Source organism: Lissotriton vulgaris, chromosome 12 (assembly GCF_964263255.1).
Source record: "Lissotriton vulgaris chromosome 12, aLisVul1.2, whole genome shotgun sequence".
Classification (NCBI taxonomy): domain Eukaryota; kingdom Metazoa; phylum Chordata; class Amphibia; order Caudata; family Salamandridae; genus Lissotriton; species Lissotriton vulgaris.
The window spans coordinates 12,330,562-12,402,036 of NC_141700.1; the positions used below are offsets into that span (position 1 = coordinate 12,330,562).

Below are 71,475 nucleotides of genomic sequence, written 5' to 3' on the forward strand. Positions count from 1 at the left end.
GAAGTCCATTCCCTGGTGGGAGGTGGCCACCTCAGCAGTTTGGGGGTTCCGCCTTTCATGCGCTTGTGGTCGGTTTGAACAAGGACTACAGTATTTAAGCCGTAATGCTTGCAGGGGCAAGTTATTCTGTTTCATGCAGCGACGCCTGCAGGCGCTACAGCCTTTAGTTATTCAATATTGCCTGCAGGCGCTACAGTCTGCAGTTATGCAGGTAATGCATGCAGGCGCTATAGATGCATGATGTATGGATGACACTGCATGCATACTCCTAGCTCGGCAGGTCTGTATGACATCGCATGTGCATACCCATGTCTGCATGTTTGCATGACATAATATTCCAATGCTCAGCCTTCAATCAATTCCGAGGCAGAAATGTCTACCGTGGGGGCCCGGGGGCAGAGGGAGGGGGGAGAGGGGGGGGGGGGGCTCCCGGGCTCCCGCCCCTCCCCCACTCCTGTGCATATTGGTACCGGCTGTTGCGTTATGTCGGGAGGGGCGACGGGACTGCAGGAAAGAGAACAATAGGGGGGCTCGCTCTACACATTGAGCCCTCCCCCACCCGCTCCCATACCGTACACCCCCTCCTCACTGCCCCCCCCCCCCCCCCAGCTCCTGCACTCCCCCCTCCCGCACATCCTTTGTCTGGTGTTTGCCTGCCCTGGGATTTCTCTATGGAAACAGGCGCAGGCAGGCGCGCACAGACAGGCGCACACACACAGGCGGGCACACATAGACGGCACACACAGGCAGGGGCGTCGGTGTGTACCCTGCGCCGCACCCCCTCCCCCTAGCTGCACAGACCCCTGCTTCGTGCGGGACTGCGGCGGTGCCAGCCTGTGCCCTGCACAGACCCGGCTGCGAGCGGAGGGGACCCGGGGGCGTCCGCAGACAGAGGCATCCGAGGACAGGGACGCACGGAGACCGCGGGTCCCTGTGCCAGGGGCGCCCGGAGCCGGCGCCGGAGCAGGGATGCTGCTGGCGCGCAGGTGTGACCCGGGCATCCTCGCGTGGTGCTGATGCTGCGCCCGCACCCGCGGCGCTGGAGGTGAGTGTCTGCTCCTGGGGTTCAGGGGGGAGGTTTGGGGGGGCCTCCCTGAGCATCCCCGCGTGGTGCTGATGCTGCGCCCGCGGCGCTGGAGGTGAGTGCCTGCTCCTGGGGTTCAGGGGGGTCCTCCTTGTACAACAGGGTACAGTGTGGAGCATGAGGAGACGGGGTCTTCCATGGACTCGGGTTCAGTGTAGGGGCGCAGATTTGAGGTGTCGCTGTGTGGCAGCACTGAGATGGTGTTATCGGGGTTCAGGGTGCGCAAAGGTATAACGCAGGCGTCGATGGGCCGCCTCTTCTGATGGGTGTCTCAGTTTCTTCTCGGGGTACCCCTAATGGATGGAAGGGGGTGTGCTGGACAGCCTCTTTTGACGTGTTTCTCAGTGTTTTATCGGGGTACCTCTCTCGGGTAGGTATGGGGGTGTGGCTAGACAGCATCTTCTGAGGGGTGTCTCACTCTATTCTCGGGGTACCTCTCTTGGGTAGGTATGGGGGTGTGGCTAGACAGCATCTTCTGAGGGGTGTCTCACTCTATTCTCGGGGTACCTCTCTTGGGTAGGTATGGGGGTGTCACTAGACAGCATCTTCTGAGGGGTGTCTCACTCTATTCTCGGGGTACCTCTCTTGGGTAGGTATGGGGGTGTGGCTAGACAGCATCTTCTGAGGGGTGGCTCACTCTATTCTCGGGGTACCTCTCTTGGCTAGGTATGGGGGTGTCACTAGACAGCATCTTTTGAGGGGTGTCTCAGTCTATTCTCGGGATCCTTCTCTCGGGTAGGTATGGGGTGTCACTAGACAGCATCTTCTGAGGGGTGTCTCACTCTATTCTCGGGGTACCTCTCTTGGGTAGGTATGGGGGTGTGGCTAGACAGCATCTTCTGAGGGGTGTCTCACTCTATTCTCGGGGTACCTCTCTTGGGTAGGTATGGGGGTGTCAATAGACAGCATCTTCTGAGGGGTGTCTCACTCTATTTTCGGGGTACCTCTCTTGGGTAGGTATGGGGGTGTGGCTAGACAGCATCTTCTGAGGGGTGGCTCACTCTATTCTCGGGGTACCTCTTTTGGGTAGGTATGGGGGTGTGGCTAGACAGCATCTTCTGAGGGGTGTCTCACTCTATTCTCGGGGTACCTCTCTTGGGTAGGTATGGGGGTGTCACTAGACAGCATCTTCTGAGGGGTGTCTCACTCTATTCTCGGGGTACCTCTCTTGGGTAGGTATGGGGGTGTGGCTAGACAGCACCTTCTGAGGGGTGTCTCACTCTATTCTCGGGGTACCTCTCTTGGGTAGGTATGGGGGTGTCACTAGACAGCATCTTCTGAGGGGTGTCTCACTCTATTTTCGGGGTACCTCTCTTGGGTAGGTATGGGGGTGTGGCTAGGCAGCATCTTCTGAGGGGTGGCTCACTCTATTCTCGGGGTACCTCTCTTGGGTAGGTATGGGGGTGTCACTAGACAGCATCTTTTGAGGGGTGTCTCAGTCTATTCTCGGGATCCTTCTCTCGGGTAGGTATGGGGTGTCACTAGACAGCATCTTCTGAGGGGTGTCTCACTCTTTTCTCGGGGTACCTCTCTTGTGTAGGTATGGGGGTGTGGCTAGACAGCATCTTCTGAGGGGTGGCTCACTCTATTCTCGGGGTACCTCTCTTGGGTAGGTATGGGGGTGTCACTAGACAGCATCTTCTGAGGGGTGTCTCACTCTATTCTCGGGGTACCTCTCTTGGGTGGGTATGGGGGTGTCACTAGACAGCATCTTCTGAGGGGTGGCTCACTCTATTCTCGGGGTACCTCTCTTGGGTAGGTATGGGGGTGTCACTAGACAGCATCTTCTGGGGGTGTCTCACTCTATTCTCGGGGTACCTCTCTTGGGTGGGTATGGGGGTGTCACTAGACAGCATCTTCTGAGGGGTGGCTCACTCTATTCTCGGGGTACCTCTCTTGGGTAGGTATGGGGGTGTCACTAGACAGCATCTTCTGGGGGTGTCTCACTCTATTCTCGGGGTACCTCTCTTGGGTAGGTATGGAGGTGTCACTAGACAGCATCTTCAGAGGGGTGTGCCTGTCTCTATATGTGGATGGGTGTTTTTTTCTTCTGAGGGGTGTCTCGTTCTCTCCTCGGGCTGTCTCTCACGAAGGTGGTGTTGGGAAGGGGGCGTGTTTGTCTTCTGAGGGTTTCCGCAGTTTGAGCTCAATTGTGCTTGCGCTGCCCCCCCCCCCCTTCCCAGGGGCCTTTAAGCGCTCTTTCTCTCGTGTCGCGAGGGCGGGACTGCTCCACGGAGAGGTAAAGGGCCCCTTCTTGGCGCAGTGGTACCCCGGGTGGACACGTGTCTTCCCCCTCAGATGTGGCGTGGGTACGATGCCGGCAACGGATACGCTGAGAGAATTGGCGCATTAAGAGGATTGTGGATTCTAACACCGACCCCCCTCGCCCCCCCCCCCAGCCCCCCCCCCAAAAAAAATTTGAGGGTGTGGCGCAAAGCGAGGGATATGAGAGTGTTGCGTAAAGACCCCTTGCGCCAAGGCTCAGCCCCTCGCCTCTGGTGCGTAAAGGTACCTTGTGCCAGGGCGCAGCCCCTCTCCCCCGGAGCGCAGAGACCCCTTGCGCCTCCCTCGTCGCCCCCCTCCCTCCTCTCACTGAAACTGCATTTCCGCGCTTGCCCTGAAATATACCTGGTTACCAGCCTCAGAAATGAGGTGTCGAGTGTATAATGAAATCAACACATCTTCGTGTCGGACAGGAGCTTATTTTATCGACGTTGACAGGATAAGCAGCAGAATTGGCCCTGCCGGAGCTCACAGCTGTGACCCGCACGGTACACAGGGACCGCTGCAGCACGTGCATTGACTCACTACGCTGTGTCCGCCGTGAGAATCCAGGGGTTATTCTGACCCCGCCGGGACGAGACTATATATATATACAAGGCGGGTGCTTACCGCCGAAACGCGTCAAGCAGCCTAAATGAGAGAATAAATTTATTTGGAATCAACTAATTTTCACGGAGTCAGTGCCTTACTTGGATGAGAAAGTTTGGAGTGTTCCAGATATATATATATATATATATATATATATATATATATATATATATATATATATGTAGTCAAGTAAAGATGTACCATACCGAACTCCCCGTCTGTGCACCTTGAAGGCAACAGACATCTTCACCCCCCACCGAAGTGCCTAGGAGGGTAAGTGCCGGTCCCACAGTTCGCTCGGGAGTTCTGCGGCCGGCGTCTCAGTGGTCGGCGTGCCTTTCGTTATCAGTCATGCCTCCCAGAACACATTTAAAAGGGCTCTTTAAAGTTCCTGTTTAAAGTATGCACACACAACTGCTAGATGAATTTGCTTATTACTGTACTGGCTGGGACCTCAAAAGAACGGTGGTGTCGGTATGAATTAGATCAGCTAATCAGGAGACTGGAAGTTTCTTGCAGGATCAGCACATTATTGATTTCCTCCAGCCTCCATCCCTGATTGATGCATAATAGCAATAGTTTACCTTATATCTCAAACCCTACACCAGCCCTCAATAACCTGCTGAGATATTCCAGGTGTTTGGGAATGCACCCTGCATTCAGACAGCTCCCTCCTCATTCTCACTGCTCACCATTCGCTTGCACACTCACCATGTACTCACACTGCTCACCATGCACTTATACCTTTCACCCTCCTCCTACACTGCACTCACACGAGTACACCGCCCACCGTGCACGCACATGACACTCCACACATTTGTCACTTTCACTCTCGCCACTTCCCTTGCACCACACACAGGAACACCACTCACTCTGCATTTACACCGCTCACACCACCCTGCTCTCACTCCTCTCACTCTGCACGCAGTCCTCTCAACCTGCACTCACTCCTCTCACCCTCCACGCACTCCTCTCACCTTGTACTCACTCCTGTCACACTGTACACACTCCTCTCACCCTGCACTCACTCCTCTCACCCTCCATGCACTCCTCTCACCTTGCACTCACTCCTGTCACACTGCACGCACTCCTCTCACTTTGCATGCAGTCCTCTCAACCTGCACTCACTCCTCTCACCCTCCACGCACTCCTCTCACACTGCACGCACTCCTCTCACCCTCCACGCACTCCTCTCACCCTGCACACACTCCTCTCACACTGCACGCACTCCTCTCAACCTGCACGCAGTCCTCTCACCCTCCACGCACTCCTCTCACCCTGCACACACTCCTCTCACACTGCACGCACTCCTCTCAACCTGCACGTAGTCCTCTCAACCTGCACGCAGTCCTCTCAACCTGCACTCACTCCTCTCGCCCTCCATGCACTCCTCTCACCTTGCACTCACTCCTGTCACACTGCACACACTCCTGTCACCCTGCACTCACTCCTCTCACCCTGCACGCACTCCTCTCCCCCTGCACGCACTCCTCTCCCCCTGAATGCACTCCTCTCACCCTGCACGCACTCCTCTCCCCCTGCACGCACTCCTCTCCCCTGAATGCACTCCTCTCACCCTGCACTCACTCCTCTCACACTGCATGCACTCCTCTCACTCTGCACGCAGTCCTCTCAAACTGCATGCAGTCCTCTCAACCTGCAGTCACTCCTCTCACACTCCACGCAGTCCTCTCACCTTGCACTCACTCCTGTCACACTGCACACACTCCTCTCACCCTGCACTCACTCCTCTCACCCTCCACGCACTCCTCTCATCTTGCACTCACTCCTGTCACACTCCATGCACTCCTCTCACCCTGCACTCACTCCTCTCACCCTGCACTCCCTGCACTCACTCCTCTCACACTGCACTCACTCCTCTCACCCTCCATGCACTCATATCACCCTGCACTCACTCCTTTCACCCTGCATGCACTCCTCTCACCCTCCTATAACTCATCTAACCCTGCACTCACTCCTCTCACCCTCCACGCACTCCTCTCACCCTACACTCACTCTTCTCACCCTGCACGCACTCCTCTCACACTGCACGCACTCCTCTCCCCCTGCACGCACTCCTCTCCCCCTGAATGCACTCCTCTCACCCTGCACACACTCCTCACACCCTGCACGCACTACTCTCACCCTGCACACATTCCTCTCACCCTGCACTCACTCCTCTCACCCTGCACGCACTCCTCTCCCCCTGCACGCACTCCTCTCCCCCTGAATGCACTCCTCTCACCCTGCACACACTCCTCACACCCTGCACGCACTCCTCTCACCCTGCACACACTCCTCTCACCCTGCACTCACTCCTCTCACCCAGCACGCACTTCTCTCCCCCTGCACGCACTCCTCTCACACTGCATGCACTCCTCTCACCCTGCACGCACTCCTCTCACCCTGCACGCACTCCTCTCACCCTGCACACACTCCTCTCACCCTGCACTCACTCCTCTCACCCTGCACTCACTCCTCTCCCCCTGCATGCACTCCTCTCCCCCTGTACATACTCCTCTCACCCTGCACTCACTCCTCTCACACTGCATGCACTCTTCTCACCCTGCACTCACTCCTCTCACCCTTCAGTCACTCCTCTCACTCTACACTCACTGTTCTCACCCTGCACGCACTCCTCTCACACTGCATGAAATCCTCTCCCCCTGCTGCCACTCCTATAGCCCTGCACACACTCCTCTCACCCTCCACGCACTCATCTCACCCTGCACACCCTCCTCTCACCCTGCACACACTCCTCTCACCCTGCACTCACTCCTCTCACACTGCATGCACTCCTCTCACACTGCATGCACTCCTCTCACCCTGCACTCACTCCTCTCACTCTGCACAATCTGCTCTCACCCTGCGCACACTCCTCTCACCCTGCACTCACTCCTCTCACCCTTCAGTCACTCCTCTCACCCTACACTCACTCTTCTCACCCTGCACACACTCCTCTCACACTGCATGAAATCCTCTCCCCCTGCATGCACTCCTATAACCCTGCACACACTCCTCTCACCCTCCACACACTCATCTCACCCTGCACACACTCCTCTCACCCTGCACTCACTCCATTCCCCCTGCACGCACTCCTGTCCCCCTGCACGCACTCCTCTCCCCCTGAATGCACCCCTCTCTCCCTGCACTAATTTCTCTTACCCTTCAGCCGGAGCTCACAGCTGTCACCCGCACGGTACACAGGGACCGCTGCAGCAGGTGCATTGACTCACTACGCTGTGTCCGTCGCGAGGTTTCAGGTGTTATTCTGACCCTGCCGGGACGAGACAATATATATATATATATATATATATATATGTAGTCAAGTAAAGATGTACCATACCAAACTCCCCATCTGTGCACCTTGAAGGCAACAGACATCTTCACCCCACCGAAGTGCCTAGGAGGGTAAGTGCCGCCCACAGTTCACTCGGGAGTTCTGCGGCCGGCGTCTCAGTGGTCGGCGTGCCGTCCGTTATCAGTCACGCATCAGTCATGCCGCCCAGAACACATTTAAAAGGGCTCTTTAAAGTTCCTGTTTAAAGTATGCACACACAACTGCGAGGTAAATTTGCTTATTATTGTACTGGCTGGGACCTCAAAAGAACGGGGGTGTCGGTATGAATTAGATCAGCTAATCAGGAGACTGGAAGTTTCTTGCAGGATCAGCACATTATTGATTTCCTCCAGCCTCCATCCCTGATTGATGCATAATAGCAATAGTTTACCTTATATCTCAAACCCTACACCAGCCCTCAATAACCTGCTGAGATATTCCAGGTGTTTGGGAATGCACCCTGCATTCAGACAACTCCCTCCTCATTCTCACCGCTCACCATTCGCTTGCACACTCACCATGTACTCACACTGCTCACCATGCACTTATACCTTTCACCCTCCTCCTACACTGCACTCACACGAGTACACCGCCCACCATGCACGCACATGACACTCCACACATTTGTCACTTTCACTCTCGCCACTTCCCTTGCACCACACACAGGCACACCACTCACTCTGCATTTACACTGCTCACACCACCCTGCTCTCACTCCTCTCACTTTGCACGCAGTCCTCTCAACCTGCACTCACTCCTCTCACCCTCCACGCACTCCTCTCACCTTGTACTCACTCCTGTCACACTGTACACACTCCTCTCACCCTGCACTCACTCCTCTCACCCTCCATGCACTCCTCTCACCTTGCACTCACTCCTGTCACACTGCACGCACTCCTCTCACTTTGCATGCAGTCCTCTCAACCTGCACTCACTCCTCTCACCCTCCACGCACTCCTCTCACACTGCACGCACTCCTCTCACCCTCCACGCACTCCTCTCACCCTGCACACACTCCTCTCACACTGCACGCACTCCTCTCAACCTGCACGCAGTCCTCTCAACCTGCACTCACTCCTCTCGCCCTCCATGCACTCCTCTCACCTTGCACTCACTCCTGTCACACTGCACACACTCCTGTCACCCTGCACTCACTCCTCTCACCCTGCACGCACTCCTCTCCCCCTGCACGCACTCCTCTCCCCTGAATGCACTCCTCTCACCCTGCACTCACTCCTCTCACACTGCATGCACTCCTCTCACTCTGCACGCAGTCCTCTCAACCTGCATGCAGTCCTCTCAACCTGCAGTCACTCCTGTCACCCTCCATGCACTCCACTCACCCTGCACTCACTCCTCTCACCCTGCACTCCCTGCACTCACTCCTCTCACCCTCCATGCACTCATATCACCCTGCACTCACTCCTTTCACCCTGCATGCACTCCTCTCACCCTCCTATAACTCATCTAACCCTGCACTCACTCCTCTCACCCTCCACGCACTCCTCTCACCCTACACTCACTCTTCTCACCCTGCACGCACTCCTCTCACACTGCACGCACTCCTCTCTCCCTGCACGCACTCCTCTCCCCCTGAATGCACTCCTCTCACCCTGCACACACTCCTCACACCCTGCACGCACTCCGCTCACCCTGCACACACTCCTCTCACCCTGCACTCACTTCTCTCACCCTGCACGCACTCCTCTCCCCCTGCACGCACTCCTCTCCCCCTGAATGCACTCCTCTCACCCTGCACACACTCCTCACACCCTGCACGCACTCCTCTCACCCTGCACACACTCCTCTCACCCTGCACTCACTCCTCTCACCCTGCACGCACTTCTCTCCCCCTGCACGCACTACTCTCACACTGCATGCACTCCTCTCACCCTGCACGCACTCCTCTCACCCTGCACGCACTCCTCTCACCCTGCACACACTCCTCTCACCCTGCACGCACTCCTCTCCCCCTGCACGCACTCCTCTCCCCCTGAATGCACTCCTCTCCCCCTGCACGCACTCCTCTCCCCCTGAATGCACTCCTCTCACCCTGCACACACTCCTCTCACCCTGCACTCACTCCTCTCACCCTGCACTCACTCCTCTCACCCTGCATGCACTCCTCTCACCCTGTACATACTCCTCTCACCCTGCACTCACTCCTCTCACCCTGCATGCACTCCTCTCACCCTGCACTCACTCCTCTCACCCTTCAGTCACTCCTCTCACCCTACACTCACTCCTCTCACCCTGCACTCACTCCTCTCACCCTGCACTCACTCCTCTCACCCTGCATGCACTCCTCTCACCCTGTACATACTCCTCTCACCCTGCACTCACTCCTCTCACACTGCATGCACTCCTCTCACCCTGCACGCACTCCTCTCACACTGCATGAAATCCTCTCCCCCTGCTGCCACTCCTATAGCCCTGCACACACTCCTCTCACCCTCCACGCACTCATCTCACCCTGCACACCCTCCTCTCACCCTGCAAACACTCCTCTCACCCTGCACTCACTCCTCTCACACTGCATGCACTCCTCTCACCCTGCACTCACTCCTCTCACTCTGCACAATCTGCTCTCATCCTGCGCACAATCCTCTCACCCTGCACTCACTCCTCTCACACTTCAGTCACTCCTCTCACCCTACACTCACTCTTCTCACCCTGCACACACTCCTCTCACACTGCATGAAATCCTCTCCCCCTGCATGCACTCCTATAAGCCTGCACACACTCCTCTCACCCTCCACACACTCATCTCACCCTGCACACACTCCTCTCACCCTGCACTCACTCCTTTCCCCCTGCACGCACTCCTCTCCCCCTGCACGCACTCCTCTCACCCTGCACGCACTCCTCTCACCCTGCACACACTCCTCTCACCCTGCACACACTCCTCTCACCCTGCACTCACTCCTCTCACCCTGCACTCACTCCTCCCACCCTGCATGCACTCCTCTCACCCTGCACGCACTCCTCTCACCCTGCACTCACTCCTCTCACCCTGCACTCACTCCTCTCGCCCTGCACACACTACTCTCACCCTGCACTCACTCCTCTCACACTGCATGCACTCCTCTTACCCTGCACTCACTCCTCTCACCCTTCAGTCACTCCTCTCACCCTACACTCACTCTTCTCACCCTGCACGCACTCCTCTGACACTGCATGAAATCCTCTCCCCCTGCACGCACTCCTATAACGCTGCACGCACTCCTCTCACCCTCCACACATTCATCTCACCCTGCACACACTCCTCTCACCCTGCACGCACTCCTCTCCCCCTGCACACACTCCTCTCCCCCTGAATGCACCCCTCTCACCCTGCACTCACTTCTCTTACCCTTCAGTCACTCCTCTCACCCTTCACTCACTCTTCTCACCCTGCACACACTCCTCTCACCCTGCACTCACTCCTCTTACCCTGCACACACTCCTCTCACCCTGCATGAACGCCTCTCACCCTGCATGCACTCCTCTCCCCCTGCACGCACTCCTCTCACCCAGCATGCACTCCTCTCATCCTGCACACACTCCACTCACCCTGCACTCACTCCTCTCACCCTGCACACACTCCTCTCACCCTGCATGAACTCCTCTCACCCTGCACACACTCCTCTCACCCTGCACGCACTCCTCTCCCCCTGAATGCATCGGGTGCCACCAGCGCTCATGCCGGCCCTGGTGAGAGTCTTCGCCCCCCCTGAAGTGCGGGTCCAGTTGCGCCCCTGCTTTAGGTATCCTACTGACTGGACCTGCAAGAGTTGCTGCAGCCCGCTGGTCCTTGGTGGAGGTACACCCCGCAGGCCACGCCCTCTTGGTAGGTCTCTGATGCAATACAAGGCCAATCATTCTTCAGGGGATAGGCTTGGCCAGTGTGAGGACTGGCTCATTTTCAGAAGTCTATTTCATTTGTAGAACTTGTTTCCTGAGGTCCAGGACCACGTGCAGACGCCCCTCCTCCCAGTAAAATATGCATGACGTTTGATTACAATGTAAGTCTGGATTGGAATTAGGCACAGCTGCAGGGAAATGCACTAACAAACACCTCCACGAAATGTCCCCGCCAGCTAAAGCTATGAGTGATAAAGATGAGAACATTGATTCCACAGAGATGCCATAGGAACTGAGGGGCATATTACCAAGGGCGGCGATAAATCTATCGCTCTATTAGCAAGCTGTCGCTAACATTAGTTAGCGACAGCTTATAGGCGATAGCGAGCGGTTTGAGGCCCGCTTTGCATGTCAGCGATATTTATCCCTAATGACATGCAAAGTGGGCGTACCCAACCTGATAGCGACTGAAAGCAGTCGATAACATCGCTATCGCCTATTAGCAAGGCAGGTGTAGCAATGGAAATATTTGCGCTAAGCGCGAATATCTCCAAATACTAACACCTGCCCAGACCAGTTCTTAGCCATGTTTTCGAATGGGAGGTGGATAACATGGCTAACAGCATTTCGTCGCTAATGCGTGAATATCGCTGTATTCTCAGCGATATTCACGCATTTCGCCGCTATCGCCAGAAAATGTATCGCTTTGGAGATAAACGTTGCTAATAGCACGTTATCTCAGCGATAAATTCCGGCGATGCTCAGCGATAAAAAAATCGTTGCTAAGCCTATTGAGCGATAAATATCGCTACTTGTTGGTAATATGCCCCTATATGTTGAAGCCAGTAGATGTTACAACATGGTGAATTTGCATATTGAATTACCCATCATACACTGCAGGCCTTGCATCACAGGAACTTCACGCCACACCATCAATTCAACAGAAATGCTTCAGGGAAACTACAGAGCGGTAGTCCCTCTTCAGTGCAATGTTGTGCCCTATGACCTGTAATCTACGCCCCCATATCTGTTTTGTATTGTACTGCAGCATTTATAAAGCACTTACTACCCCTATGCGGGGCTCCGAAGCAATTGCCTACATGGGTAGCACGCGTCACCAAGTAGGGTAAGCTGAGGAATTAGGGTGTGGCTGTTTTCTGGGCTCTGTTGCAAGGATGTAGATGAGCAGTTATCTGGGAAATATCCATGTTTTCAGCTGTCTTTTGTAGTGTAAAGGCTCCTGGGTGCTTGTAATGCTGGCTGTATAGTGAGTTTGTTAGACTTGGCATCTTTTGGCGTGTTTTCCATGAGTTTTTGCTTTCTGACCTCCCAGTTTGGCTCTGTTTTGCTGGCGTAGTGTTTGTGCGCACTTTCCTCACTGCTGATCGGTGGTAAAGTGCAAGTACTCCTGTGGTAAATTGTGTTATGGATTATTGTTTCCATGATTGGATATTTGATTTACTTGTTAGTCCCTAGTAAAGTGTACTGACTATGCCAGGGCCGGTGAATCAAATGCTACTAGGGGGCCTGCAGCACTGATTGTGCCACCCACGTGAGTAGCCCTGAAAAGGTAACTCAGAGCCATTGTGGAGTCTGCGCGTGGTTTGTAACTGCCATGTCGACTTGGTGAGTGCACACACTTGCTACACCCTCACCTTCCCTTTTCTTACATTTCCGCCAACCTTAAGGTAGGCCCATGGTACCCTTGTGGACCGGGTGCAGTGTATGTGAAAGGTTGGACATAACTATACAAAAATTGTCGTGCTGTTCCTAATGGAAGAAAGAAATTGAAACAGTCTGTGATGCAGATGAATTAGGACAGGGTAGCCAGAAGGTAACCCTGGGAATCCATTTGTTGGATTGTAATGCCCTCACACACCCTTTCAGGTGTCATGCTTCATCATTTGGGCCTGCTCCTCGTTGGGTCGGCGGTGCAGTACCCAACGGGCAACACCTCATAGAGGGGCTCTTTGGCGGAGATCTTTTTCCAACTGCTGTATGGATGAAGTGCGGGTATGGGGCCAGAACTAAGGGGTAGACGTGATTTAGTGGGTTAAAATAAAGCTAGTGGTACCGGGAATACTTTATTCAGAAGGGCCACTGCTTTAGTTAAAAACGATTTCCTAGAGGAGAGTGATGGAAATTAATGTTTCCACCTCTCATCTAGAATTTATTGTAGTCCGGTCAACATGTTTCTCGCTACTGTGAAGTTTATCTAGCGATTCTTCAGGACCAAGATGACTAATTAGCAAGTATCTAATGGTGCAAGCAACTGTCTACGCTGATACCCTGGAGTATGGTGTATGTATGCTCGTATGGCTACCACACTAGTGGGTGAAGGGGAGAACAATATTATATTACCCTTCTTCAAGTTGTGATTGTCAGTACCTAAAGTTAAAAACAATCAGACAACGACAGTGTCCAGCGGGTAAAGCTTCAGGGAGATGTTCCACCACAAGGTTGGTGATTCCTGAGCTGCGCTGTATGCACCTACCCTTCGCCGCTAGAACCGGGTGGAGGTAGGACATACCCTGGTGTGTGTGGCATGTCCTGGTAGCGAATTACGGCCAATTTTGTTTTTCGCTATTGCAAGGCTACCTGTTCAGAATGGGGAGTTTGTTTATAACATCTTATAAACATAACTGGCCAGGGTAATTAGGTAAGAAAATAAAGTTTAGTATGCCTGAACTCAGAATCTAAAGATGCATCTTTTAGTGAAAGTTATTTTTAAATTCTGTGTTTGAAAATGCCACTTTTAGAAAGGAGATATTTTCTTGCTGAGTCATCCCATGTGCCTCTGCTGGAATGTGGATTTCCTGTCTGGGTTTCAGATGACAGAAGGCTGGGGAGCAGGGGTGGCTCCAGATATCTAGGTGGGTCAGGCAAGGACTGAATAGACCTGGTCTGCAATTGGGGAAGGGGGAGGAGATTTCCTTGCACCTCAAAGGGCCTGGTCTGCCTCTGACCATGCCTTTTCCTCCTCCTGCCAGGAGGTCACACCAATGAAGGCAGAACTGGTTCTGGCTGGGAACATACACTCTCTGCCTAAGAGATCAAAGGATTTTGAGATATAAATATTGGGTCCAGACCCCTGAACTTTAGAACTCTTTTGGACCAAGAAGACTTCAAGAAGAAGAGCTGGAGACGCTGTGAGGAGGAACTACCACTTTGCTGTGTGCTTTGTTGTGTTGGCCTGCAGTGGCTGCTTCTGCCTTGGGCAGTGAAAGGCCTGGACTGGAGTTTCTGCGTCTGTTTTCCATAAGTTTCTCTAAGGGCTTGAGGTAGAGCTTGCCCCTGTTCAAGAAGTCTCAGGAACAGCGAAGACTTCAAGCTCTTCTGCCCTCAGCACTGGGGACTGTGTGTTTTGTGCTGCAACAGAAGAAAAGCAACCCAACAACGTCTACTCCAGTTCATCAGCTGACGACAGCGCTTCGGCAAAGACGATGCCGCTGCTTGCACCACAACCTGCCAGCTCCGCAACGAGCACCGCATTCACTTCGCACTGTGACCCTGGTCTCACCGACAATGCCATCTGATGCTGCCACGAGCCGGTGCTCACACCGGGACCTGAGGGGACTGCACGCCGCACTGCTGCACTTCGCATCGCAGCACCCGAAGCCTGCCGACACCAGCGCTCCTGACTCCAACAGAGAGGAGATCGATCTGCAACGCGTGTGACTTCGAGGGCCCCGACGACTCCTGCATCGACCTCCAGAACCGACGCCTGCAGATGCCGTGCTTTCGGTAGCTCAACGAGAGGTCGCCAACGTCCTGCATTTCTAAAAAGTACTGTTTGCGGATCTTCCCGACACCAAAGTTGGCCCGACACACTGCGGTCAGCCAGAACTGTTTGGATCTGTTTGCTTACGATGCCGTGATAGCTCCGGACGGAGCTATCGGCATCAAGGAACTGTTTTTCAAGCATATTTTGATAACCAAAGATTTTTAAGTATTGGATTGTGGATTTTTATTGTATGACGCTGCTTGCACCACAATCTGCCAGCTCCGCAACGAGCACCGCATTCACTTCGCACTGTGACCCTGGTCTCACCGACTATGCCATCTGATGCCGCCACGAGACGCTGCTCACACCGGGACTTGAGGGAACTGCACGCCGCACTGCTGCACTTCGCATCGCAGCACCCGAAGCCTGCCGACACCAGCGCTCCTGACTCCAACAGAGAGGAGATCAATCTGCAACGCGTGTGACTTCGAGGGCCCCGACGACTCCTGCATCGACCTCCGGAACCGACGCCTGCAGATGCCGTGCTTTCGGTAGCTCAACGAGAGGTCGCCAACGTCCTGCATTTCTAAAAAGTACTGTTTGCGGATCTTCCCGACACCGTCGTTGGCCCGACACACTGCGGTCAGCCAGAACTGTTTGGATCTGTTTGCTTACGACGCCGTGATAGCTCCGGACGGAGCTATCAACATCAAGGAACTATTTTTCAAGCATATTTTGATAACCAAAGATTTTTAAGTATTGGATTGTGGATTTTTATTGTATTTGGTCTTGTCGTAAGTGTATAAAATATTGGATATTTCTCTAAATCGGTGTGGTGTCCTTTTGCAGTGCTTACACTGTATTACTGTTGGTTATGTGCAAATGCTTTACACACTGCCTCTGAGATAAACCTGTCTGCTCATGCCAAGCTACCAAGCGGGTGAGCATGGGTTACTTTAGGAGTGTAACCCCTTTATCCTGACTAGAGTGGTGGTTTCTGCCTTGCTTTGGCACATGCCCTAGCCTAAAAAAAATCCCATTCCTAACAGAGTTCCACAGCTTGGGCGCCTGCACTTAGAAAGCAGTGCCTGCACTTTTGTGCCACCAAATTCATTGGCTGTTGCCCTGATGTGTGGATTTCACCCCATAAGTTTTCTGGCATTGACACTATGTGATGACCTATTATGTTGATTTTGACTCCAAGAGTTCTCTAGGGTGGCCCAATTTGTAGATTTCTGCTCCATTCATACTCTAGCAATGACCCATATGCAGATTTTAACCATGTGACTTCTTGAAGGACGGCCCAATATGCGGATTTTGACCCCAAGAATTCTCTTGCAGTGACCCATATGTTGAATTTGACCCAAAGAGTTCTCTAGGGTGATACAATTTGTAGCTTTTTACCCCATTTTGTCTGTAGCAATGGCCCGTATATTGATTTTAACCCCAGGAGTTCTTTAGGATGGCCCAATATGCAGATGTTGACACCAAGAGTTCTCTTGCAGCGACCCCTATGATGATTGTGACCTCAAGAGTTCCCCTGCAGTGACACAGGTTTTGATTTTTACCCCAAGAGTAAGTAAGTAAGTAAGTAATCTCTTGGTGAGCAACCTTTACAACCTGGGCATCACCACGCGCTGCCATTACTACCCTGCTATTACAACGCAAGTCGTTACAACGACTTTCGCTGGGGGGCGCTGTTGGATAGGGAATAGTTTAATTTTCTATTCCAACACCTTCCCTACTGTAACGTGGGCTGGAGTTGGAATAGAAAATTAAACTATTCCACTATCCAGCGCTTTCAACGCAAGTCGTTGTAACAACTTGCGTTGTAAAAACAGTGTTGTAATGGCACGCATGGTAATAGCCCGCGTTGTAGTGTCATACAACCTAATCTCTTCATTGCATGATTAATAAAAATATTTACAATCAACTACATAGTAAAACACGTGTGCAAAGTGCATAAACAACCCTTTTTGTAATTGAAGAGTTAGTTAAAATTCATTTAGAAATTACAATATATCCATAAAATTACAAGGGGAATGTAAAAACTGGCATGCAGTACAAGCAATAAGGAGCCATGGGTGTCATGAAAAAGTGCAAGGTGTCAGATTTAGGAACCATTCTCTTAAAGAGTTCCTAGGGCCTTGCGTATTTTTATAAAATTGGCTTTAAGAGTCATGACTGAACTGGCATGGAAGTCTAAAGATGCTCATCCAAAAGTGCATGTTTGCCAGTTACAATCGGCAGTTTTTATGACACAATTAATGATCCCCAGATAAAAAAACTATTTAAAATCCCAAGGATTAATAGTTGTAAACAGTAGGTACCTCAGTAGATCTCTTTTATGAAAGATTCCAGCGAGTAACTTAGAAATCGATGGACCTGGATTGAGGACCATTTTATTAGGGTACTGCTGGGGTTAGCTTTGATTTTACTGCGCTCATGAAGCAGACGAAGCTACAGGCCAACCGCACGTCGCATCCCTTGAAGCAGGCTTTCACCGCCTGTCTACATGTTCGTATCTGACTTTCAATCAGGCGCGGCTTTGATAGCTGTCTTCGTTCCTCGATGAAGCCATTATACAAATGAACAGTAGGTGTAAGACATCCTCTTTGGTGCCGCTGCATAGTCTACAATGATTAGTTGTGTCTGTGCGTTTCCATGGAGGAAGGTGCCTCTTAACGGGTAAGATCCCCAACCACAGAAGCAAACAACTTTCCTTCATGAGTCTCGAGAAGCCTGCTCCTAGGTGTGTTTGTGGCTTGCACCTCGAGTAACTCTGAATTACAAACCATCCGTGAGCCCTCCTGCTTAGTGCTGCTTTGTCTTCTTCAAGGGATACAATCTTTACTGATTTATTTACAAGATCCTTGAAGCTTTTGTGGGTCATACTGGTTTCCCATATGTCCAGTAAAGCTAGAAGCCTAATTGCTGACTAAAGGTAGGCCATGACAAGACTGCCTTTTTTTCTTATCATCTCCTTCCATAAGTATGAGTTCAATGTGCCGGGCTCGGCTCCCTTTATTTTGTGCCAGTATATGGCGTAGGCACCTTTCCGTGTTATTTGCTGCTTTTGGAGGCTGAACTCTAGCCTCATTTGTGCTGGCGAAGTGTATTGTGGGGGATTGCATATTATTCTCACGGCCTTGGAGACCACCTTATCCAAAGTGATCTCATGTCTCCCTCTCATCGATTCACTACCATAAGTGACTGTAGGTAGAAGCCTAGCTCGAAGCACTTCTAGTAGAGGGATAAGATGGGGCCGGTTATTTTGTGCTTGAGTGGTTTTTAATGCAACTGCCAATAAGGTCCCTCTACCTTTGATAGCCGCCTTTTGTTTGAGATACGTGCCCTTCCTGTCGAAGATTATTCCCAGATATTTATATTCGTCGACCGTCTCCAACAGCCGGCCCCCCACCATCTATCAGGGTTTATGGTTGTTGCTCCGCTGGTTTAATAACATGACTTTAGATTTTTCAAGGTTTATACTTAACCCGTTCTTGTCTGCGAAGTTGCCTGTTGTGTTTATAGGTGCTGCAGGACAATTGGCGTTCGGCTGATCAGTATAAGATCGACGGCATACAGTACGTTTGAAAGGGTTAAGTCGCCCAGGTTCAGAGCATGATGGTTTCAGTTATCCAGCTCAGGAGAGAGATCAGACACAAAGAGGTTGAACAGGGTCAGGGCGAGGATGCAGCCCTGCTTCAGCCCTCTGGTGGTTGGTAGTCTCCTTGACAGACAGTCCCCGACACCCAGCTTAATTTGGACCCATGTCTTAGAGTGGAGTAGAATTAACTGATTCAGGAGGTTTGGAGCTATTTCCCACCCAGATAGTTTAGCCCAGAACTTTGCCCTGTCAGTACTGTAGAAAGCAGCTTTGTAATCGATGAAGCAGACAAATAGTGGCTTGTTAATGGTTTTGGTAGCGTCCATTGAAAGCGAAAGGGCAAGAATATTTGTCGATGTCCCCATGCTTTTTTGAAAGCCTGTTTGATTGATGGGAATTAAGGCTTTTTCCAGTGCCCACGCCATGAGTTCGTCCAATAAAAGGCCTGCGTAACATTTGGCCTCGATGTCGATTAGTGTGATGAGCCTGCAATTCTTCGGATCAGTCTTGCTGCCTTTCTTGTGGATTGGTGAAATAATTGATCCCTTCCATGAATCTGGAATTCTTTCAGCTTCCATGACCTTTGACCTTTGTGGGGAGCGACCTTTGACCCTGCTCGCAGGCAGGTCGCTCCCCATGCCACTACACAGCCGCCAGCTGCCTCGTTGCTCCTGCTGCCGCCGCCGTCTCCCGCTCCTTTGTTCCCGTCCCTGCGGCACCACCCCCCTGATACCCATTGGCCACCTCGCTCCCGCCTCCCAGCTGCTCCTCCCTCTCCCCCTCTGATGGAGGCCGTGCAGCGGCCACGCCGCTGGCAGGCCGAAGGCGCGCCAAAGGCAAGCCCATCTGCGACCATCCGCGCCTGGACCGCGCCCAGCGCCAGAACCCCTGGACCCCGCGAATGCCAAAACACCAGACTCTGCTAATATGCCAGCACCCTCTATGCACTCAACGCCGGCGGAAACCACACCTGCTTCCAAGCCACACTGAAACGGACTCACAGAAATTTCACCTGCCACACCTGCAGCTTCACCTGCAACAGAACCACCAAACCTCCAAGGACCGGACCCAATCACCTCTGCTGCATACTACTCAACACCCGCTCCGCACGCAAACACGCCATCAAGCTCTGGGATCTGCTCGACACTTCTGCCCCAGACGTGGCCTTCCTGACCGAGACATGGTGGAACGACTCCTCGGCGCCCGACATCGCTATAGCCATCCCGGACGGCTACAAGATCACTCGCAGGGATCAGGCCAACTGATTCGGAGGAGGAATAGCCATCGTCTACAAGTCCACCCTCAAGGTTGCCACCCACGCAGGCGACACCCTTAACACTGCCGAACACCTGCACTTCCGGATCCACACCGACTCCACCACCACCCTCAGAGGAACACTCATCTACAGACCACCCGGACCCCGAGCACAATTCAGCGACTCCATCGTCGACCTCGCCAGCACCCACGCACTCGCCTCCACTGACTACATCCTCCTCGGGGACCTGAATTTCCACCTCGAGAACAACAACGACGCCAACTCCGCCACCCTGATTGACAACCTCGCCAACTTTGGCCTCAGACAACTTGTCGCTTCACCCGCCCACGCCGCTGGCCACACACTGGACCCCATCTTCTCCACAGGCACCCACGTCGCCTTCAACCACACCACGAACTCCACTGAACCGACCACCGCTGCATCCATTTCACCTTCAACAAACCAACCATGCACCACCTCACCCAACAGCTGCCTCGCCGCTGCTGGAGCAAAGTCACCAAAGACCAGCTGCTCACCACACTCACCCAGAACCCACCCACCAACCCCACCAACCCAGACGCCGCAGCCCACAACCTCAGACAGTGGATCGATGACTGCGCCAACACCCTCGCCCGCTCAAGAAGCCCTCCAACAACCACGCCAGCAAGAGAACCACCTGGTTCACCGACGAGCTGTAGACCTCCAAACGCGCCCGCCGGATACTGGAGAAGATATGGCTCCACGAACGGACAACCGCGCAGCCCACAAGGACGCTACTCGAAGACATCACCACCTCATCAGATTAGCCAAGAGATCCTCCTTCAAAGACCGCCTAGCTAACAATGCACAGGACAGCAAAGAGCTCTTCAGCATCGTAAAGGAACTCTCCAACCCCAGCGCCAACGCCAACGACATACCGCCCTCACAAGAACTGTGCAACTCACTAGCCATCTTCTTCCACCGCAAGATGATCGCTGACATCCATGACAGCTTCTACACCAAGACCGCCCGACTACACCAGACCCCACCCCCCCTTTGAACACCACCAGCGCCAACCGCCTGACCTCCTGGACCAACGTCAACGACGACGAGACACGCAAGGTCATGAACTCCATCCACTCAGGATCTCCGTCAGACCCGTGCCCACACCACGTATTCAACAAAGCTGACGCTGCCATCGCTGCCATCGCACCCCAACTACAGAAGGTCATCAACATCTCCTTCGAAAAAGCGACATTCCCGGAAAGCTGGAAACATGCCAAAATCAACGCCCTCCTCAAGAAGCCCATGGCGGACCCCAAGGACCTCAAGAACTTCCGGCCCATCTCCCTGCTCCCGTTCCCGGCGAAGGTCATCGAGAAAATCGTCAACAAGCAACTGGCCCGCCACCTGGAAGACAACAACATCTTGGACTCGTCCCAGTCCGGGTTCAGACGAAACCACAGCACCGAGATCGCCCTCATCGCCACCACAGACGACATCAGGTGCCAACTAGACAACGGCGAAACATCAGCCCTCATCCTCCTGGACCTGTCAGCCGCCCTCGACACGGTCTGAAATCGCACTCAAAAGACACGCCTCCTAGAAGCCGGAATCCAAGAGAAGGCCCTTAACTGGACTACGTCCTTCCTCTCCGGCAGAACCAGAGCGTCCGCCTCCCGCCCTTCCGCTCCGAGGCCACCGACATCATCTGCGGCGTCCCCCTGGGCTCATCCCTCAGCCCGATGCTGTTCAACATCTACATGGCCCCCCTCGCACAAGTGGCCCGCCAACACGACCTCAACATCATCTCCTACGCCGACGACACCCAGCTCATCCTCTCCCTCACCAAGGACCCGCACACCGCCAAAACCAACCTCCACGACGGAATGAAAACCGTTTCCGACTGGATGCAGAAAAGCCGTCTGAAGCTGAACTCGGACAAGACGGAGGTAATCATCCTTGGACCCAACCCCTCAGCCTGGGATGACTCCCACCGACCATGCACGCACCCCTCAGCCTGGGACGACACTCGCCGACCATGCACACAACCTAGGAATCATCCTCGACTCCTCTCTCTCCATGTCTAAACAGGTCAACTCCGTCTCCTCCTACTACAACACCCTCCGCATGCTCCACAGGATCTACAAGTGGATCCCGACCGAAACTAGAAGAACGGTGACACAGGCCCTCATCAGCAGCAGACTGGACTATGGCAACACACTCTACGAAGGAATCCCAACCAAACACCAACGATGACTACAACGCATCCAAAACGCCTCCACCCAACTGATCGTCAATGTCCCCCGCCACAGCCAGATCAACTCCCACCTGAGAGACCTACACTGGCTCCCCGTCGACAAGAGGTTCACCTTCAAGCTCCTCACCCACGCATACAAAGCACTCCACAACGCCAGACCAGCCTACCTGAACAACAGACTCAACTTCTACACCCCACCCGCCAGCTCCGCTCTGCCAGCCTCGCCCTCGCCGCTGTCCCCCGACAACGAACAACCTCCGGTGGCAAATTCTTCACCTACCTCTCCGCCAAGACCTGGAACACCTTCCCTACCTGCCTACGGCAGACCCAAGACCTACTCGCCTTCAGAAGACTCCTCAAGACCTGGCTCTTCGAGCAGTAGCGGCACCCCCCTCCCCTCAGCGCCTTGAGACCCTCATGGGTGAGTAGCGCGCTTTACAAGTACTTTGATTGATTGATTGACATTATTAAGAAGCGGTAGTAGAGCTTCAGCCCAGTAATTTGGATCCTGCTTATAAATAATTGGTGGTAAACCATTGGGCCAAGGTGCTCCCTCCTTTCGGCTTTCCGAGATTCTATTTGCAATGTGTTTGTTTGAGAAGAGGGGAGCGAGTACCAGACCTTGATGCTTTGGAGGCTGCCAGTCACGATGTATCTTGTTTGATTTCACCTGCTTCCGTGTTAAAAGGGTGCTGTAGGTACTTTGCCCAGGAGTCCTCCCTTATATGAGAATGTATTCCTGGGGCCATTGGGTTCTCTATATTGTTGACTGTGTGCCAAAACCTTCCCCTGTTGTTGGTTTTTGCGTCGTGTAGCAATTTTGCCCATATTGTGTCAGCATTTTCCTTTTTCGCTTGCCAGATGATTTTGTTTTTGCAGGCCTTTAGCATCCTTAGTTCAGACTGTACATTATCAGCTGGACCATTTTGCTGGAGACTGCGCAGTGTTCTATTAATTTCGCTCTTTATTTGTCTTAGTTCGGCATTTAGAGTTGTCGAAAGATTGATTCATGGATTGCTTTCCGGCCCGCAGAATGATTCCCGTTTGCTTTTTGACCCCGTGTTTTGGAGTTAGAGGGTTCAACGCTTTTGGTAAATTTTTCCCACAATGTTATGCTGTTCCCACGCCAGTTTGCTTTCCTCCCACTGTGTTTTTTTACTGACAAAAGTTTTCCTGGATCGTTGTTTTACATTTGATTCTCCTGTGATTTGCTGTGACCTTTGAAGTTGCACCAACAGTTGGATGAGTGAGTGACGAGTATGAGCTCTTGTGGTTGATGGTCACTGTAATCCTGCGTTCCAATCGAAACCTTTTATTGAGTTGAAAAGTGATAGAGATGAAAGATGTAGGGGCATATTACCAAGCAATAGCGATAATTATCGCTATTGCTTGGTTAGACACAAAAATGTATCGCCGACCTGCGGCGATTTTTATCGCAGATAAACCTTGGTATTACCAAGGTTTATCGCAAATGCGATAAAAATCGGCCACAATGCATGAATATCGCTGAAAAGTCAGCGATATTCATGCATTATCGAGCTAATGCTCTTAGCCATGTTATCCACCTCCCATTGGATAACATGGCTAAGAACTGCTCAGGGCAGGCGTTAGCTTTTGGGGATATTCGCGCTTAGCGCGAATATCTCCAAAAGTTGGTAATAGGAGATAGCGATATTAGCGACTGTTTCCAGTCGCTAACATCTTGGCACGCCCACTTTGCATGTCATTAGTGATAAATTTCTCTGACATGCAAAGTGGGGCCCAAGATGGTCGCTATCTCCTACTAGCTGTCGGTAACTGGTGTTAGCGACAGCTAGGTAATAGGGAGATCATTTTATCTCCGCTTTCTTGGCTTTTAAAGCCAAAAAAGCGGAGATAAACCCCCTTGATAATATGCCTCGTAGTCTATTGCAGTATTTGTGATGGCATTGTGGAAGGTTGCAGCCTGAAGGCGGTCCCCTGCGAATCAACCGTTTATTGCTACTAGGGACAGACTTTCTAGATCATTCAACAGGCCTTTAGAGATCTTAGTTTGCTTGCCCCACCTGCACTCGTCTTGGAGTGGGACCCCCCATGCTGATTGGCTGTCTTCGGCCAAGTCGGCACACCCTGAAAGGAACATGTTAAAGACCAATGAGACGATGTAGTTTAAAGTTGCCTCTTTGGTAATTCGTTTTGTTAGTTTGGCAACCAGGAGTTTTGCGCTGTTTTTTTTTTTTTTTGCAAGGGTTTCGATAGATAATGACAAGTTTTAACTGTTGATTGTCTTTAAGTCTTGCTATTACCATCGATATTTTCTTTATTCCATTTGTTGGGGTGTTTTTACTGTTAGTTCCTTGATGGTCGTTATGGTTTTGATCGAGGCGTATGTCGTAAGGCCTTCTTTCAGATGGCCACATTTCAAGCTTCTGGTTGCTGCGAGATGATGTGCTTTGTAACCTTGTAGGTGAAATGGTTCTTCCAGCCACGTTTCTTGGAGGAGTATTAGATTGAATTGTTGGAGGTACGCCAGTAGGGCCTTAGCCCAGGTTTTGGTTCCCAGGCCAATTATATTCCAGCAGCGTAGTTTTAGGTTTGGAATCTTTTTTTCCTGATCTGCTCTCTGTCATGGGTTCTCGGGTGTGGTGTTTATGGCTTTTGCTATCCAGGTCCAATCATTTGAAATATCTTTTCCTCTGTTATCCTGTGAACTCAGGGTGTTAGGGATGTGGCTCTCCTTGGCCTCTACAAAGGTACTGCGTGTCCCTTTAGCACAGAGCTGGTGGGCCCGGAACTTCTCTTATTGCTTGGCCTGCTGTCATTAGGCTCTTGTTGGAGTCCAAGTAGGGGTTCTGGATAACTGACTGCGCAGTGAAACATTAGTCGAAACATTAGTCGGAGCCCCCAGGCTTCTAGTTGGTGCTTCTCCTTAAGAATTTTGTCCGCTATTTCCCGGGTTGCCCATGCGGTTTTAGTTACCTCTTGCTCCGACAGATGTTTAAACGTTTCAAATTCTACCGATTCCAGGTCCAGTTTTTGATTTTGACCCCAAGACTTCTCCTACAGTGACCCCTATGTTGACTTTGACTCCAAGAGTTCTCTTGCAATGACCCCTATGTTGACTTTGACCCCAAGAGTTCTCTTGCAATGACCCCTATGTTGACTTTGACCCCAAGAGTTCTCTTGCAATGACCCCTATGTTGATTTTGACCCCAAGAGTTCTCCTGCAATGACCCCATGTTGACTTTGACCCCCAAGAGTTCTCTTGCAATGACCTCTATGTTGACTTTGACCCCCAAGAGTTCTCCTGCAATGACCCTATGTTGACTTTGACCCCCAAGAGTTCTCTTGCAATGACCCCTATGTTGATTTTGACCCCAAGAGTTCTCTTGCAATGACCCCTATGTTGACTTTGACCACAAGAGTTCTCTTGCAATGACCTCTATGTTGACTTTGACCCCCAAGAGTTCTCCTGCAATGACCCTATGTTGACTTTGACCCCCAAGAGTTCTCTTGCAATGACCCCTATGTTGATTTTGACCCCAAGAGTTCTCTTGCAATGACCTCTATGTTGACTTTGACCCCCAAGGGTTCTCTTGCAATGACCCCTATGTTGACTTTGACCCCAAGAGTTCTCTTGCAATGACCCCTATGTTGATTTTGACCCCAAGAGTTCTCCTGCAATGACCCCATGTTGACTTTGACCCCCAAGAGTTCTCTTGCAATGACCTCTATGTTGACTTTGACCCCCAAGAGTTCTCCTGCAATGACCCTATGTTGACTTTGACCCCCAAGAGTTCTCTTGCAATGACCCCTATGTTGATTTTGACCCCAAGAGTTCTCTTGCAATGACCCCTATGTTGACTTTGACCCCAAGAGTTCTCTTGCAATGACCTCTATGTTGACTTTGACCCCCAAGAGTTCTCCTGCAATGACCCTATGTTGACTTTGACCCCCAAGAGTTCTCTTGCAATGACCCCTATGTTGATTTTGACCCCAAGAGTTCTCTTGCAATGACCTCTATGTTGACTTTGACCCCCAAGGGTTCTCTTGCAATGACCCCTATGTTGACTTTGACCCCAAGAGTTCTCTTGCAATGACCCCATGTTGATTTTGACCCCAAGAGTTCTCTTGCAATGACCTCTATGTTGACTTTGACCCCCAAGGGTTCTCTTGCAATGACCCCTATGTTGATTTTGACCCCAAGAGTTCTCTTGCAATGACCCCTATGTTGATTTTGACCCCAAGAGTTCTCTTGCAATGACCCCTATGTTGATGTTGACTCCAATAGTTCTCCTGCAATGACCCCTATGTTGATGTTGACTCCAAGAGTTCTCTTGCAATGACCCCTATGTTGACTTTGACCCCAAGAGTTCTCTTGCAATGACCCCTATGTTGACTTTGACCCCAAGAGTTCTCTTGCAATGACCCCTATGTTGATGTTGACTCTAAGAGTTCTCCTGCAATGACCCCTATGTTGATGTTGACCCCAAGAGTTCTCTTGCAATGACCCCTATGTTGACTTTGACCCCAAGAGTTCTCTTGCAATGACCCCTATATTGATGTTGACTCTAAGAGTTCTCCTGCAATGACCCCTATGGTGATGTTGACCCCAAGAGTTCTCTTGCAATGACCCCTATGTTGACTTTGACCCCAAGAGTTCTCTTGCAATGACCCCTATGTTGACTTTGACCCCAAGAGTTCTCTTGCAATGACCCATATGTTGATGTTGACTCTAAGAGTTCTCCTGCAATGACCCCTATGTTGATGTTGACTCCAAAAGTTCTCTTGCAATGACCCCTATGTTGACTTTGACCCCAAGAGTTCTCTTGCAATGACCCCTATGTTGATTTTGACCCCCCAAGCCTTCTCCTACAGTGACCTCTATGTTGACTTTGACCCAGAGTTCTCCTGCAATGACCCCTATGTTGATTTTGACCCCAAGAGTTCTCTTGCAATGACCTCTATGTTGACTTTGACCCCAAGAGTTCTCTTGCAATGACCTCTATGTTGACTTTGACCCCCAAGAGTTCTCCTGCAATGACCCTATGTTGACTTTGACCCACAAGAGTTCTCTTGCAATGACCCCTATGTTGACTTTGACCCCAAGAGTTCTCTTGCAATGACCTCTATGTTGACTTTGACCCCCAAGAGTTCTCCTGCAATGACCCTATGTTGACTTTGACCCCCAAGAGTTCTCTTGCAATGACCCCTATGTTGACTTTGACCCCCAAGGGTTCTCTTGCAATGACCCCTATGTTGACTTTGACCCCAAGAGTTCTCTTGCAATGACCCCATGTTGATTTTGACCCCAAGAGTTCTCTTGCAATGACCTCTGTGTTGACTTTGACCCCCAAGGGTTCTCTTGCAGTGACCCCTATGTTGATTTTGACCCCAAGAGTTCTCTTGCAATGACCCCTATGTTGATTTTGACCCGAAGAGTTCTCTTGCAATGACCCCTATGTTGATGTTGACTCCAAGAGTTCTCCTGCAATGACCCCTATGTTGATGTTGACTCCAAGAGTTCTCTTGCAATGACCCCTATGTTGACTTTGACCCCAAGAGTTCTCTTGCAATGACCCCTATGTTGACTTTGACCCCAAGAGTTCTCTTGCAATGACCCCTATGTTGATGTTGACTCTAAGAGTTCTCCTACAATGACCCCTATGTTGATGTTGACTCCAAGAGTTCTCTTGCAATGACCCCTATGTTGACTTTGACCCCAAGAGTTCTCCTGCAATGACTCCATGTTAACTTTGACCCCAAGAGTTCTCTTGCAATGACCCCTATGTTGATGTTGACTCCAAGAGTTCTCCTGCAATGACCCCTATGTTGATGTTGACTCCAAGAGTTCTCTTGCAATGACCCCTATGTTGACTTTGACCCCAAGAGTTCTCTTGCAATGACCCCTATGTTGATGTTGACTCTAAGAGTTCTCCTGCAATGACCCCTATGTTGATGTTGACTCCAAGAGTTCTCTTGCAATGACCCCTATGTTGACTTTGACCCCAAGAGTTCTCTTGCAATGACCCCTATGTTGATTTTGACCCCCCAAGCCTTCTCCTACAGTGACCTCTATGTTGACTTTGACCCAAAGAGTTCTCCTGCAATGACCCCTATGTTGATTTTGACCCCAAGAGTTCTCTTGCAATGACCTCTATGTTAACTTTGACCCCAAGAGTTCTCCTGCAATGACCCCTATGTTGACTTTGACCCCCAAGGGTTCTCTTGCAATGACCCCATGTTGACTTTGACCCCAAGAGTTCTCTTGCAATGACCCCTACGTTGACTTTGACCCCAAGAGTTCTCTTGCAATGACCCCTATCTTGATTTTGACCCCCAGGAGTTCTCTTGCAATGACCCCATGTTGGCTTTGACCCCAAGAGTTCTCTTGCAATGACCCCTATGTTGACTTTGACCCCCAAGAGTTCTCCTGCAATGACCCCTATGTTGATTTTGACCCCAAGAGTTCTCTTGCAATGACCCCTATGTTGACTTTGACCCCAAGAGTTCTCTTGCAATGACCCCATGTTGATTTTGACCCCAAGAGTTCTCTTGCAATGACCCCTATTTCGATTTTGACCCCGACTGCTGCGGTGATGACTCGATGTGGTGGCTCATGGATCCTGGATGGGTCACTCAAGCACTGTGTTGATATCTTCCGCAGATTCCGTGAGCAGAGACCCCCGGTTCTCGCGGCTCGGGCGCCATGATCTCACCCAAGGAGAAGGCCAAGGGGAGCGCGCCGAAGGACAGCATGACGCTTCTGCCCTGCTTCTACTTCGTGGAGGTAAGAGACCGTCCTGGGGTCATCTACCAGGCGATAGCCTGGCAGCTGGGCAGAGCTTTAAAGGGCGAGGGCTGGGTCTACTGGGCAGGGCATGTGGGTGACCTCTAGAGGGTCCTAGGAATATTTAATGTGACTGGGATTTAAAAGGAAGAGTTGTAAAGGTGACGTGTTCAGCACCTAAGATAGAGGGAAGGTGGATCAATGCAGATGTTTTGCATTAGGCTAGTTAAGGTGTTCAGAACTTGGTATGACAGTGTTCTGGGGCAGATGTTTGCATAATTCAGTTGTTGGGGCAGATGTTTGCATAATTCAGTAGTCGGGGCAGATGTCTGAGGTGTTATCATTCTGGGGGCAAATAGGGTACAAGATAGGGTTCTGGGGAGAAACCCTTAGGTGACAGAGATCAGAGGGGGGCAGGTCACAAGGTTCTGGGGCAAATGCATTTGGCGTTCAAGTTCTGGGGCAAACGTCTTACATGTTAGAGCTCTGGGGGCAAAAGCCTCATGTACCAGGATTATTCGTGGTAGATGTCTTGGGCGATGGAAGTGTTGGGGAGGGAGTGTTCATGGGTTTATGGATGATAAAACCCCCGGTTAAAGAATTCTGGGGAGCTGATGTCTTGGTTGATGGCATTTTGGGGGGGGTTCATGGGATTCTGGGGACAGAAGCTGCAGGTAATATCGTTTTTGGGGGCAATTGCCTTCGATGGTAGAGGCCTGGGGGGCGAGGGATATATTTTCCATGACAAAGTTCTGAGTTTGGATGCATGAAAGAGTCCAGGACAGCTGCTTCAGAGGACAGAATTTGAGCGGGCAGATGTTTCATATGAATAAGTTCTGCTGCCAGCTGTTTCACAAGGTAACTTTGGGGTGCAGATGTTGTTTATGGCACAGTTCAGATGGGAACAGGTTTTGTATGAAATAGTTCTGATGCCTTTATTCTTGTTTGGGTCCTCCTCTAAAAGTAGGTGGTAAGGTGGTGTCCACCCCGACCGCCACCCTCTTCTGCCCTAGGCTCACTTAGACTGCAATAGATATTGGACGTGCCTGGTTCCTATTCGGGAGAGCCTCACGGCGCTACCTTCTGAGTCAGAAATGCCGACGGGAGGCTTGGCCTAGTTAGGGTTGACTTCCCCCGCCAGGACCACTCCGGAACCCAAAAAGTATTGATGGTGAATTAGTATAGGGAAATATGAAATTAATTTGAGCGGTGGACAAATTGGTCCGCCAGGACCACTCCGGAACCCAAAAAGTATTAATGGTGAATTAGTATAGGGAAATATGAAATTAATTTGAGCGGTGGACATGTGAGTCTGTAAGTTGAATTGAAAAGGATAGTGGAGAAATAGAAGAGGGAAGTGTCTCAAAAGTATTTATTTGGAGATCTTAGCAGCAGGAGGAGGTTTGGGGTGAGTAAAGGAGCGGTAGAGAGGGGAAGAGTCTCTATAAGTGCGTAAGGGAGAGAAATAAGGTATCAGATGAGTCTAAGAGGGAAGTTTGTAGAAAGGCTTGTTTAGGAAATCTGAGTGGTAAACCAGGTTTGAGAGGGTGCAAGGAGGGGTAGAGGAGGGAAGAGTCTAGAAAGGGTTATTTTGGAGATCATAGTAGAATGGGGTTTGGGATGAATCAGAGAGTGGAGTTAGAGGATAGAGGGATAGGGTGAGAAATATGGTAGTGCAGTAGAGTAGCAGATGTTTTATCTAAGAAAGATCAAAGGAGCAGATGGCAGAGGGTCAGATGTTTTATCTAATAAAGATCAGAGCAGCAGATGTTTTATCTACTAGAGAGCAGAGGGGCAGATGTTTTATCTACTAGAGAGCAAAGGGGCAGATGTTTTATCTATTAAAGATCAGATGGGCAGATGGTTTATCTACTAGGGAGCAGAGGGGAAGATGTTTTATCTACTAGAGAGCAGAGGGGCAGATGTTTTATCTACTAGAGAGCAGAGGGTCGGATGTTTTATCTACTAGAGAGCAGAGGGTCGGATGTTTTATCTACTAGAGAGCAGAGGGGAAGATGTTTTATCTACTAGAGAGCAGAGGGTCGGATGTTTTATCTACTAGGGAGCAGAGGGGAAGATGTTTTATCTACTAGAGAGCAGAGGGTCGGATGTTTTATCAACTAGAGAGCAGAGGGGCAGATGTTTTATCTACTAGAGAGCAGATGGCCAGATGTTTTATCTACTAGAGATCAGATGGGCAGATGTTTTATCTACTAGGGAGCAGAGGGGAAGATGTTTTATCTACTAGAGAGCAGAGGTTTGGATGTTTTATCTACTAGAGAGCAGAGGGTCGGATGTTTTATCTACTAGAGAGCAGAGGGGAAGATGTTTTATCTACTAGAGAGCAGAGGGTCGGATGTTTTATCTACTAGAGATCAGAGGGGAAGATGTTTTATCTACTAGAGAGCAGATGGCCAGATGTTTTATCTACTAGAGATCAGAGGGGCAGATGTTTTATCTACTAGAGATCTGAGGGGTAGATGTTTTATCTACTAGCGATCATTAGGGCAGATGTTTTATCTAATAGAAAGCTGAGGGGCAAATGTTCGATCTAATAAACATCAGAAGGGCAGATGCTTTATGTACTAGAGTTCTGAGGGGCAGATGTTTTGTCTCCTAGAGAACTGAGGGGCAGATGTTTTATCTACTAGCAATCAGAGGGACAGATGTTTTATCTATGAGAGAGCAGAGGGCTAGATGTTTTATCTACTGAGATCTGAGGGGCAGATGTTTTATCTACTAGAGATCTGAGGGGCAGATGTTTTATCTACTAGATTTCAGAAGAGCAGATGTTTTATCTACTAGAGAGCAGAGGGGCAGATGTTTTATCTACTAGAGAGCAAAGGGGCAGATGTTTTATCTATTAAAGATCAGATGGGCAGAAGTCGTATCTACTAGAGAGCTGAGGGGCAGATGTTTTATCTAAAAAAGATCAGAGCAGCAGATGTTTTATCTACAAGAGAGCAGAGGGGCAGATGTTTTATCTACTAGAGAGCAAAGGGGCAGATGTTTTATCAATTAAAGATCAGATGGGCAGATGTTTTATCTACTAGAGAGCAGAGGGGAAGATGTTTTATCTACTAGAGAGCTGAGGTGCAGATGTTTTATCTAATAAAGATCAGAGCAGCAGATGTTTTATCTACTAGAGAGCAGAGGGCAGATGTTTTATATAATAAAGATCAGAAGGGCAAATGTTTTATCTATCAGAGATCTGAGGGACAGATGTTTTACCTACTAGAGAGCTGAGGGGCAGATGTTTTATCTACTCGAGAGCAGATGGTCAGATGTTTTATATAATAAAGATCAGAAGGGCAAATGTTTCATCTATCAGAGATCTGAGGGACAGATGTTTTATCTACTAGAGAGCAGACGGTCAGATGTTTTATATAATAAAGATCAGAAGGGCAAATGTTTCATCTATCAGAGATCTGAGGGACAGATGTTTTATCTACTAGAGAGCAGACGGTCAGATGTTTTATCTACTAAAGAGCTGAGGTCAGATTTTTGATCTAAAACAGATATGAGGGTCAGACATTTTATATGAGGGATCTGAGGGGACAGATGTTTTATGTGAGAGATGAGAGTAGCAGTTGTTTTAACTAATAAAGATCAGAAGGGCAGATGTTTTATCTAATAGAGAGCTGAGGTCAGATATTCTACATGATGATCTGAGGGGACAGATGTTGTATGTGAAAGATCTGAGGGGACAGATGTGTTATGTGTGAGATCAGAGTAGCAGGTGTTTTTTCAGAGATCAGAGTAGCGGGTGTTTTATCTACTACAGAGTGGAAGGACAGATATTTTATCTAATCAAGGTCTGTGGGGCAGGTATTTTATCCAATAATATGAGAGCCCAGAGGGGGCTCTTCTATTCTAAGTGCAGGGATTGTATATGCTGGAGTTCTGAGGTGCAAATATTCCATACATTATTCTGAGTTTCTGATATTTCATAGGATAGAGTTGTGTTGGGCAGGAGTTTTATAGGACAACGCTCTGAGGGGTACATTGTCTGCACTTTAGGGTTCCTGGGAACACATCTTTGACAAGAGTGTGCCATGGTAGTTAGATGTACGCAAGCGAAAGTTTGCCAATTTGCGCTCTTCCTGGTCGACTGCGCCGTTCTTCCTCTCATGGTCCATGCTCCCCTCCTTCCACATCCACAACCCGCCCCTTCCTAATATTTGTCTTTCCCCACTTCCTGGTCCATGTCTGTTTGCATCAGCCCACGGCTCCCCTGGCTACTGCAGGCCCAGGCTGGCCTAGGGCCTGCTGCTCTTCCATCCATGGTCGATGACTCAATGATCATTTCACTTCCTGGTCTTTGTCTCTGTGCCCTCCATCCCTTTCAAATCCATGACCCTCCCCTCCTGCTCAACGTCCTGCCCTCCACACCGTCCCTGCTTTGACTTTCTTCCTCGTCACTCTCCTCCCTTCCTGCCCCCTGGGTCCAGGACTCTCCCCATGTGCCCCTGCCTCACAACTCTCTGTTCCTTCCTGCCTCATGATTCTCTGTTCCTTTCTGCCTCACGACTCTCTGTTCCGTCCTGCCTCATGACTCTCTGTTCCTTCCTGTCTCATGACCCTCTGTCCCTTCCTGTCCCATGATTCTCTGTTCCTTCCTGCCTCATGACTCTCTGTTCCGTCCTGTCTCATGATGCTCTGTTCCTTCCTGCCTCATGACCCTCTGTCCCTTTCTGTCCCATGACTTTCTGTTCCTTCCTGTCTCATGACTCTCTGTTCTTCCTTGTCTCGTGATTCTATGTTCCTTCCTGTCTCATGACTCTCTGTTCCTTCCTGGCCCATGACTCTCTGTTCCTTCCTGTCTCATGACTCTCTGTTCTTCCTTGTCTCATGACTCTCTGTTCTTCCTTGTCTCATGGTTCTCTGTTCCTTCCTGCCTCATGACTCTCTGTTCCTTCCTGCCTCATGACTCTCTGTTCCTTCCTGCCTCATGATTCTCTGTTCCTTCCTGTCTCATGACTCTCTGTTCTTCCTTGTCTCATGGTTCTCTGTTCCTTCCTGTCTCATGACTTTCTGTTCCTTCCTGTCTCATGACTCTCTGTTCCTTCATGTCCCATGACTCTCTGTTCCTTCCTGTCCCATGACTCTCTGTTCCTTTCTGCCTTATGACTCTCTGTTCCTTCCTGTCTCATGACTCTCTGTTCCTTCATGTCCCATGACTCTCTATTCCTTCCTGTCTCATGACTCTCTGTTCTTCCTTGTCTCATGGTTCTCTGTTCCTTCCTGTCTCATGACTCTCTGTTCCGTCCTGTCTCATGACTCTCTGTTCCTTTCTGCCTTATGACCCTCTGTTCCTTCCTGTCTCATGACTCTCTGTTCTTCCTTGTCTCATGGTTCTCTGTTCCTTCCTGTCTCATGATTCTCTGTTCCTTCCTGTCTCATGACTCTCTGTTCCTTCCTGTCTCATGACTCCTGTTCCTTCATGTCCCATGACTCTGTTCCTTCCTGTCTCATGACTCCCTGCTCCTTCATGTTCCATGACTCTCTGTTCCTTCCTGTCTCATGACTCTCTGTTCCGTCCTGTCTCATGACTCTCTGTTCCTTTCTGCCTTATGACTCTCTGTTCCTTCCTGTCTCATGACTCTCTGTTCCTTCATGTCCCATGACTCTCTGTTCCTTCCTGTCTCATGACTCTCTGTTCTTCCTTGTCTCGTGATTCTCTGTTCCTTCCTGTCTCATGACTCTCTGTTCCTTCCTGGCCCATGACTCTCTGTTCCTTCCTGTCTCATGACTCTCTGTTCTTCCTTGTCTCATGGTTCTCTGTTCCGTCCTGTCTCATGACTCTCTGTTCCTTCCTGCCTCATGACTATCTGTTCCTTCCTGCCTCATGATTCTCTGCTCCTTCCTGTCTCATGACTCTCTGTTCTTCCTTGTCTCATGGTTCTCTGCTCCTTCCTGTCTCATGACTCTCTGTTCCTTCATGTCCCATAACTCTCTGTTCCTTCCTGTCTCATGACTCTCTGTTCCTTCATGTCCCATGACTCTCTGTTCCTTCCTGTCTCATGACTCTCTGTTCCGTCCTGTCTCATGACTCTCTGTTCTTCCTGTTCTCATGGTTCTCTGTTCCTTCCTGTCTCATGATTCTCTGTTCCTTCCTGTCCCATGACTCACTTTTCCTTCCTGTCTCATGACTCTCTTTTCCTTCATGTCCCATGACTCTCTGTTCCTTCCTGTCTTATGACTCTCTGTTTCGTCCTGTCTCATGACTCTCCGTTCCTTTCTGCCTTATGACCCTCTGTTCCTTCCTGTCCCATGACTCTCTGTTCCTTCCTGTCTCATGACTCTCTGTTCCTTCCTGTCCCATGACTCTCTGTTCCTTCCTATCTCATGTCTCTGTTCCTTCATGTCCCATGACTCTCTGTTCCTTCCTGTCCCATGACTCTCTGTTCCTTCATGTCTCATGACTCTCTGTTCTTCCTTGTCTCACAACTCTCTGTTCCTTCCTGGTCCATTATTTTCTGTTCCTTCCTGCCTCATGACCCTCTGTCCCTTCCTGCCTCATGACTCCCTGTTCCTTCATGTCTCATGACTCTCTGTTCTTCCTTGTCACATTACTCTCTCTGTTCCTTCATGTCACATGAGTCTCTGTTCCTCCCTGTCTCATGATTCTCTGTTTTTCCTTGTCTCATGACTCTCTGTTCCTTCCTGTCTCACGACTCTCTGTTCCTTTCTGTCTCATGACTCTCTATTCCTCCCTGTCTCATGACTCTCTCTTCTTCCTTGTCTCATGACTCTCTGTTCCTTCCTGTCACATGAATCTCTGTTCCTTCCTATCCCATGACTCTCTGTTCCTCCCTGTCTCATGACTCTCTGTTCTTCCTTGTCTCACAACTCTCTGTTCCTTAAGGTCCATTATTCTCTGTTCCTTTCTGCCTCATGACCCTCTGTCCCTTCCTGCCTCATGACTCCCTGTCCCTTCGTGTCCCATGATTCTCTGTTCTTCCTTGTCACATTACTCTCTCTGTTCCTTCCTGTCACATGAGTCTCTGTTCCTTCCTGTCTCATGATTCTCTGTTCTTCCTTGTCTCACGACTCTCTGTTCCTTTCTGTCTCATGACTCTCTATTCCTCCCTGTCTCATGACTCTCTCTTCTTCCTTGTCTCATGACTCTCTGTTCCTTCCTGTCTCACGACTCTCTTTTCCTTCCTGTCACATGAATCTCTGTTCCTTCCTGTCTCCTGATGCTCTGTCCCTTTCTGTTCGAGAGCTCTCCCTACACCGTGCTTGTCTCTTGCAGCTGCCCATAGTGGCCTCCTCCATTGTGACCCTCTACTTCCTGGAGCTGACGGACCTCTTCAAGCCGGCCAAGGTGGGCTTCCAGTGCTATGACCGTGCCCTCTCCATGCCGTTCGTGGAGACCAACGAGGAGATGATCCCGCTGCTGATGCTGCTCAGCCTGGCCTTCGCGGGTCCAGCGGCCTCGGTGAGTATCAGGGTGTATGTGAGTGCCCGCACCAATAGATGAACACTGGGATGTTTGTGAGTGCCCGTGGCCTCGGTGAGTACCACGGTGTCTGTGAGTGACAATGACCTCCTGAGTACCTGGGTGTCTGTGAGTGCCCGCGGGCTCAGTGAGTACCAGGGTGTCTGTGAGTAAACATGGCCTCAAGTGAGTACCAGGGGGTTTGTGAGTGCCCGTGGGCTCAGTGAGTACCAGGGTGTCTGTGAGTTCCTGTGGCCTCTGTGACTACCGGGGTGTCTGTGAGTGCCCGCAGCCTCTGTGAATACCGGGGTGTCTGTGAGTGTCCGCGGCCTCGGTGAGCACTGGGCTGTCTGTGAGTGCCTTTGGCCTCGGTGAGTACCTGGGTGTCTGTGAGTGACAATGACCTCGGTGGGTAACAGGGTGTCTGAGTGTACCCAGACCCTCTATTAGTACCAGGGTGTCTGTGAGTGCCCGCAGGCTCAGTGAGTACCAGGGTGTCTGTGAGTGCCCATGGCCTCGATGAGTACCAGGGTGTCTGTGAGTTCCCATGGCCTCTGTGACTACCGGGGTGTCTGTGAGTGCCAGTGGTGTTGGTGAGTACCAGGGTTTCTGTGAGTGACCATAGCCTCAGTGAGTACCAGGGTGTCTGTGAAGGCCCGCGGGCTCAGTGAGTACCAGGGTGTCTGTGAGTGACCATGGCCTCAGTGAGTACCAGGGGGTCTGTGAGTGCCCGCGGGCTCAGTGAGTACCAGGATGTCTGTGAGTGACCATGGCCTCAGTGAGTACCAGGGGGTCTGTGAGTGCCTGCGGGCTCAGTGAGTACCAGGGTGTCTGTGAGTTCCTGTGGCCTCTGTGACTACCGGAGTGTCTGTGAGTCCCCGCAGCTTCGGTGAGTACTGGGTGTCTGTGAGTGTCCGAAGCCTCTGTGAGCCCTGGGCTGTCTGTGAGTGCCCGTGGCCTCGGTGAGTACCAGGGTGTCTGTGAGTGACAATGACCTCAGTGAGTAACAGGGTGTATGAGAGTGCCCAGACCCTCGATGAGTACCAGGGTGTCTGTGAGTGCCCACAGGCTCAGTGAGTACCAGGGTGTCTGTGAGTGCCCACGGGCTCAGTGAGTACCAGGGTGTCTGTGAGTGCCCGCGGGCTCAGTGAGTACCAGGGTGTCTGTGAGTGCCCGTGGCCTCGATGAGTACCAGGGTGTCTGTGAGTTCCCATGGCCTCTGTGACTACTGGGATGTCTGTGAGTGCCAGTGGTGTCGGTGAGTACCAGGGTGTCTGTGAAGGCCCGCGGGCTCAGTGAGTACCAGGGTGTCTGTGAGTGACCATGGCCTCAGTGAGTACCAGGGGGTCTGTGAGTGCCTGCGGGCTCAGTGAGTACCAGGGTGTCTGTGAGTGTCCGAAGCCTCTGTGAGCCCTGGGCTGTCTGTGAGTGACAATGACCTCGGGCTCAGTGAGTACCAGGGTGTCTGTGAGTGCCCGTGGCCTCGATGAGTACCAGGGTGTCTGTGAGTTCCCATGGCCTCTGTGACTACTGGGATGTCTGTGAGTGCCAGTGGTGTCGGTGAGTACCAGGGTGTCTGTGAAGGCCCGCGGGCTCAGTGAGTACCAGGGTGTCTGTGAGTGACCATGGCCTCAGTGAGTACCAGGGGGTCTGTGAGTGCCCGCGGGCTCAGTGAGTACCAGGGTGTCTGTGAGTGACCATGGCCTCAGTGAGTACCAGGGTGTCTGTGAGTGCCCGCAGGCTCAGTGAGTACCAGGGTGTCTGTGAGTGCCCGTGGCCTCGATGAGTACCAGGGTGTCTGTGAGTTCCCATGGCCTCTGTGACTCCCGGGGTGTCTGTGAGTGCCAGTGGTGTTGGTGAGTACCAGGGCTTCTGTGATTGACCATGGCCTCAGTGAGTACCAGGGTGTCTGTGAAGGCCCGCGGGCTCAGTGAGTACCAGGGTGTCTGTGAGTGACCATGGCCTCAGTGAGTACCAGGGGGTCTGTGAGTGCCCGCGGGCTCAGTGAGTACCAGGGTGTCTGTGAGTGACCATGGCCTCAGTGAGTACCAGGGGGTCTGTGAGTGCCTGCGGGCTCAGTGAGTACCAGGGTGTCTGTGAGTTCCTGTGGCCTCTGTGACTACCGGAGTGTCTGTGAGTCCCCGCAGCTTCGGTGAGTACTGGGTGTCTGTGAGTGTCCGAAGCCTCTGTGAGCCCTGGGCTGTCTGTGAGTGCCCGTGGCCTCGGTGAGTACCAGGGTGTCTGTGAGTGACAATGACCTCAGTGAGTAACAGGGTGTATGAGAGTGCCCAGACCCTCGATGAGTACCAGGGTGTCTGTGAGTGCCCACGGGCTCAGTGAGTACCAGGGTGTCTGTGAGTGCCCACGGGCTCAGTGAGTACCAGGGTGTCTGTGAGTGCCCGCGGGCTCAGTGAGTACCAGGGTGTCTGTGAGTGCCCGTGGCCTCGATGAGTACCAGGGTGTCTGTGAGTTCCCATGGCCTCTGTGACTACTGGGATGTCTGTGAGTGCCAGTGGTGTTGGTGAGTACCAGGGTGTCTGTGAAGGCCCGCGGGCTCAGTGAGTACCAGGGTGTCTGTGAGTGACCATGGCCTCAGTGAGTACCAGGGGGTCTGTGAGTGCCTGCGGGCTCAGTGAGTACCAGGGTGTCTGTGAGTGTCCGAAGCCTCTGTGAGCCCTGGGCTGTCTGTGAGTGCCCGTGGCCTCGGTGAGTACCAGGGTGTCTGTGAGTTCCCATGGCCTCTGTGACTACTGGGGTGTCTGTGAGTGCCAGTGGTGTCGGTTATTACCTGGGTGCATTGAGAGGCAATGGCGTCGGTGATAACCAGGGTGTGATAGAATCCTGGGCCATATAAGAGCATCCACAGTTTCAGTGACAGTCTAGGATGTTCGTGAGTACCAAGGGTACCGGTGAGTACTGTGAACTATGGTGTACTACAGAGACACCACCATGGCCGATGTTTTGTATCGAATATGTCCAACTGATTACATTAATATTGGTTTATCAGGGAAATGCTATGAAAACGTCATCAATCAGTTTTATTCATTTTTTATTCACATTATTTCCATGAGTGATAGTTCTATTTTGTTTGTTAAAAGGGCAGTTGGAGGCACTTGAAACCTCCTAAAAAGACATGAATGGCCCTGGAACTTTTTAAAACAAATTAAACCTTGCCCAGAGGTTACCTAAAGGGTCGGATGACCTGGAAGTCCACTCAACTCCATTTTGTACGCCAATGTCTCTTCTCGCACGTTTTTCCGCAGATCATGGTGGGCGAGGGCATCGTGTACTGTATCCAGTCGAAGATCAAGGGGCGCAGTGGGTCGGAGGGCAGCATCAACGCCGGCGGCTGCAACTTCAACTCCTTCCTGCGACGGACCGTGCGATTCGTGGGTAGGTGGACACCCTGTAGAAGGGGTATGAGATCCAGAAATGGGGTGCAGAAACACCCGTAAACGTAAATTTCAAGAATTTGCAGAGGTAGCTCACCAACCGACCCAGAGGGTTACGAGGAGTGGCAGAGAGGTACGGGCATGAGGCGATGAGGTAGGTTCACTGGTCCTCACAGTAAGTGCCATGTTGACTCAAGACACCCTACTGTGTTACTTACAGCAAACGTCATGCAACCAGAAGGTTGTATGTCACGGTATAGAGTGACACAACAATCTATCAGGGAATTGTAAGAGCGCTACTCACCCGTGAGGGTTTCAAGGCGCCGTGGTTGGTCAGGAGCCAAAGAGCCAGGTCTTGAGGGTCTTCCTGGAGGTGTTTATAGAGGGGGTGCATCTGATGTCTGTCAGGGGCTCATCTAGCCAGGAGATTGTGACATCAACCACCATAATATAGTGAAGGTAAGTAGAGATGACGTAACTCCACTTTCTCGTACTGCGACGAGCATATCGCCGAGGTACACTCATGTGGAGGTCCGTATAGAAACTCTCTCATTGCCTACATACGCTTAATTTGACAATTGTCTGGTAGGCAATAGTCTGATAATATTTTGGAAGAACCATATTTAAAACTCGGTATGTGGTGGAAGGCCAACCCACCGTCTAAGGGGCAGTGCCAGTCTAGAAAGGCTCTTCCCTTTCAAAATACCAGGAGGTGGTAGATATCTACCACCTCTTTGCTTCCTTTCATTATTTTCCCCTCTGATCTTAGACATTATCTAAGAAGAGATGCAGAGAAGGGAAGGATACACTTTCCTTGTGAGCTTTGTTTTTGTGTTTGTGAATTTGAGCAGCGTTTTATACAGAGTGCCGATACCCACAGGGTGACCTGGCGCTGGACACAACACTAACATGTCAGACTCCACAGTGGTGCATCAGCAGATGACTCTCTGTTGGAACTACTTCGAGATGCGAAGAGGCACACAACATTGTGGGTGAGGTGATAGTTGTAAAGCCACAGAGGTTCAAGATCATGGAAACTAAAGAAACAATCCTTGGGCAAAGCACCCACCTGCTGGTGTATGAATCTCTAACTGTACCTTTCTTTCCCCACCTAGGAGTCCATGTCTTTGGTCTCTGCTCCACTGCACTGGTCACGGACGTCATCCAGTTGGCTACAGGATACCATGCCCCCTTCTTTCTGACTGTCTGCAAACCCAACTACACCATGCTGGGCATTCCATGCGATGCCAATCCGTATATCACCCAGGACATCTGCTCCGGCCCTGACCGGCACGCTATCATCTCGGCCAGGTAGGTACCATCTGCTTGACGTTTGGTGCATGCCACCGAGCATGCCACGAGTGTGTCACCTACCAGCTAGCGGTCAGTACAGCACTTCTGCACCAGTCTCAGACTGTCCCCCCTTTCCACTCTTTTAGGAAGACATTTCCCTCCCAGCATGCAACGTTGTCTGCGTTTGCAGCAGTCTATGTGTCGGTGAGTTCTTTGTCCAAGTTTTTTTATTCCACCACGTGGGACTTTGGAAAGCTCTTCTTGACTCTCATCTTCCTCTCCTAGATGTATTTTAACTCCATCATCAGCGACACCACCAAGCTGGTCAAGCCCGTCCTCGTCTTCGCCTTCGCCATTGCTGCCGGCATCTGTGGCCTGACGCAGATCACGCAGTATCGAAGCCACCCCATTGATGTCTATGTGGGCTTTCTGATTGGCTCAGGAATCGCTGCTTACCTGGTGAGTTGGCAGAACCACGCCCAACCTCAGTCCCTCATGGGAGGCAGTCCAAACCTTGTAACTCCATGGAAGAGGTTTTGGGTTCCGTAGGGGACACATGGGGTGGTACACGAGGTCCAGGCTGATATTAGTTGGTGCTCATTCCAGCTTATATACCTCCATGAAAGTGGTCTTGTGTAATGAGGTGGTAGTATGGATGGTGTAAGAGGGTCAGGCTGGCATTATGTACCACTTAATGGAACTCCCTTCACAGAGACATTCTCTATTTGGCTGCAAGAAGGTCGTAGGTCACAAAACATCGTAGAGTATAGACCTGATTCACAAAGCTAAACTACCACATTTTGTGTAAGTTTACAATTGTTTGCTATTCACAAAGGTGTTTCACTAGTACTATCTTTATGACTGTGAAGTCTCCGCACACAAAACGATAAGACAGAAAACATAGCTTCATTAACTTCTCTGAAGTAACCTACGACAGCTTGAGTTTGCTAAAGAACAAGGGGTCAAAAACCTTCTGTATTTACCCTTTATTTACCCCCAAAGAGACCCTACCAGCTCTCGGGTGGGCATGGGGATGGCGGTTAAAGATGCAGTTACTCCCTGAAGTGCCAGTCCACACATTCTGGCACACTATGTCTCATACACAATGCCAGTAGATGTAGAGTCTGTTCAAGCTTGCCTGACCCACTGGTCTATTAAATATGTTTTTGCACCCCCTAGGCTTACCACGCGGTGGGAAACTTCCAGGCACCAACAGAAAAGGAGCAGGTGAACCCTCCTCACAAGGATGCGCTGCGAGCCCTCACGCAGCGTGGCCACGACTCCGTTTACCACCGGAACAAGTCGATGAGCACCGACGAGCTGACCCATCAGCAGCAAATGGAGGGCATGAACCGCCAGGTGCAGCGCGAGAAGAACTCCATGGGAAGCCTGAAGCGGGCAAGTGTCGACGTAGACCTCCTGGTGCCACGCAGCCCCATGGCCAAGGAGAACATGGTGACCTTCAGCAACACCCTGCCCAGGGTGAGCACCCCCTCCATGGACGACCCCGCTCGGCGCCACATGACCATCCACGTGCCCGTAGACGCCTCGCGCTCCAAGCAGCTCATCACCGAGTGGAAACAGAAGTCACTGGAAGGCCGCAGCCTGACACTGGGTGAGGAGGTGGCCCTAGCCCAGACACACCGCCGGGCGGCATCAGAGTCAGCCGGACTCAGCCTGGATGAAGAAGAGCCCATTCCACCATCTCTGTACCCAACTGTGCAAGCGCGGAATGCTGAACGCAGTGCCATGGGGCCCCGTGTTTTGATCCAGCCCAGGCCTGGGGCCAGCCAACTTGTCCACATTCCGGAGGAAAACCAGGGGCCTGCCAATATTTCCCCCAAGAGCAGCTCTGCCGTGAGGGCCAAGTGGATGATGATGGCGGAGAAAGGCTCAGGCCAGCGCCCGGCCAACACGCCGCGTCTCATGCAAGTGATCGCCATGTCCAAGCAGCAGGGCCTGGTGCCCGTCACCCCCAAGCACTCAGAGACCTCCTCGTCCTCCACGGCAAGCTCCGACTCCTCCTCCCAGTACCGCTCGCCCTCCGACAGGGACAGCTCCAGCATCGTCACCATCGATGCCCACGCCCCTCACCACCCCGTGGTGCATCTGTCGTCAGGCAACGGGCCGTGGGAGTGGAAGACTGCCCAGAAGAGCGTGGACTCACCCGATGTGTATGAGATGAACGAGATGCGCGGCTTCCGGGCCGGTAAGAGTGCTGGGGTCTCGCCGGGCTCCTCCATCAGCGACATGGACCAGGAAGAACCTCGCTTTGGAGGGGCAACGGTCAACCTTGCTTCTGGAGACCGAGGGGAGGCGCCCCCCGAGAACATGATGAGCACGTCCAGCAGAGAGTCCACCCTGAGGAGGAAGCCCCCCGTCTTGGCAGCCCTGGACAAGGAACTGCACGCGGAGATAGAAGAGAACTTCTACAAGAAGCTGCAGGCCAACCGGAGGTTCAAGGAGTAGAGCTGCCGAGGAGCGCATGCGCTGTAAATACCTTCAGGATGTGGGGGGATGCTGTGACCTCAGCCGGAAGACCCCGGCATCCGGCCAGGGCGGGACTGCACGGTTTGCACGCGTGGGCCCACCCTGCAGGGGCTCGGTGGATCCTTGGATGTTTGTAGCAACAAAGACACTGAACACTTGTGTTAAACATTCCTGGAGCGTCCACCCACGTGCCCCGGCGCCGCCGAGCTCCAGGACTTGTGGGGTCCATGTTACTGGGGCCTTAAAGGGACAGACACAGACCTGCCGGATTCTTTCTTGGAGCCCCAGAGCTTGTGGGGTGGGAAGACAGGGGCAAGGAGCTGGCGTTGAGGGGTGAGGCTTCTTATGGGGTGAAGGAAGAGGGGCACACTCTGGTGGAAGCAGGCATGGCAGCATGGTAGACATCAAACTGAACATGCTTTGGGGCTCAGTGAGCACCACTTGACACCCAAAGGGCCAGTCCCGCCGCACTCGCCCACATGCGCTGGGCATGTGTGGTTTTTGAAGAGTCACAAAAACAAGAGCTGATGTCAAAGGAAATGGTTGCTTTGGTCCCTTTTGATGAGAACACATAAGGATGGGATGGAGAGAAGGGCCGGTTGGTCAAGGGGGACATTGAGAGATTCGTCAGAGGTAGGTTCGTCTTTAAGGCCGGAAGGAGCGGCGGTGAGAGTCAGACCTTACCGGCTCTGCCTCAGTGCCACCGGTCTTTAAGTGGTCCCGGCCTGCCAGAAATGCACCCGGTCCGGCTTGGGCCAAACCACCTCTGGAGCGAGTCCTACAAACTCAAGTTTACAAGTGTGTCTCTATGGCCTACAAGGCTGTCTCCTTATTGTAAAGTGAACGACTGCAAAATAAAAAAAATGACTTAGAAAAAAACAAAAGAAAGCGGTGAGTCAATAGCTCATGAATGACCTCTGAAGTTAGGTGACTTCTCTGGTTCAGAGCCCCCCCCCCCTCTTTTAGCACTGCACTGTCACATGGACTCCCTTCGGCTCTTAGAACCTCAACGATACACCTGTCCATGGTCACCCACCCTGCTGCCCAGGACCAGGCACCCTGCTGCCCAGAACAAAACACCCTGCTGCCCAGAACAAAACACCCTGCTGCCAGGTCCAACCCCCCTGCTGTTCAGACCCAAATATTCTCTTGCCCAGGCCAAAAACCCTTCTGCCCACACAGATAAATTGTTCTGGTGATGTCCTAACACTTTGCTGCCCTGACCCAAAGAGAGTGCCCCCCCCTGTTCAAACACTGCTCTATCTATCTACACCTAAACGCTATGACGTCCATGCCAGGAAGCCATGACACCAGGGCCAGCCTTTGGCAGGGGAGAGCAGGGCGCTGGCACCGGGCACCGGCACCGGGCACCAACCTTCAGAGGGCGCATGTATAAAGGTCCTGTAACCGGCAGTGCCTCTCGCTCTTGGCTGTGGCGCTTCACTTTAAACACATACGCTTGCCTCTATATCCATAGGCCAGTAAGGTGCAGGCAGTTCTGTTGGACTGTAAACGGAAATAACTGTGTCCCGAGTCCTCAACACCCCTCCCCCCAACAGATGCCAACTGAGTAATCATTTGACCTGTTGCTGCGCCCTCATCGCAGCAACAGACGGCATTCGAACTCTACTGGACAACGGAGACACAGTCGCCCTCATCCTCCTTGACCTCTCTGCAGCCTTCGACACAGTCTGCCACAACACCCTTCTACAGCGCCTCAAAAACATCGGAATCCAAGGAAAAGCACTGGAATGGATCACCTCGTTCCTCACCGGAAGAACGCAGAGAGTCCGCCTCCCACCATTCAAGTCAGAAGCCACTGAAGTCATCTGCGGCGTACCACAAGGATCCTCACTCAGCCCCACCCTCTTCAACGTATACATGAGCCCCCTCGCGGCCATCGCACGCCAACACAACCTCAACATCATCTCCTACGCCGACGACACTCAACTGATCCTCTCACTCACCAAAGACCCTAACACCGCCAAAACCAACCTACATGAGGGAATGAAAGAAGTGGCCGAGTGGATGAAGCACAGCCGTCTGAAACTAAACTCAGACAAAACAGAAGTCCTTATCTTAGGTACCTCCCCCTCCTCCTGGGATGACTCTTGGTGGCCAAAGGCCCTTGGAAAAGCACCCATCCCGACGGACCACGCACGGAACCTGGGCGTCATCCTCGACTCCTCACTCTCTATGAACAGACAAGTCAACGCCGTTTCATCATCTTGCCTCAACATTCTTCGCATGCTCAAAAAAACATTTCGCTGGATCCCCACCGAAACCAGAAAGACAGTCACCCATGCACTGGTTACTAGCCGCCTGGACTACGGAAACACCCTTTACGCCGGTATCACCGCAAAACTCCAGAAAAAACTCCAACGCATCCAGAACGCATCAGCCAGACTCATACTAGACATCCCGCGTAAAGACCACATCTCTAGTCACCTGAAAAACCTCCACTGGCTTCCCGTCAATAAGAGGATCACTTTCCGCCTCCTAACCCACGCACACAAAGCACTTTACGAACTTGGACCCGAATGCATCAACACACGACTTTCCTTCTACACCCCCTCCCGCCAGCTACGATCCTCCAACCAAGCCCTTGCTACCGTACCTTGCATCAACAAAACCACCATGGGAGGTAGATCCTTCTCCTACCTCGCAGCTAAAACCTGGAACTCACTCCCCACTCACCTTCGTCTCACTCAGAACCACCTAGCATTCAGAAAGCAACTTAAAACTTGGATATTCGAGAAGTAATTCCCCACCTTCTTCAAGCGCCTTGAGACCCTCCGGGTATGTAGTGCGCTATATAAATCTTTTTTTTGACTTTGACTTTGACTTAGTGTCTGGACCCCGCACCCATCACCCCCACCCGAAACTACCCTACCATAAGTAAAGTGCCTAAATAACGGGTTATGTAAGTCCCTTGAACTTCAGTGAAGAAAAAGGTGAGAAATGGGCCCAACGGGTCTCGGAGCGCTTCAGTGAGCTAGATATAGCAAACGGTATTTTCTAAGTTACGTTGTAAGCACGCCACGGGCACTGGTGCATTCAAGAATAATGGCCCTTTTGGCTGCTGGTGAAGTAGTAAAATACAGTGGTTTTCATGGTTTAATGGGCCCTGGTGCCACTGCACCTGCCGCGCCAATGGTAGTAATGCTCTGTATTTTCTCTATACTCAATGCATGCCAACGTTGGTTTGTCCAGTCCCGATGGCTATGGTGTCCAGACCATGCCCGGTATCGATCAATCAGGATTTATAAAGCGCGGCTCATCACCCGATTGGGTACCCAGGCGCATGCAGGTCCCGGAGTCTTATTCGAACAGCCAGGTCTTAAGGGCCATTTGGAATTCCGGCAGTGAGGCGATGGGCCAGAGGTGCGTGGGCAGACTGTAGTGCTAGTATTGCTTGTCTCTGTGACATCTGTTCACCTCTCTCTTTAAGTACAGAGCGTACATTTGTAATTAACAACTGTTGCAAAGTCAGTTATTAGTAGAGGCGAAAATGCATCTGCCACCTTCCATAATGCCACCAGGCCTGGGTGTAGTTTGCGGAGTTTTACTGCGCAAAACTCTGCGAAATTACAAAAAACTCTGCGAAGTTCCGAGAGTGGCGGAGTGCAGTGCTGCCTGCAGTTTGTGCTGGGATTTCTGCCGCTCGGGTAGAAATTATATCCGAGCGGTAGCTCGCGAACTTACAGTTTGCGATTGTGAGCGGGGAAAAAACTCTGCTGCACATCCCGAAGAACTTCGCGGAGTGCATAAAAGTCTGCAAACTCCACGATTTGAGCGAAGTTCACCACCCAGGCTTAAAGGCCACTAACACAATCTAGTGCTCGGAAAATTATTCCCAAGCTCAACCCTTGGTAGCTTGGCTGCGAGCAGGCAGGCTTAACTTCAGAGACAGGTATGTAAAGCGTTTAAAAACACCAATTCAGTAAATAACACAACATGCAATAGAAATCCAACACAATTTTATAAAAATAGGAAATATTTTTATCTTTAAAATTACACCAAAATGAAAAAATATCTACTGTAGGGGGGCAGAGATATGCATTTTTAAATATTAAACACTTTCTAGTGCTTTGAAACCAATAGTGCCACTTCTGGACATTTGTTCGCCTCTGACCGATACAAAGTCAAAGTTTGAGACTGACCGCGATGGCCCCCTGGTCGGACATGCTAAGCGGGAGGCCCCGGTCAAGATTTTACCTTCACACTTTCAAGTTTTTCTGTAGGATTTCTCATCAGACGTGTAGCGTCCTCCAGCAGGCCGGATTCGTGAGGGTTCGCCAGATTGCTTTTCTGTGAGGGTATGGTCACCCTCACCAAACCCTGCCAAATGTCTGGGACTTCCTCCTAAAGTTCCTCTTGAGGGTCCAAAGTGTCCAAAACACAATCCAAGAGTTTGGAATCTCCAAGATGGTCCTTGAAAGGCTGGTACCCCCATTCCCACAATGCACCTGAAAACACCCTTAAAGGTCCACTGGATGCGCTCCAGGCAGGGGACTCTTGGTGGAGTTGAGGCAGGTGACCTTTGTTAACCTGTAGCTTGCAAGGAATGCACTCTTTATTCCTCTTGAAACAAGGTACAACCAAAGGGCTGTAGTTCCAGATAATGCAGCCGGCACAGTCAGTCAGAATGCAGGGCCTGATGGTGCAAAGCAAGTTTCCAGCTCGGCAACCCTTCATCTTTCAGTTTCAAGCAGCAGAGCTGGCAGGCTCCGCCCCTCTCAGATACTTATTCAGTGTTCTCTGGGGTCACACAGGAGGGCACTCCTATCCAGTGAGGTGCAGGACAACACCCCAGAGCATGACCATTTCCTCCAAAGTGTGGCACAATGGTCTCCCAGAAAGCACTATATCGCCAAAATTCAATATGGCTGGAGTCTCAGCAGAGGGTCAAGAGCGGCCGAACCAACCTCCAGGATGGCTCATCTCCATGGGCTCGCTCCCCCTGACATCTGCACGTTCCTTCCGTAACCTGCCATCTGGCTGGGTTCAGAGGGTGGGGGGGGGTGAATGAAACTGGTTTCTTCTGCCTGTACCCTCCCTCTTTTGAAGGTCATGGTTTACGACCCCCTCCCCCCTGCTGTGGCATTCCTATGCAGCAGAACCCCCTCCTCCCAGAATGGCTCTTTAACCCCAGAGGCTACTCATCACCTCATCAAAGCCGCCTGGCTAATCCACTGAACTCTGACCAATCAGAGCAGATCACTACAAGGCTGAACTTTGGCTTACAGACAAGACAGTTTTATAACTTATTGTCTGTACACTTTAGGATAAATTCAATAATAGCATACAGTTGGATGTATCAATGCCATTTTAGTAAGTCCTTGAATGATATTGTCTGTGTTTCCTGGTGGGAGTTATTAATTAATAACTTCTTGTCATGTTAACCTATGCAGCTGGGAATGTGTAATGGAGAAAATGAACTGAACAATTTTTCCATCACTGTGGCTTATAAAACATCTTTTATAACGACCCTGCCTAAATCTACAAGACCCCCAACCTGAACACCGAGGGGAGACTTTAGGGGTTCTGAACATGTAAAAATATTGCAGATCCTCACACTACAATGCACCAAGTACAGAAGTATATTTTGGGAAGCACTTTACTACAACGAGGGAAGTGAAATGTGCAATTTCACTATCACTAGGGCATATAAAACTCTTATAAGGGTCCTCCTTATGAGTACCCGACCCCCAGCCATTCGGACACCTAGGGAAAACCTGGAGGTACCGAATATGCCAAAATATTGTAATTTAGTAATTTTTAAGTGCCCCAAACAGCAAAGTCATGTTTAGACAGCACAATGTACAAGTTAAAAGCAGTCTTGCAACACAGCGCTGCTTCTAAAATGACCTCTGGGCTCAGCAGCGCACCCGTGCAAGTGCAGAAAGGGATGCTGGCCTCCAACAGCCATGACCTATTATATACTAGGGACCTAAAGGTAGCTTTGGTCCCCCTGCACCATTATGCAGTAGAGCCTTATAGGGGAGTTCATGCCATACATAGGGGTACCCTAGCTCAGTGCATTCTAGTGTACATAGGTGTTTTGACTGTATTCTAAGTGTGTTTTCAGCATGGCACGGGCCAGGGACAGTCAGAGTCAGTTACCACCAGTACCCGTCAGCAGAAAAATGGGGTGTCCAGGGCACAGGGCGATTTTGCAACAATGACTCCCCCTCCCCCCCCCCCCCCCCCCCCCAATCACGCACGCACAGGACACAGCCCACCGTATCGAGCCGGTGTAATTTTAAGGTTTGGGGGGGGGGGGGGGGGGGGGCAGACAAGAAATATTTTGGGGGTCCCTGCTTGGAACAATTTGAAATATTATTACCCATTTTTTTGCAAATTTGAGCCCTACGTTGGCCAAAAATACTGACTTGTATGTTAACGGCTAAGAGACAAAAAAATGCTCAGAAGTGAGCTCGGGAGAAACCTCACTTTCAAAGGGGGCCCTTAGAAGGTGGGGGCCCTGGGGGATTGCCCACTTTGCCATCGCGCAGACCGTTTGTAATTTGGGGCCTTGCCCTAGATATGGCTCAGAGTGCCACGAAGAGAGCGGGGCTGGGGTGGGTAGCGGGCAGAGTCTCGGGCGGGCGCCCCAGCTGCAGCGGGCGTCCATGGAGAGAGCGGGGCTGGGGTGGGTAGCGGGCAGAGTCTCGGGCGGGGGCCCCAGCTGCAGCGGGCGTCCATGGAGAGAGCGGGGCTGGGGTGGGTAGCGGGCAGAGTCTCGGGAGGGGCCCCAGCTGCAGCGGGCGTCCATGGAGAGAGCGGGGCTGGGGTGGGTAGCGGGCAGAGTCTCGGGCGGGGGCCCCAGCTGCAGCGGGCGTCCATGGAGAGAGCGGGGCTGGGGTGGGTAGCGGGCAGAGTCTCGGGCGGGGGCCCCAGCTGCAGCGGGCGTCCATGGAGAGAGCGGGGCTGGGGTGGGTAGCGGGCAGAGTCTCGGGCGGGGGCCCCAGCTGCAGCGGGCGTCCATGGAGAGAGCGGGGCTGGGGTGGGTAGCGGGCAGAGTCTCGGGCGGGGGCCCAGCTGCAGCGGGCGTGTGTGAATGAACTGGGGCCCGGGCACCTATTTGTTGTTTTGCAGGTTAAACACTGGGTTGGAGATGCGGCCCTGCGCATACATGAGCTCTGCTCACTGGACCAGCATTGCACGGTGCGTGCGTGCGTGCGTGAGTGCGTGCTCATCAAAGGCCTGGTGGTAACAGGACCCTCCCTGGAGACGGCCATTTCATCAGATGGACGGGGGGCGAGGACATTTGCTTCATCTCATTGTCGCTGAAGTAAGTGAGTAAAAGCACCGATCCTATTAAGCTGTGCCCCCCGCCCCCCCTCACCCTTCCATGGAAGACTCGTGTTACCTCACTCGTCACCGCGTGCCCATGCCTTCCGGCTTCTAGGCGCCACGCCCCCTCTCTGCAACACTGGATTGCATCATCACAGTTCCGGCAGCACGCGTCCCATGTGTCGTGAGGGGGGCCACCCCTAAGACCTTCCTGGAGTCCGAGGACCCCCACAGAACCCCTGGCCATCACTGGAAGCGGGGGACCCTGGCTTCAGCATCCAAAGAGATTTGAACCACAAAAAATACATGCATGGAACAAATATACAAGAGAGGAAAAATTCAGAAACAAATATAAGAAAAAAATTAAACATTTTCATTTTAAGCTTTTCTAAATTCAATTTAGGTCACTGGTTGTCCACACTGTATTTGTTTTTTTATTCACTTGCACTGCCCCGGGGCCCCCCTGAATTAATGTGAGGTCCCTAGCACAGAGCGGGCCCCAGGGTCCCTAGCACAGAGCAGGGTCCCTAGCACAGAGCGGGGCCCCAGGGTCCCCAGCACAGAGCGGGGCCCCAGGGTCCCTAGCACAGAGCAGGGTCCCTAGCACAGAGCGGGGCCCCAGGGTCCCCAGCACAGAGCGGGGCCCCAGGGTCCCTAGCACAGAGCGGGGCCCCAGGGTCCCTAGCACAGAGCGGGGCCCCAGGGTCCCCAGCACAGAGCGGGGCCCCAGGGTCCCCAGCACAGAGCGGGGCCCCAGGGTCCCTAGCACAGAGCAGGGTCCCTAGCACAGAGCGGGGCCCCAGGGTCCCTAGCACAGAGCGGGGTCCCAGGGTCCCTAGCACAGAGCGGGGTCCCAGGGTCCCTAGCACAAAGCGGGGCCCCAGGGTCCCTAGCACAGAGCGGGCCCCAGGGTCCCTAGCACAGAGCAGGGTCCCTAGCACAGAGCGGGGCCCCAGGGTCCCCAGCACAGAGCGGGGCCCCAGGGTCCCTAGCACAGAGCAGGGTCCCTAGCACAGAGCGGGGCCCCAGGGTCCCCAGCACAGAGCGGGGCCCCAGGGTCCCTAGCACAGAGCGGGGCCCCAGGGTCCCTAGCACAGAGCGGGGCCCCAGGGTCCCCAGCACAGAGCGGGGCCCCAGGGTCCCCAGCACAGAGCGGGGCCCCAGGGTCCCTAGCACAGAGCAGGGTCCCTAGCACAGAGCGGGGCCCCAGGGTCCCTAGCACAGAGCGGGGTCCCAGGGTCCCTAGCACAGAGCGGGGTCCCAGGGTCCCTAGCACAGAGCGGGGCCCCAGGGTCCCCAGCACAGAGCGGGGTCCCAGGGTCCCTAGCACAGAGCAGGGTCCCTAGCACAGAGCGGGGCCCCAGGGTCCCTAGCACAGAGCGGGGTCCCAGGGTCCCTAGCACAGAGCGGGCCCCAGGGTCCCTAGCACAGAGCGGGCCCCAGGGTCCCTAGCATAGAGCGGGGCCCCAGGGTCCCTAGCACAGAGCGGGCCCCAGGGTCGCTAGCACAGAGCAGGGCCCCAGGGTCCCTAGCACAGAGCAGGGTCCCTAGCACAGAGCGGGGCCCCAGGGTCCCTAGCAGAGAGCAGGGTCCCAGGGTCCCTAGCACAGAGCAGGGTCCCTAGCACAGAGCGGGGCCCCAGGGTCCCTAGCACAGAGCGGGGTCCCAGGGTCCCTAGCACAGAGCGGGCCCCAGGGTCCCTAGCACAGAGCGGGCCCCAGGGTCCCTAGCACAGAGCAGGGTCCCAGGGTCCCTAGCACAGAGCGGGCCCCAGGGTCCCTAGCACAGAGCGGGCCCCAGGGTCCCTAGCACAGAGCAGGGTCCCTAGCACAGAGCGGGGCCCCAGGGTCCCTAGCACAGAGCAGGGTCCCTAGCACAGAGCGGGGCCCCAGGGTCCCTAGCAGAGAGCAGGGTCCCAGGGTCCCTAGCACAGAGCGGGGCCCCAGGGTCCCTAGCACAGACCGGGGTCCCTAGCACAGAGCGGGGCCCCAGGGTCCCTAGTACAGAGCGGGGCCCCATGGCCCCTAGCACAGAGCGGGGTCCCAGGGTCCCTAGCAGAGAGCAGGGTCCCAGGGTCCCTAGCACAGAGCGGGGCCCCAGGGTCCCTAGCACAGACCGGGGTCCCTAGCACAGAGCGGGGCCCCAGGGTCCCTAGTACAGAGCGGGGCCCCATGGCCCCTAGCACAGAGCGGGGTCCCTAGCACAGAGCAGGGCCCCAGGGCCCCTAGCACAGACCGGGGTCCCTAGCACAGAGCGGGGCCCCAGGGTCCCTAGTACAGAGCGGGGCCCCATGGCCCCTAGCACAGAGCGGGGTCCCTAGCACAGAGCGGGGCCCCATGGCCCCTAGCACAGAGCGGGGTCCCTAGCACAGAGCGGGGTCCCAGGGTCCCTAGCACAGAGCGGGCCCCAGGGTCCCTAGCACAGAGCGGGGCCCCAGGGCCCCTAGCACAGAGCGGGGTCCCAGGGTCCCTAGCACAGAGCGGGCCCCAGGGTCCCTAGCACAGAGCGGGGCCCCAGGGCCCCTAGCACAGAGCGGGGTCCCTAGTACAGAGCGGGGCCCCATGGCCCCTAGCACAGAGCGGGGTCCCTAGCACAGAGCGGGGCCCCATGGCCCCTAGCACAGAGCGGGGTCCCTAGCACAGAGCGGGGTCCCAGGGTCCCTAGCACAGAGCGGGCCCCAGGGTCCCTAGCACAGAGCGGGGCCCCAGGGCCCCTAGCACAGAGCGGGGTCCCTAGCACAGAGCGGGGCCCCAGGGTCCCTAGTACAGAGCGGGGCCCCAGGGCCCCTAGCACAGACCGGGGTCCCTAGCACAGAGCGGGGCCCCAGGGTCCCTAGTACAGAGCGGGGCCCCATGGCCCCTAGCACAGAGCGGGGTCCCTAGCACAGAGCAGGGCCCCAGGGCCCCTAGCACAGACCGGGGTCCCTAGCACAGAGCGGGGCCCCAGGGTCCCTAGTACAGAGCGGGGCCCCATGGCCCCTAGCACAGAGCGGGGTCCCTAGCACAGAGCGGGGCCCCATGGCCCCTAGCACAGAGCGGGGTCCCTAGCACAGAGCGGGGTCCCAGGGTCCCTAGCACAGAGCGGGCCCCAGGGTCCCTAGCACAGAGCGGGGCCCCAGGGCCCCTAGCACAGAGCGGGGTCCCTAGCACAGAGCGGGGCCCCAGGGTCCCTAGTACAGAGCGGGGCCCCATGGCCCCTAGCACAGAGCGGGGTCCCTAGCACAGAGCGGGGCCCCAGGGTCCCTAGTACAGAGCAGGGTCCCAGGGTCCCTAGCACAGAGCGGGGCCCCAGGGCCCCTAGCACAGACCGGGGTCCCTAGCACAGAGCGGGGCCCCAGGGTCCCTAGTACAGAGCGGGGTCCCAGGGTCCCTAGCACATAGCGGGGCCCCAGGGTCCCTAGCACAGAGCGGGCCCCAGGGCCCCTAGCACAGAGCGGGTCCCAGGGCCCCTAGCACAGAGCGGGGCCCCAGGGTCACCAGCACAGAGCGGGGCCCCAGGGTCCCTAGTACAGAGCTGGGTCCCAGGGCCCCTAGCACAGAGCGGGGCCCCAGGGTCCCTAGCACAGAGCGGAGCCCCAGGGTCCCTAGCACAGAGCGGGGCTCCAGGTCCTTAGCACAGAGCGGGGCCCCAGGGTTCCTAGTACAGAGCGGGGTCCCAGGGTCCCTAGCACAGAGCGGGGCCCCAGGGTCCCTAGCACAGAGTGGGGCCCCAGGGTCCCTAGCACAGAGCGGGGCCCCAGGGTTCCTAGTACAGAGCGGGGTCCCAGGGTCCCTAGCACAGAGCGGGGCCCCAGGGTCCCTAGTACAGAGCGGGGTCCCAGGGTCCCTAGCACAGAGTGGGGCCCCAGGGTCCCTGGTGCAGGGTTGGGCCCTATGACCCCCATCACAGAGCTGCATCTTAGCACAGAGAAGGGGTCCCTCGGCTGGCGTTGGTAAATGGCTGCATCTCAGCCCAGTCTATGTTTACTGTCTTAGAAGAGAGAGGGGGGTTGCTGGGAGGTGGGGGCACAGCCATCGAGTGCTGTAAATGGCCCCCACCCACCCCACCCCCAAACCAAGCAGAAAGAGAATAAAAGTATAAATCGAGCCCTGGCAGCTCATTAAAATGATTAATGGTGCCCTCATGGGCTGCTGATGTTTCTGGCCCAGCTGTTACCATGGAAACGCTGGAGGTCCCTCACTGAGGGGCGAGGAGCAGACAGCGTCGCTGCAGCATCTCACGCACCGCACGGGGGGAGGGGAGGGGGAGAAGGAATAGAAGTGACAAAAAACACTGAACTACCAGGCGGCGGCGCTGCCCTGGGGGCGAGGGGTCCCTCTGGGGAATGCCGTGCTCCAATGGAGTGTGAGTGTGCGCGCGGTATTTTGAGGGGCACTCGAGGGTTTAGGGTCCTTATGTACGAGAGCCCCCCTTGGAAGGGGCAATGAAGGAGCAGAGGGCCCTGTGAGAGGCTGTCACCTTTACCCCCTACATGTCACGAGGAAGCCCCCAGTGCTTAGTTTGTAAAATATTAAGTGCCGGGGCTCTGACCAGGAGGCCACTGCCGCTTGCACCACTCATCGCCCCTGCCATAGCTGCCAAAACAACTACTAACCATCTCTCTTGCATGTAAATGTGACAGTTTGGAATATTCTAGGTCCGCAAAGCTAAAGGAATGGCTGGGGAGGCAGGTGTTAGCAATTTTTTAAGGTATATTGTATTTCTAAACAACCCTTGTTCTGTTCATCACTAAATTAGATGAGCAGCGCCACCATGTGGCAGACTATTGGAAGTATGGTGTTGACAAATAGGTGCCGGTGTCGAGCACCGGAAAGCACCGGCTCAAATTAAGCACTGTAAGCCACCCCTCTGCACAGGCCATTGCACACAGGTGGATGTCTGTCTGGTTCTAATACGCAGCTTCATTGGACCAGAAAAGGGCCCCCCGGGGGTGCTCGTGTCAAGCACTGATGCCGCTTTTGTTACACTGCTGCAAAAGCGGCCTCCAGTAGCAAAACCAGCCCCCACTAGTCAAAAACTGGCCCCCTCTACCCTTCCGGTCGACCGGGAAAACGCCCGGTGCGCGCTACGGCCAGTACGGCCCTGCCTCAGGGGCTTCCACTCCCGGGGCAGTGTACCCTCACTCCTGGGTCTCCCGGCACCCACCAATGCTTTGCAACATCTTTGGTCGTTAGCTGACGGCATCAGGCGTCCGGGCAAAACTTCATTTGCAGCGGCATAATCTCGTGTTATTTCTCCCATTTTACAGAACGATTATTATGCAAAGTGCCAGAGATTACACCATTTGTCGCGTCGCATAATTGAGATTTCGGGTAAAATCCTATCACAGGAGCAGAGGGAGGATGTGAATTAACTGAGCGGCTCTTAAGCATTGTGTGTCTTTTTCCACTATTAGTGGGAAATGCGTCCTCACGTAAAAAATAGATGGAAGAACGCATTTTGTACCAAAAATAGTGTAAAATGTCGAAGATGTGAGAAAGAATAATTTGCGTCGTGTTTTGGGGATTTTCACAAGGAAGCGATGAACAAGTTTCATACCTTCAGTAACGCTCTTTCTGGAAGATACTCAACAAACGGCAGATTCCCACCTTGTGAACACCCCCAGGCGCCAGACCAGGTCTGGCGATTCTCAGCACTGCTCCATCGCGCCAGCAGGTGGCGTCGTGCGGCTCTGCGTCGACTTCATCCTGCCCCGGAAATGGCATCGGAGCCACATATATGCCCCACGCCAGCGCGTTGCCGTCAGCTTCTTTCAGGACCCTCTCTACGCCATTGGACGTGAAGATTAATTGATCAGATGTGACGTGTGCGGGTTCTTAGATTGGGACTTCTCTCGATGGGAAAGAGCCCGCTCCACAGGACGGGGAGGTGCGAGGGCGCGAGGAACTGGCAGGTCCTGGGCCTGTGGAATGGCTCAAATCGAAAAGTCCTGCAGGACCGAACAGGCAAAGCGCCCACCTTGATGGACCGGACTATCAAGGCGGAAGTGCTTTGTGAATGTGTGAACTGACTCATACAGAGATAGTTTGGTTTCTCGGTAGAAACTGCATTAAACTTTGCTCATGGCCTGACAGATGCCCAAAACCAGGTACTCCGCGTGCCAATGTTGTGGTAGCGACCGTAGCTCTGGTGAAACCAGCCCTCAGACGTTCCGGAGGCTGCTTCTTGGCTAATGCGTAGCGGGTCTTACAAAAGACTCTGCCCCTTTTCTGCTCCAAGGCATCTTACAAAGAGCTGGTCGTCCACCTGATGGACCTTGGTGTGAGAAGGTGGCCTGATATGCAGTGCTCACTATTCTAGTGAACACTATGTATCAGTCCAGCAACCCTTATTGATGATTGGTTGTAAGTCAACCTTATAGACCAGCTATCCTAGTAGCGTGGATACGAGCAGTCTAAGGCTAAAGACTCGAGAGGGCGTGTTAAGCCAGCTGTTTACCACACATATACCCCTTGAATACCAAGTGAAAGGACACCACACAAGTGTTATGAAAATAAACAGTTATTTATTTAAAGATCACAACAGCCCTGTACTCTTTATGAGGACAGGGTACTAAGCACAAACCAAAACTCTTACAAAAATACTTAAGTTAGCACAGTATATACAAATGCCCGAGGGGCACGGAAAACCATATACTCTGAAAGTGGAATGCGAAATTACTAGCAGGTAAGTACAGTACTAATAGCTTTTGGAATCGCTAGGACTTGACTAGGGAATCGTTAGATTACTTCTAGGAGGCCTAGGGGACTCGGGTGCAGTGTGTGCACTCTCACGCGGGATGCGGGACAAAAGTCTATGGTAGCTAGAATTTAGTAAGTTAGTGTTCTCGGGCGAACCCGACCTGGTAGGGAGAAAACGAAAGTAGATTCTGACCCTTGGATAGTGAGGCTATGCTGGGGCACCGAAATGCCGAAGTTACCTAGCCCAGGGGCTGCAGCTGCATAGGTCTGAAAAGACGTCGGGAATCCTCGTAGACGGACCAGGAGCCGGAAGAAAAGATGCTGGCCGGTGACCAGTGAAGAAAGTTCAGTTGGATCCAAGCCTGGATCTCGAAGATAGATGACACCTGAAAGCAGAGGGGACCAAGTTCGAGACTACTAGCCAGTAGTCAGTGGGCACCAGGAGGGCACCGGATGGTAGCCACCTCGACAAGGTGAGTGGGTGACGCTTGACTCGAAGATCTCACGGACCAGGAGGCGTTGTCGGCGACCAGGATGGAGGATCGAGCTGTCCCACGAAGATAGAAGCTGTCGGCGTCGCTGGACCCAGGATTGGGCAACAAAGCCTTGGCAAATTCAAGCCCACGCGGTGGACCTAAAATGGCGTCTGGAGTGGACCAGGAGGGTCCGGGGTGCCTCTCTTGAACAAGGAAGCAAGGGCCAGCCTGGAGCAACCAGACCAGCAGAAGAGTTGTCGTCGGGCGTCGTTCAGAGGGCCACAAGCCAGCCGGCTAGTAGCCAAACAACGCGGTGCACAGCAAACAGCAGAAGGGCCCCACGCCGATCGTGGAGATGCAGGGGGGCTGATCTTGGGTGCTGGAACTGCGCAGGGTTGGGGCTTCTCGGACCCCAAAGCACTCACCAGTGGAAGACTCGGTGGGCTTGCAGTAAAGATGTCGTGCAGTCTTGGCGATCGTCGGTCCCTCGAGGTCTCGTCGCACTCACGGTTCTCAGCTTTGCTGTAGAGGTGAGTAGAGGTCAGAGGTGCCAGGGAAGCCGGGTCTCGTCGTGCTGGGTCGTCGGATTCGTGGTGAAGGACTTGCAGCAGACCGCAGTGTTCTTTAGGATGGTGCCTGCGGATGCAGGGTGACTACTCCTTAGCCACAAGGGAGAATCTTGAAGAAGAAATCGTGAAGTCCTTTCGAAGAAAGTGGTATCTTGATTCCAAAGATGATCTAATTTTAACAGGGGGCCCGCTCCCATCTTTATACTAAAAAAGGGGGCTGACCCGGTGACTAGGTCCTGCCTATGGGTGGGACTAGGTGGGGGGTGGTTACACCCCTCAGCCATGCCGGACTTCCCCAGGCCAGGGGCTGGTGTGCCCCTGGAACTGGTTCAGACCGGCCTATGCGTAGTGAGCACCGGGGTGCCACTCAGCAGTCACCTTCCTGTAAAGCCCTGCCTACCCAGGATACACAAAACCATGTCTGGGACGGTGCTAGCACCGCCCCTGACAGGAAACCCTTTGTCCAGGCTCCCCTCGCTGGAAGGACTCCCAGCTGCAGGGGGTCAGACTCGTGTCTGTGGTGGCAGCATCCATTTTGTGGAGCTGAGGCTTCAGTTAACTTTAACCGGGGTTCACAGTTACATACATGTCGTGTCCCTCTAGAAGGGTGGAATGCTAACCCCGTCGCCAGAATTGGCGAGGGGTTAGTATTCCAATTCGTATGACACCTTACTCGACATGTTTTGATAAAGCAATACCAAAGATAGCATTTAACCGCGAGGATTATAATGCACTTAAGAGTATATGGTATGCGATATCATGGAACAGCTATTAGGACTTGATTCCGCAAGCTGCAGACAGGCTCAGCTCATGCCAGAGCACCATCTCACACGATTCCAAGCACTCTGCCTTCAGGATTGTCAAGGCCTGCCATAGGAGTGACTGATAGGAATCTGTGTGTCCACTTTAGGGTTAGGTATAGGTATACTACACCTACAGCAAAGGGTGATTACACGACTTTGCCCCAGCTGTCATGCAGCCAGTTGTGTCAAATTTAAGAGGCCAGCCAGGGGTGGCATAATACATGCTGCAGCCCCTGGCAGCCCTGGGTATACCCATGCCCTGAGTTACAGGGTCTGATAGGGTGGCCCAGTACCAATTGGAAATGTACCTAGGGTACATGGAATCCATTTTAAAGAGAGAGCAGTAGGCCTGGGGTCCTGATTGGCAGGGTCCCAGGTCGACTATGTCCAAAACCAGCTAAAACACAGGGCAAAAAGTTGGGGGCAACCATAGTCAGGATGTACCTTCCTACACAACCCCCCCCCCAAACGAAAGGAGATAAGGCTATCCTTGTCCAGGTAAGCCTCTATTACCTAAGTGGCCATATAAGGAAGGACCAGCTCTGGCTTGGTTTCCCCCTGTGTCATGGTCCACTAGGCAACCCCTCACCCTAAGGGTATCTGAGGGTCTCCACCATAGGGAATCTCTGTCTCTGGTGTGTCTTGGGAAAGCAAAAGGCTGATGCTGGGATGGAGTACTGAAGTGAGGCTCCTCTACCTTTGGGCTCAACTTCCTCCAATCACCATCCATCATATGTGCCTTTCTTTCTTTAGCTGAGATGCACCGAGCTCTCAGGGTCAGCCTCTGGCTACCTAAAGCTGGAGGCTGAGTCCCTCTGTTTGGCTTACTGGAGGGACAGGTCAGGTCTGGGGTTTTTAGGCCCCATGTTTGGCTGTGCCCAACAGTGTCCAGCTGTGGGAGTTCCCTAACTACTTTTAAGGGGGATCCCTCAGGAGTCTGACTTATTTTCACTTGGCTAGGTTTACCAGCTTCAGTGACCCTAATCTGCTGATTAAGTGGTTCTTCTGGACAGGGGGCCCTTTGGGGTCCACCACTGGCCTCCCTGGTCTCTTCAGCCCTGGGCTGACTGAGGCAGGGTAGAGAGGTGCAGGTTACCTGCTCCAGACTGGGTCCCACCTGGGAAGGGTCCACTGCCATCAGGGGCTCTGCCAGGCTAGGCCTGACTACCTCTGGGGCAGTTCCTTCAACAGGGGTAGAGTCAGTTCCCTGAGGAGGCTGGCTCTCACCTAGTGTCTGGGAGGGGGGAAGACTCTTCTTCCTCCTCAATGCTCTCTGTTTGAGTGGAGTGATCCATTGTTTCAGGCTTCACAACCTCACTATCTGTCTGAGTAGAGGCTGAGACCATTTCAACCTTGCCAACCTTTTCAGGAGGGCACTCAGTTTGTGTTTGGGCTGTGACTGTCACAGCCCTCCTATCCTGTTCTGGAAAGTCTGTCTGAGCCTGGGCAGTGGCTACCACTGCCCTTCCAACCTTTTCAGGGAGGACTGGTGCCTGGACTGGGGCTGTAGCTATTACTGCCCCACTAACCTGTCTGGATAGGCCTATCATTCTGGAATGAGTTTCTTGTTCCACCTCAGCCCATGCTGAGAGTTCCAGGTCATTCCCCAGTAAGCAATCTACAGGTAGGTTATCTGTCACTGCCACTCTCATGGGCCCTGTGACATTACCCCAGCTGAGCTTGACTACTGCCATGGGATGCCTTCTCTTCATTCCATGAATGTCTGTCACCTGATAAGTAAAACCAGGGGTCAGTTGAGCAGAGGGGACCAGATGGTCACTCACCATGGTGAGGCTGGCCCCTGTGTCTCTGAATGCCTCAACTTTCTGACCATTCACTAAAACTTCTTGTCTATACTTGCCCAAAATGTGGGGTCCAGTAGTGAAGTTGGCAAACCCCATGCCAGTCTCACAGACAAGAGTGTGGTCAGGGAACCTGGCTAAGCCATAGTCCTCCTGATTGCCCAAAGTAATGCCCACCACATTCTTGGGGGCACTCCCACCACCTGGGGGATTACCACTAGTGGTAACAGGAGGTCTGGGAGTGTTACTTGGGGGTATGTTTTCCTTATTGCTATTTTTAGGGCACTTGGCATCACTTTTGTAATGGCCCACCTGTTTACAGGTATGGCAATAAGGTTTCTTCTGTTCTGAAGGAGTGTTCTGGGACCCACCACCCTTGTTGGAGTTTTGGGGCCCTTGGGAAGTCTTCTCTGTGGATTTATCCCCACCCTTCTCTTGAGGCTTGGTTGATTCCTTTTTCTGGTCACCACCCTGGTTTTTAGGCCTAACCCTGGTTCTGACCCATTTGTCTGCCCTCTTACCCAATTCCTGTGGAGAGGTCAACTCAGAGTCTACCAGGTGCTGATGTAATAGCTGGTTCTGACAATTATTTAAGATTTGCTCCCTCATAATTAGATTATACAATCCTTTAAAATCAGTAACCTTACTACCCAGTAGCCAGCCTTCAAAAGCCTTAGTGGCACAATCAACAAAGTCAGTCCAATCTTGAGACTGAGTTTTCTGGGTGTCTCTGAACAGCATCCTGTATTGTTCAGTGGTTAAACCAAACCCATCAACCAGTGTATTCTTCAAGATCTGGTAATTGTTAGCATCCTCCACCCTTGTGGTGAGGAGCTTATCTCTACCTTTACCATCAAAGGAGAGCCACAAGATAGCTGCCCACTTACTTTGGGGAACACCCTGCACAGTGCAGGCTCTCTCCAAAGCAGTAATCCATTTGTGGATGTCATCCCCTTCTTTAAAGGGGGGCACTATCTTATTCAGGTGCTTTGTATCAAAACTCCTTTCCCTATTGCTAGGATTATTGCTGCCACCAGTGGGCTGTAGCCCACATAATTCTTGCTCTCTAGCAAGGGCAAGTCTCTCTTTGGCCAGGGCAAGTTCTTCCCTTTCAATCCTCAGTTTGATTGCCCTTTCTTCAGCTTCATACACTCTCCTCTTAGGGGAAGACATTCCTCTGTGAGAAGAGTTGAAAGAGCCATTGGTTCGAAAGGATCTGTTAGAGCCTCTTGATAGAGACCTAACTCGTCCATTCCCAATGTTAAGCTGACCTGAGAGTGGGCCCAGGGGTCCCCCAGTACCAAGCTCATGTCTGCTTAAGTTGGACCTGCTTAGTCTACTGACTTCTACCTGTCCCTTATCTGCCTCATCCCCTGATAACTCATCCTCATCCTCAGCCACATCTGTCTCAAGGAGGGGATGGATATCAAAGGGACCCTGTAAGGAGGGCAAACTTCCATCTGGATTAGAAGGGTCTGGGTTACCAGCCCTACTGGCATCATAAGCCTCTAAGAGACCAATCAGAAAGGAAGTGGTGGGGTTAGACCCCTGTTTTAGTTTCCTGAGAGTACACACTTGTCTCATCTCATGGAAACTAAGAGCAGCATATTTTGAAGTAAGGACCTGTGGAGGGTCCACTGACACAAGGGGATACTCAGAGTTTCCTCCTTTGTCTGACATGCTGATTCTAGTGTGGTGTAAGTGATGCACCTACCTACACTATGTGTTTACCTACTGATCCCTTGCTAAGAGTTGCAGCCAAGGTGTGCTAAGCCTTGAGGAGCTACAACAGCTGGTTCAGTAGAACTCAGAGTATTCTAAGCTTTAGTTATATGTACCTAACAGTACTTATGTGATCTTTCAACAAGATATTCTTAGGATACGTGTGGTAAAACAACAGCAAGCTCAAATCCCAACCGCTGCTCACCAATGTGAGAAGGTGGCCTGATATGCAGTGCTCACTATTCTAGTGAACACTATGTATCAGTCCAGCAACCCTTATTGATGATTGGTTGTAAGTCAACCTTATAGACCAGCTATCCTAGTAGCGTGGATACGAGCAGTCTAAGGCTAAAGACTCGAGAGGGCGTGTTAAGCCAGCTGTTTACCACACATATACCCCTTGAATACCAAGTGAAAGGACACCACACAAGTGTTATGAAAATAAACAGTTATTTATTTAAAGATCACAACAGCCCTGTACTCTTTATGAGGACAGGGTACTAAGCACAAACCAAAACTCTTACAAAAATACTTAAGTTAGCACAGTATATACAAATGCCCGAGGGGCACGGAAAACCATATACTCTGAAAGTGGAATGCGAAATTACTAGCAGGTAAGTACAGTACTAATAGCTTTTGGAATCGCTAGGACTTGACTAGGGAATCGTTAGATTACTTCTAGGAGGCCTAGGGGACTCGGGTGCAGTGTGTGCACTCTCACGCGGGATGCGGGACAAAAGTCTATGGTAGCTAGAATTTAGTAAGTTAGTGTTCTCGGGCGAACCCGACCTGGTAGGGAGAAAACGAAAGTAGATTCTGACCCTTGGATAGTGAGGCTATGCTGGGGCACCGAAATGCCGAAGTTACCTAGCCCAGGGGCTGCAGCTGCATAGGTCTGAAAAGACGTCGGGAATCCTCGTAGACGGACCAGGAGCCGGAAGAAAAGATGCTGGCCGGTGACCAGTGAAGAAAGTTCAGTTGGATCCAAGCCTGGATCTCGAAGATAGATGACACCTGAAAGCAGAGGGGACCAAGTTCGAGACTACTAGCCAGTAGTCAGTGGGCACCAGGAGGGCACCGGATGGTAGCCACCTCGACAAGGTGAGTGGGTGACGCTTGACTCGAAGATCTCACGGACCAGGAGGCGTTGTCGGCGACCAGGATGGAGGATCGAGCTGTCCCACGAAGATAGAAGCTGTCGGCGTCGCTGGACCCAGGATTGGGCAACAAAGCCTTGGCAAATTCAAGCCCACGCGGTGGACCTAAAATGGCGTCTGGAGTGGACCAGGAGGGTCCGGGGTGCCTCTCTTGAACAAGGAAGCAAGGGCCAGCCTGGAGCAACCAGACCAGCAGAAGAGTTGTCGTCGGGCGTCGTTCAGAGGGCCACAAGCCAGCCGGCTAGTAGCCAAACAACGCGGTGCACAGCAAACAGCAGAAGGGCCCCACACCGATCGTGGAGATGCAGGGGGGCTGATCTTGGGTGCTGGAACTGCGCAGGGTTGGGGCTTCTCGGACCCCAAAGCACTCACCAGTGGAAGACTCGGTGGGCTTGCAGTAAAGATGTCGTGCAGTCTTGGCGATCGTCGGTCCCTCGAGGTCTCGTCGCACTCACGGTTCTCAGCTTTGCTGTAGAGGTGAGTAGAGGTCAGAGGTGCCAGGGAAGCCGGGTCTCGTCGTGCTGGGTCGTCGGATTCGTGGTGAAGGACTTGCAGCAGACCGCAGTGTTCTTTAGGATGGTGCCTGCGGATGCAGGGTGACTACTCCTTAGCCACAAGGGAGAATCTTGAAGAAGAAATCGTGAAGTCCTTTCGAAGAAAGTGGTATCTTGATTCCAAAGATGATCTAATTTTAACAGGGGGCCCGCTCCCATCTTTATACTAAAAAAGGGGGCTGACCCGGTGACTAGGTCCTGCCTATGGGTGGGACTAGGTGGGGGGTGGTTACACCCCTCAGCCATGCCGGACTTCCCCAGGCCAGGGGCTGGTGTGCCCCTGGAACTGGTTCAGACCGGCCTATGCGTAGTGAGCACCGGGGTGCCACTCAGCAGTCCCCTTCCTGTAAAGCCCTGCCTACCCAGGATACACAAAACCATGTCTGGGACGGTGCTAGCACCGCCCCTGACAGGAAACCCTTTGTCCAGGCTCCCCTCGCTGGAAGGACTCCCAGCTGCAGGGGGTCAGACTCGTGTCTGTGGTGGCAGCATCCATTTTGTGGAGCTGAGGCTTCAGTTAACTTTAACCGGGGTTCACAGTTACATACATGTCGTGTCCCTCTAGAAGGGTGGAATGCTAACCCCGTCGCCAGAATTGGCGAGGGGTTAGTATTCCAATTCGTATGACACCTTACTCGACATGTTTTGATAAAGCAATACCAAAGATAGCATTTAACCGCGAGGATTATAATGCACTTAAGAGTATATGGTATGCGATATCATGGAACAGCTATTAGGACTTGATTCCGCAAGCTGCAGACAGGCTCAGCTCATGCCAGAGCACCATCTCACACGATTCCAAGCACTCTGCCTTCAGGATTGTCAAGGCCTGCCATAGGAGTGACTGATAGGAATCTGTGTGTCCACTTTAGGGTTAGGTATAGGTATACTACACCTACAGCAAAGGGTGATTACACGACTTTGCCCCAGCTGTCATGCAGCCAGTTGTGTCAAATTTAAGAGGCCAGCCAGGGGTGGCATAATACATGCTGCAGCCCCTGGCAGCCCTGGGTATACCCATGCCCTGAGTTACAGGGTCTGATAGGGTGGCCCAGTACCAATTGGAAATGTACCTAGGGTACATGGAATCCATTTTAAAGAGAGAGCAGTAGGCCTGGGGTCCTGATTGGCAGGGTCCCAGGTCGACTATGTCCAAAACCAGCTAAAACACAGGGCAAAAAGTTGGGGGCAACCATAGTCAGGATGTACCTTCCTACACTTGGTATAATCAACGTGGAAACTCAAGGCTCTCTTGGAGTGTCAGCGGTGGAGCCTCTCCTTCTCTTTTGAGAAGTGAGGCAGAGCAAAGGATGCCGGAGGAGTGATGGACGGGCCAACATGAAAGGGAGTCACAAAAGTTCTTCCAACTTCCTGCATAAAACAGGTTTGTAGATGGGTGTCTGGCCGCCAAAATGACACCCACCACTTCCAAAGGTTGGTCAGAAGCCGCTAACTGTTGTTGTTCAGTCTCCTAACATGGAGGTGTGCATTGCGCAGGGGGGGACAGGACCCCGCCCTGCTGCTGCCAGAGAGGATCCTTCTGAAGAGCAGTCTGATCAGAAGAGAGGTACTTGTGCCCAGAAGTCCCAGGTCTCCTGGCCCAATCTGGAGGAACAAGAAAAACCTGTGCCCACTCATTCCTGTTCTTCACAACTTTAGGCAGAAGAGAAAGAGGCGGGAAGGCATACAGGGGTCCATGTAAGGCAGAATGCGTCTCCAAGAGAGAGACTTTCTGGGGCCTTCATCACTCAAAAGTGTTGACATTGCAGTGATGATATGGAGCCAAGTTCTCCCCATTTCTGGATGAAGCCCTGCACCACCTCTGGATGTAACTGCTTATTCGTGATGTGCTAGGCACTGCGGCTGAGTTTGCCCACCCTGGCGTTTAAAGATTCAGTCAGGTGGTTCACGACCAGTGAAATGACCTAATGCTCAGCCAGTTCTAGAGGCCCAGAGCATACTGGCACAGGACACCCACCCCACCCTGCATGTTGCAATAATACATGGTGGTCGTGCTGCCTGTGAGAACCTGAACCAGCCTTCCCCCGATGTTCGGAGGGAATGCCTTCAACAGAAAGAGAATGTCCTGCAACTCCAACAGACTGATGTGAGGGCGGGTCTCCACCGGAAACCAGAGTGCTCTTATGTCCACCTCTCCCTGCTGGCCGCCCCAACCCAGCAGTGACGTATCCACCACTCCTGCCAGTTCTGGCTGGGGTCGGGAGATGGGTTTGCCAACGGTCCAATTGTAGTTGAGCAACAAACACGGCAGCTCTTTTGCAGTCTCCTCCGAAACCTGGATTTAATCTGACAGTTTCTCTTGGTGGTGATGGGGAAATACTGGCACCCTCCCAGGAGCAAATGAATGAAACTCACCAGACACAGCAGGTTTGCTCAGAAACAGAGTGAAATGTATTTATTGGTACCAAATGCATGCGTCATTGTTGATCAACAAGAAAGAAGTCAGATCTGCCACCTTAGGGTTCTCTCAGACCGCTTCTTCCCAGAGTGACAGGTTTCTAGGTGCTATATACGTTTAGTAATGCCATGTCAACGGAACTAGAATAAGGCACCAAGCCAAATATGGCAAACAGGGATGTGCAATGTCTGCACCATGCAAATTATAAACAGACAGATATGGGCGGACCAAAAAGGCTGGCTCGGCACTGTGTAAGCAAATTTGTTAACCAGATAAAGAACTATCATGTAGTCAGGACAAGCAAGGTGACCTCTAAGGGGGCACAGAATAGCTGCCAGTCAAGGTCAGATAGGAAGCCCTTTTGAGCTCCATGCCTCATGTTAATGTGATATATCTAAGCATGATATCTTTGAAGTGCATACACATGAATCTATATAGACATATATATATATATATTGTTCAAGAGGTGGTCCCATTCACACTTCAGGTACCACTACAGAGCCACATCTGGGGTCTGGCAAGAGACCAGGAAGTCTCATAGCCTCTCTTCTTGAGACACAGGACCAAGGCTGAAACATGGGGATCATAGTCCGAATGTCCCAGACTGGAGGAAAGTCTTGAAACTGCACTGTATCCAGAACCCTCTCTCTTGCCTCCAGGGTTCTGGGTTCCCTTTACCCAAGGGCACTCACTAGTAGTGTGATTCGGGCTCAGATGCAGCTTTGAATACCCACAGTTCAGAATGCGCTCAGCCTTTGTCTCACCCTTTTCTGAAGACAGAGGAGTTCTCACATGCCCTTTCCACGGCTGCCAGCACACAGCATCACTCTCGTACACTCGAGAGTGCCCTGGAGTAATGGCACATTTATGCAAAGGTGTGTTTCTGGTGTGGGGCACTTTCAGCAGTCTATCCACCTGGCAGCCTCTTTCAGCCGGGATAAGTATTAAATTATACCAGCATAATTCTCATAGTTTTAGAAATGTTGCATTATGCTATTTATGCAAAATTCACCACAATATGCGAATGTGCCACATAGCGTAATTACATCACCGTTCACTGCAAAATTATAGCGCAAGAACAACACACATAACCAGAACGTGAGTGGCTGTTGTTCATAGCAATTGTGGTTTTCACGCTACTTTTTTAGCGCGGAACGCAGCCTTGCATCAAAAGTTGACACAAGGATCACGTTTATACTAAAAATAAAGTCCTTACTGGCCCTTCAGCAAATGGCAGTCTCACTCCCTGGGTGGGTCTACCTTTACAGCAGATGCAGTCAAGCTGGGCCTTCCTCAGTCACACATCTGCAGCCCCAGCTGGGCCTTCCGAAGTTACACATCTGCAGTCCCAGCTGGGCCTTCCGAAGTTACACATCTGCAGCCCCAGCTGGGCCTTCCGAAGTTACACATCTGCAGTCCCAGCTGGGCCTTCTGTGGTTACACGTCTGCAGTCCCAGCTGGGCCTTCTGTGGTTACACATCTGCAGCCCCAGCTGGGCCTTCCGAAGTTACACATCTGCAGTCCCAGCTGGGCCTTCTGTGGTTACACGTCTGCAGTCCCAGCTGGGCCTTCTGTGGTTACACATCTGCAGCCCCAGCTGGGCCTTCTGTGGTTACACATCTGCAGCCCCAGCTGGGCCTTCTGTGGTTACACATCTGCAGTCCCAGCTGGGCCTTCCGTAGTTACACATCTGCAGTCCCAGCTGGGCCTTTTGTAATTACACTTCTGCAGTCCCAGCTGGGCCTTCCGTAGTTACACATCTGAAGCCCCAGGTGGGCCTTCTGTAGTTACACATCTGCAGTCCCAGCTGGGCCTTCTGTGGTTACACATCTGCAGCCCCAGCTGGGCCTTCCGAAGTTACACATCTGCAGTCCCAGCTGGGCCTTCCGCAGTTACACATCTGCAGTCCCAGCTGGGCCTTCTGTGGTTACACATCTGCAGTCCCAGCTGGGCCTTCCGCAGTTACACATCTGCAGTCCCAGCTGGGCCTTCTGTGGTTGCACATCTGCAGCCCCAGCTGGGCCTTCCGAAGTTACACATCTGTAGTCCCAGCTGGGCCTTCTGTGGTTACACATCTGCAGTCCCAGCTGGGCCTTCCGCAGTTACACATCTGCAGTCCCAGCTGGGCCTTCCTCAGTCACACATCTGCAGTCCCAGCTGAGCCTTCCGCAGTCACACATCTGCAGTCCCAGCTGGGCCTTACTCAGTCACACATCTGCAGTCCCAGCTGGGCCTTCTGTGGTTACACATCTGCAGCCCCAGCTGGGCCTTCCGAAGTTACACATCTGCAGTCCCAGCTGGGCCTTCCGCAGTTACACATCTGCAGTCCCAGCTGGGCCTTCTGTGGTTACACATCTGCAGTCCCAGCTGGGCCTTCCGCAGTTACACATCTGCAGTCCCAGCTGGGCCTTCTGTGGTTACACATCTGCAGTCCCAGCTGGGCCTTCCAAAGTTACACATCTGCAGCCCCAGCTGGGCCTTCTGTGGTTACACATCTGCAGCCCCAGCTGGGCCTTCTGCAGTTACACATCTGCAGTCCCAGCTGGGCCTTCTGTGGTTACACATCTGCAGTCCCAGCTGGGCCTTCCGAAGTTACACATCTGCAGCCCCAGCTGGGCCTTCCGCAGTTACACATCTGCAGTCCCAGCTGGGCCTTCTGTGGTTACACATCTGGAGTCCCAGCTGGGCCTTCTGTGGTTACACATCTGCAGCCCCAGCTGGGCCTTCTGTAGTTACACATCTGCAGCCCCAGCTGGGCCTTCTGTGGTTACACATCTGCAGTCCCAGCTGGGCCTTCTGTGGTTACACATCTGCAGCCCCAGCTGGGCCTTCCGTAGTTACACATCTGCAGTCCGAGCTGGGCCTTCCGTAGTTACACATCTGCAGCCCCAGCTGGGCCTTCCTCAGTCACACATCTGCTGTCCCAGCTGGGCCTTCCTCAGTCACACATCTGCAGCCCCAGCTGGGCCTTCCTCAGTCACACATCTGCAGCCCCAGCTGGGCCTTCCTCAGTCACACATCTGCAGCCCCAGCTGGGCCTTCCTCAGTCACACATCTGCAGCCCCAGCTGGGCCTTCCTCAGTCACACATCTGCAGCCCCAGCTGGGCCTTCCTCAGTTACACATCTGCAGCCCCACCTGGGCTGGGCCTTCCTCAGTTACACATCTGCAGCCCCACCTGGGCCTTCCTCAGTTACACATCTGCAGCCCCACCTGGGCTGGGCCTTCCTCAGTTACACATCTGCAGCCCCACCTGGGCCTTCCTCAGTCACACATCTGCAGCCCCGACTGGGCCTTCTTCAGTTACACATCTGCAGTCCAAGCTTGGCCTTCTGTGGTCACAAAACCACAGTGTTGTGGTCCCTGCAAGGACTGAGAGTGAGAGTCTGGGGGAGGCCGCCAAATCACTCTTGTGCAGTCTGCTTCTTCCTGGGACACCCCACGCCCACCATGGACCTACTGAAGCTCGTTCTGTCCTGGACAGTTCCTTCTCCTGCAGGGCCAGCCATGTTCCTGTCCTGTTCAGCAGGCAAGCTTCTAAAGACACCAGGGCAGGTACATAGCTCGATAGACAGGAACAGCAGTGTTTAGGAGATGTCCCCTCGCCTCTTGGAGACTGGCTGCCAGGCGGGAGCCAGCTCTGAGGGATCAGAAGACCCTTGAGAGCTCTGGAGAGTTCTCTTCCTTGGTTAGTATTCAGCTCTTCTGGCAAGGGATGGACTCAGGAGATGTCCCCTCACCTTTGGGAGACCGGCTGCCGGGCAGACGCCAGCCTTGGTTGCTCAGCAGTCGATTGATTACTCTGCAGAGAACTTCTTTCCTTGGTCACAGAGAACTTGGAACTGGAGCAAAGTGGGGATGGTTTGGGTCCCACTTTTATAAACAACCTCTAAACAGGGGAGATGACTACACTGTCTCAAACTGCAGACCAGTTTGGGGTGGTTCTTCTTTCAAATGCCCTTTCCAGGCTCTTCTCCAGACACAACCTTTGCGAAGAGTTAAGCTTCTCCCTTCCGGTAACATTGTGGTTGTCTCGGTTCTGGAGCAACAGCAACAAAAGCACAAAGAGGTGCAAGGTTGCTGCACTCGGCTGTCATCAGCCCAACTGAAGGAGTAATCAAGGAAAGACAAAAGGGCAGGCCTCACCCAAAGATGTCTTCACCTTCCACGGCAGAGCCTGCAGGCCCTCACCCAGCCACCTCCAAGAATACCCATCAGCAGCTCCTGTGAAATGCATCCAGGCATGCTGCTGGGAGGGACTGGTTAGCCATGGATGGGTAGGTCAGGCCAGCCACGTCTATTACACATTCAAACGTTGCTTGGAGGTGTCCAGAGGGTCACTCACCAGACCAGAGACATGCTTCTCCGTGTCAGCGGCGAGGCTTTTCGCAGCCATTCTTGACAATTTCCATTACGCTTGATTCACAATCCAAGGAGGCAATTGACATTACCGCTCTGCAGGGCTAACCTAACTGAAACAAAAACTTTATGTCCGAAATCTATGTTGTTTGGACTCAAGGGGGCATATCATCAAGGCCATGCGATAACTATCGCCGGCCAACTCTGAATTTTATCGTGGAGATAGCATGCTATCAGCAACGCTTATCTCCAAAGCAATACAATTCAGAGCGCAAGCTGCCA

At 52.6% G+C, this 71,475-nt stretch overlaps 1 protein-coding gene across 1 annotated transcript; it reads left to right on the forward strand.

Moving 5' to 3' along the window:
- The first annotated feature begins 686 nt into the window (after window positions 1-686).
- Window positions 687-44,213, forward strand: PLPPR3 (phospholipid phosphatase related 3). Its single transcript, XM_086946726.1, has 8 exons — window positions 687-1,045; window positions 28,613-28,735; window positions 35,994-36,179; window positions 39,443-39,572; window positions 40,687-40,882; window positions 41,011-41,068; window positions 41,150-41,323; window positions 42,044-44,213. Exons 2-8 carry the CDS (start codon window positions 28,655-28,657, stop codon window positions 43,331-43,333), a joined length of 2,115 nt encoding a protein of 704 aa, XP_086802852.1. The 5' UTR covers window positions 687-1,045; window positions 28,613-28,654; the 3' UTR covers window positions 43,334-44,213.
- Window positions 44,214-71,475: the final 27,262 nt, after the last annotated feature.

What these genes read in the sequence shown, in the direction of transcription:
- PLPPR3 (XM_086946726.1), top strand. Translation starts at nt 28,655, where the DNA reads ATGATCTCACCCAAGGAGAAGGCCAAGGGGAGCGCGCCGAAGGACAGC. An exon ending in CCTGCTTCTACTTCGTGGAG is followed by an intron (nt 28,736 to 35,993) that starts GTAAGAGACCGT and finishes TGTCTCTTGCAG; the next exon opens with CTGCCCATAGTGGCCTCCTC. An exon ending in CAGGAATCGCTGCTTACCTG is followed by an intron (nt 41,324 to 42,043) that starts GTGAGTTGGCAG and finishes TGCACCCCCTAG; the next exon opens with GCTTACCACGCGGTGGGAAA.